Source organism: Nicotiana tomentosiformis, chromosome 2, assembly GCF_000390325.3.
Source record: "Nicotiana tomentosiformis chromosome 2, ASM39032v3, whole genome shotgun sequence".
Lineage (NCBI taxonomy): Eukaryota > Viridiplantae > Streptophyta > Magnoliopsida > Solanales > Solanaceae > Nicotiana > Nicotiana tomentosiformis.
Window position 1 is genome coordinate 20,672,904 of NC_090813.1, and position 72,089 is coordinate 20,744,992.

The window sequence follows — 72,089 nt, forward strand, 5'->3', positions numbered from 1 at the left end:
CCCAGCTATTGAAAGTAAGTAATTCTTACCCAATTTAAGTTAAATACATAGATTATGGATAGATTTTAACATGTAAAATTGTGAGAATTTTGGGTTTAGACGAAAAACCTAGGTTTTGACAAAAATAAAATTTAACCACGAAAAATGATTATGGAATGGGATGGAAATTATATATTTGAATTCGTAAGGTTATGGGTAACATCTTCAAAAATTTTAGAAATCCGGATACGTGGGTGCTAGGATGAATTTTAGGAATCTTCCAATTGGGGTTGAGTAATTACTCTAATAGTTAGATTATGAACTTTTGAACATGTATTGATTAATTTATACAACATTTGACTAGGTTTAGGTTTTTTGGCATCGAGTTGAGGATTTATAGCACATTTGTGGATCAGAAGAGAGCTTTGAGACAAGGTAAGTCTCTTGCCTAACCTTGTAAAAGGGAATTTACCCCCATAGGTGATTTAAATTACTATTTGCTCCTATTTGTGGGGGCGATGTACGCACGAGGTGACGAGAGTCCGTGCGTAACTACTAATTACGCTTATGTCCAGGTAGTTTAGGACCCAAATCATGAGATACTTGTAATGTTTGCACCCTATTTGTTAATTAAAAGTGCCTAAATTATATTGGAACTTGATAAAGGAATTGTAAAAGACCGACTTCCACTTACTTGAGTTTTGGAGAGATACTTGACCGTTAATAAGAATTGTGCTTCTTTATGTATTAGCCTTGTAATAGCATTTAAACCGAATATTTATAAAATATTCTCTCTTCTTGTGGATCGGGCTGAACACCTCGGCAGTAGAATTAATGCATCTATGGTTCGTGCCGCTCGACCCTCGCCAGTGTACACATTATTCTGGATCGGGTCGTACGACCTCGCCATAATCGTGCATGATAATACTCGGAGCTTAATTATATTTGATATTATTTTATGGCTTGAGAGGTTAAAAATTATATATGACACAAACTGACTTAGGATTTACCATTAGTGAAAGAATTATTTATTTCCTGCTTGTTATTGAGTTATCATTGTTATTTACATAACCCATGCTTATTTAGAATTTTTGTAGTTTTTATTGTTGGCCTAATGTAAGTGTCGATGTCGACCCCTCGTCACTACTTATTCGAGGTTAGACTAGATACTTACTGGATACATGTTGTTTATGTACTCATGCTACACTTCTGCACTAACTGTGCAGGATCTGAGGCAGGTGCATCTGGCAGTCATACCGGCGCGTACCCCCGTTACCCTGAGGCCTAGTGGTGTGCTACTTCCTGGGCCGTTTTGCAGCACCTAGAGTCTCTCTTTTGAACTTATTTTCTGTTTATTTTTATTTCAGACAGTAGTTAGACTTTTGTATATTCTACTAGTTGCTCATACACTTGTGACACTAGGTCTTGGCACACATACTAGTAGACTTTATGGTTTTGTAGTATTTATATCACTATGATTGCCACTCAGTTGCCTTCGTTTTATTTATTAAATTTTCTACTCCTTAATTTATTAATAAATAAAATTTAATTACTTGGAAACTTATTAAAAAGAGAAAGCACATGGTTAGTTCACTGTTGGCTTGCCTAGCGGCGACGTTGGCGCCATCATGGCCTATAGGAGAAATTGGGTGACAACATGGTATCAGAACACTAGGTTCACGTAGGTCTCGCAAGTTATGAGCAGGTCTAATAGAGTCTTGCGGATCGGTGCAGAGATATCCGCACTTATCTTCAAGAGTCTATAGGGTATTAAGAAACTACTCTTTCTTCATCTCCTATCGTACAGTTGATGTTGTGCTAAGTATCTTTCTCTTATTCTCTCACAGATTGTGAGAACGCGCGCGGCAGAGGTACCCGATCATGGAGGAGCTGCTCCTCCAGCTGCTAGAGGCCGAGGCAGAGGTTGAGGGAGGGCTCCAGCCCATAGTAGAGGACGAGGACGTCCCAGAGTTTCCCCACTTTTGCCACCAATGGATCAAGTAGAGGATCCTATTATTGAAGAGTCGGGCGAGGTGCCTGCAGCAGAGCCAGCCTTTGTGGATTTTATGTCCGCATCGGGATTTCAAGAGGTCATGGGCCGTATGCTACGGTTCATGGATTCTATGACTCAGGCTGGTTTATTTCCAGTAGACCCAGCCACATCTCAGGTGGGAGGGGGAGCACAGACCCCTATCGCTCAGGCTCCTAGGCATGCACTTGTCGTATATCATACCTCGGGTGCACTATCCGTAGGTAGAGCCCAGCCAGTTGCAGCAGCTATACCTGAGCCCAGACCAGCTGCGGCCGGCGAGCCGCAGAAGCTATTGGATAGATAGACTAGACTACACCCTCATGTCTTCGGGGGTGAGCGAAATGAGGATCCCCAGGACTTTATTGATCGGTACAAGGACATACTGTACAACATGGGGATATTGGAGTCCCACGGGGTGGGCTTTACCACCTTTCAGCTGGAGGGCAAGGCCCGTAGATGGTGGTAGTCTTATCTTCTCGGAAGACCAGCAAGTTCTTCTCCCATGACTTAGGATCAGTCCAAACGCCTATTCTTGGGCAGATATAGTCCACCCTCTTAGATGGAGGAGTTGCGGTTTCAGTTCGAGCAGCTCCAGCAGGGTCAGATGTCAGTGATCGACTATGAGGCGAGATTCTTTGAGTTGTCTCGCCATGCACTTATGATACTTCCTACTGATGCAGAAGGAGTGTAGAGGTTTGTTACAGGTTTGCACTCTGGTATCCAAGCCACCGTGGCCCGAGAGGTTGAGATGTGGACTTCTTACGAGCTAGTTGTGAAGATAGCTCGGAGGATCGAGGGTGTACGTTAGCGTAGCCGAGAGCAGGCGACGAGGGATAAGCGGTTTCGATATTTTGGAGAGTTTAGTGGTGCCCCGACTGGGGGCAGAGGTCAGTTTTTGAGGGGTCAGTCCAGCAGGTCCACAAATCCAGCACCGTCGCCTTCTCAGGGTGCTCTAGTGCGACCTTATTTCAGTGCCATGCTAGAGAGTTCCTACCGCCTACTAGCTATTCAGGGTTCCTCCAGTGGGAATTCAGGCCATCAGGGTCAGACTTTAGGTCAGCAGTCCTCCGTACCGAGAGGTTATTTCGAGTGCAGGGATCTTAGTCATGTGCGGAGGTTCTGCCCCAGGCTTCTGGGTAAGATAGTGCAGCACGTTCAGTAGCCTATGATTACAGCACCAGCTGCCACACCATCCATCCGGTCGCCCAAAGGGAGAGGGCAGGTGGGTAGGGGCCATCCTAGAGGTGAAGGCCAGTAAGGTGGCGCTCCAGTTAGGTTCTATGCTTTTTCGTCCAGACCAGATGCAGTGGCCTCAGATGTCGTGATCACAGGTATTATTTTTGTCTGCGGTAGGGATACTTAAGTGCTATTTGATCTAGAGTCTACATATTCATATGTTTCATCTCTGTTTGATCATTTCTTGGGTGTTCTTTGTGAGTCCTTGGGTACTCCTGTTTATGTGTCAACTCTAGTGGGCGATTCTGTTGATGTGGATCAGGTCTATCGGTCATGTATCATGACTTTCTTTTGTTATGAGACTAGAGCGGATCTTCTATTGCTTGATATGATCGACTTTGAGGTCATCTTGGGCATGGACTTGTTGTATCCATATCACACCATCCTTGATTGCCATTCCAAGATGGTTTCCTTGGCGATGCCAGAGTTGCCTAGATTGGAGTGGAAGGGTTCATGTGTCAGTGCATCTAGTCGGGTTATCTATTTTCTAAAGGCTCAACACATGGTCGAGAAGGGTTGTTTGGCTTATCTAACTTATGTTCGACATACAACTACAGAGACTTCGGCGATTGATTCGGTGTATGTAGTCTGGGAGTTCTCTGATGTGTTTCCCTCTAATCTTCCCGGTATGCCACCAGATCGTGATGTCGATTTCTGCATTGATTTGGCTCCAGGTACCCAACCTATCTCTATTCCACCGTACCACATGGCTCAGAAAGAGATGAAGGAATTAAATGAACAACTTGAGGAGTTACTAGCAAAAGGGTTCGTTAAACTGAGTGTGTCGCCTTGGGGTGCACCGGTGTTATTTGTGAAGAAAAAATATGAGACTATGCGGATGTGTATTGATTACTGCCAGTTGAACAAAGTTACCATTAAGAACAAGTATATGTTGCCGCGTATTGATGATTTGTTTGACCAGCTGCAGAGTGCCAGAGTGTTCTCTAAGATCGACTTGAGATCGGGGTACCATCAGTTGAAGATTCGGGATTCGGATTTTCCAAAGACGGCTTTCCGGACTAGATATGGCCATTATGAGTTTCTAGTGATGTCCTTCGGTTTGACTAACGTCCCGACGGCGCTCATGGATTTGATGAACCGGGTATTCAGGTCATATATTGATTCTTTTGTCATTGCCTTCATTGATGACGTTTTAATATACTCGTGTAGCTTGGAGGAGCACGAGCAGCATTTGAGAGTGGTGCTTCAGACATTGCGAGAACAAAAGTTATATGCTAAGTTCTCCAAGTGTGGGTTCTGGTTGGATTATATGGCATTCTTGGGGCATGTTGTATCAGGCGAGGGTATTAAGATAGATACCAAGAAGATCGAGGAAGTTCGGAGTTAGCCTTGTCCTACCATGGCGACTGATATCAAAAGCTTCTTGGGGTTAGCAGGTAATTATCGCCGGTTTGTGGAGGGTTTCTTATCTATTACAGCACCTTTGAATAGATTGACCTAGAAGGGTGCTCTGTTTTGATGATTGTGAGGTGAGCTTTCAGAAGCTCAAGACCGCATTGAGTTCAGCACCGGTGTTAGTGTTGCCTTCCGATTCAGGGATGTATATTATGTATTGCGATGCTTCACGCGTTGGCCTGGGTTGCGTATTGATGTAGGAGGGGCGAGTTATTACATATTCTTCACGACAACTGAAGCCCCATGAGAAGAATTACTTTGTACACGATTTGGAGGTCGCGATTGTTCATGCTCTTAAGATCTTGAGGCATTATCTTTATGGGGTGTCATGTGAGGTTTACACCGATCATCGCACCTTACAGCATTTGTTCAGGTAGAGGGATCTCAATTTGAGGCAGCATAGGTATCTTGAGTTACTAAAAGATTATGATATTACCATTATGTATCATCCGGGCAACGCGAATGTAGTTGTAGATGCCTTGAGTAGAAAGGCGGAGAGTATGGGTAGTTTGGAGTTCATTTCAGAAGAGGAGAGACCATTAGCTTTAGATATCCAGTCCTTGGCTAACATATTTGTGAGGTTGGATATTTTAGAGCCCAGTCGAGTTCTTGCATGTGTCGTCGTTCACTCTTCATTATTTGAGCAGATCAAGGCTCGTCAGTTTGATGATCTGCACTTGTCGGTTCTTAGGGAGACGGTACTATAGGATGGTGCCAAGGGGTCACTATCGGTGAGGATGGTGTTCTGCGACTCCAGGGTCTCCTATGTGTTCCTAATATTGATGGCTTGAGGGAGAAGATCCTAGAAGAGTCACACAGTTCTCGGTATTCTATTCATTCGGGTGCTACGAAGATGTATTGCGACTTGAGGCAACATTATTAGTGGCGGCAGATGAAGAAGGGCATAGTCGAGTATGTGGCGAGATGTCTAAATTGCCAGCAGGTTAAGTATGAGCACCAGAGACCAGGTGGCCTACTCCAGCAGATGACTATACCTGAGTGGAAATGGGAGTGCATTACTATGGACTTCGTAGTTGGGTTGCCGCGTACCTTGCGGAAGTTTGATGTAGTTTGGGTCATTGTCGATAGGTTGACCAAGTCGGCACACTTCATTCCGGTTTTGACCACGTATTCTTCAGAGAGATTAGCCCATATTTACATTCAGGAGATTATTCGGTTCTATGGTGTGCCTGTTTCCATCATATCAGATAGAGGTCCTCAGTTTACTTTGCATTTCTAGAGGGCAATACAGAGTGAGTTGGGGACCCGGGTAGAGCTCAGCACAACCTTTCATCCGCAGACCGACGGGCAGTCAGAGCGGACAGTTCAGATCCTGGAGGATATGCTCAGAGCATGTGTGATTGACTTCGAAGGACAGTGGGATCGATTCTTACTTACAACAATAATTATCAGTCCAGCATCGAGATATCTCCATTTGAGGCTTTATATGGTCGGTGATGTCGTTCGCCCATCGGATGATTTGAGCCCGGTGAGGCTAAGTTATATGGTACTGATTTAGTGAAGGATGCCTTGGAAAAGTAAAGTTGATTCAGGAGTAACTTCGCACAGCACAGTCCAGATAGAAGTGTTACGTGGATCAGAAGGCGCATGGCTTATCATTTATGGTAGGCGAGAAGGTTCTCTTGAAAGTCTCGCCGATGAAGGTAATCTTGAGGTTCGGGAAGAAGGGCAAGTTGAGCCCAAGGTTTATAGGTCCATTTGAGGTGTTGAGACGGGTTGGGGAGGTTGCTTATGAGCTTGCTTTGCCTCCCAGTCTATTAGGAGTTCATCCGGTCTTCCATGTGTCTATGCTCTAGAGGTATCATGCCGACAGGTCGCATGTGTAAGACTTCAGCACGATTCAACTAGATGAGAGCCTGGGTTGTGAGGAGGAGCCAGTTGTCATTGTTGACAGACAGGTTTGCCAGCTAAGGTCCAAAACGATTTCTACTGTAAAGGTTTAGTTGAGGGGCCAACCAGTCGAGGAGGCGACTTGGGAGGTCGAGAAGGACATGCGGAGCAGATATCCACACTTATTCGGTACTCCAGGTACGATTCTAGACCCGTTCGAGGACCAGTGTTTGTTTAAGAGGTGGATAATGTAACGACCCGACCGATCATTTTGCTTTCTAGATTCCCGTTCCCATATATAGGACTCCACGTATGTGCTTTTACTGTTTTATGACTTGTGGGGATGGTTAGTTTGGGTTTGGAACAATTCTAGTTGAAATCGGAACACTCAGTTCCTTAATATTGGCTTTAAAGGGTTAAGTCTGACTTGGGTCAACAATTCTAGTAAACGATCTCAGAACCGGGATTTGATGATCCCAATAGATTCGTATGATGATTTTGGAATTGGGCGTGTGTCCGAATCCGGTTTGGGATGACCCAGGAGCGTTTCGGTTCCTAAAGTTGAAAGTTGGCTTATTGAAGATTTAAAAGTTCTTTAAATCTGGTTTGGAGTAGGTTTTAGTGTTATTAAGGTCCGTTTGGGATTCCGAGCCTGGAAATAGCTCTTTAAGCTGATTTAAGACTTTCACGCAAAATTTGGTATCATTCCGAGTAGTTTAAGTATGATTCGGCACGTTCGGAGCAAATTGATAGAACTTGAACTTCATAAGTTGATTCGATTTGGTTTGGAATGTGATTTTTAGTTTTGGTGTTGTTTTTCATGTTTAGTGAAGTCGAGCAAGTTCGTTTTATGATTTTGAACTTGTTGGTATGTTTGGGCGGGGCCCCGGGGACCCCGGATGCCATTCAGACGAGGCACGGAACTCATTTGGACTTGGAAAGAATAGCTGAGGCATTCGAGTTTCTGGTGCAATCGCACCTGCGGAAGACTAGCCACAGGTGCAAGCTCGCATAAGCGAGCCAATGGCCGCAGAAGCGGCCTAGCATGGGCTGCCTAGTGATTGTAAAAGCGAAGAAAGGAGCCGCATCTGCGAAGGCCCAGATGCGAGGAAGAGGTCGCAGAAGCGGGCTGGTGTGCTGGTACGTTGCTCGTGCCACAGAAGCGGGTTCCCAGATGCGAGACGTTGCCCGCATAGGCGGGAATGGTAAACCTGGGCATGGTCCGCATCTGCGAGGCTATATCCGCAGATGCGGCAATTGCTCAGCAGAAGCGGAAGTTGCTAGGCAGTGAGGTCCATTTATTGCGGGACTTAGGCCATTTTTGGTTCCTTTATTTCACTTCTTGGGCGATTTTGGAGCTTTTTAGAGAGAGATTTCCACCTAGCTATTGAAGGTAAGTATTTCCTACCCAATTTAAGTCAAATACATAGATTATGAATAGATTTTAACATATAAAATTGTGAGAATTTTGGGTTTAAATGAAAAACCTAGGTTTTGATAAAAATAGAATTTAACCACGAAAAATAATTATGGAATTGGATAAAAATTATACATTTGAGTTCGTAAGGTTATGGGTAACAATTATTTTCAAAAATTTTCGGAATCCGGGCACGTGGGTCTGGAGATGATTTTTACGAATCTTTCAATTGGTGTTGAGTAATCTCTCTAATAGTTAGATTATGAACTTTTGAACATGTATTGATTAATTTATACAACATTTGACTAGGTTTGGGTTGTTTGGCACCGAGTTGAGGATTTATAGCATATTTGTGGATCGGAAACGAGCTTTGAGACAATGTAAGTCTCTTGCCTAACCTTCTAAGAGGGAATTTACCTCATGGGTGATTTAAATTACTATTTGCTCCTAATTGTGGGGGCTACGTATGCATGAGGTGACGAGAGTTCGTGTGTTGCTACTAATTACGCTTATGTCCGGGTAGTTTAGGACCCAAATCATAAGATACTTGTAATGTCTGCACCCTATTTGTTAATTAAAAGTGCCTAAATTATATTGGAACTTGATAAAGGAATTATAAAAGACCGACTTCCGCTTACTTGAGTTTTGGAGAGATACTTGACCGTTAACAAGAATTGTGATTCTTTGTGTATTAGCCTTGTAATAGCATTTAAACCGAATGTTTATCAAGTATCCTCTCTTCTTGTGGAGGGAGCCGAACACCTTGGCAGTAGAATTGATGCATCTATGGTTCGTGCCGCTCGACCCTCGCCAGTGTACACATTATTCTGGATCGGGTTGTATGACCTCGCCATAATCGTGCGTGATAATACTCGGAGCTTAATTATATTTGATATTATTTTATGGCTTGAGAGGTTAAAAATTATATATGACACAAACTGTCTTGGGATTTACCATTAGTGAAAGAATTATTTATTTCCTGCTTGTTATTGAGTTATTATTGTTATTTACATAACCCATGCTTATAGAATTTCTGTATTTTTTATTGTTGGCCCAATGTAAGTGTCGATGTCGACCCCTCGTCACTACTTATTCAAGGTTATACTAGATACTTACTGGGTACATGTTGTTTATGTACTCATGCTACACTTCTGCACTAACCGTGCAGGATCTGAGGCAGGTGCATCTGGCAGTCATACCGGTGCGCACCCCCGTTATCCTGAGGCCTAGTGGTGAGCTGCTTCCTAAGCCGTTCTGCAGCACCTAGAGTCTCTCTTTTGCACTTATTTTCTGTCTATTTTTATTTCAGACAGTAGTTAGAGTTTTGTATATTCTACTAATTGCTCATACACTTGTAATACCAGGTCTTGACACACATACTAGTAGACTTTATGGTTTTAGAGTATTTATATCACTATGATTGCCACTTAGTTGCCTTCATTTTATTTATTAAAGTTTCTACTCTTTAATTTAATGGAATTTAATTATTTGGAAACTTATTAAAAAGCAAAATCACATGATTAGTTCACCGTTGGCTTGTCTAGCGCCGACGTTGGGCGCCATCACGGCCTATAGGAGAAATTGGGCAGTGACAGTCAATAAGTCTGCAATTTGCTCTGTTGTTCTAACATGTTGTGTTTGAATTAATCCTTGCACAAGTTTTTCCCTTACAAAATGACAATCAATATCTATATGTAGTTTTCTCGTGGAAGATTAGATGTGCAGCAATTTGAATGGTTGCTCTGCTGTCACAGTGTAAGGAAACATGTAAATTGATATCCACTCATAATTCTTTGAAGAGTCCAACCAGCCACACAATTTCAGCTACTATGGCTGCCATACTTCTAAATTCTGCTTCAGCTGAGCTCCTGGACACTGTCCCTTGCTTCTTAGATTTCCAGGAGATTAGAGCTCCACCTAACTTCACCACATAACTAATAACTAATCTTCTATACTCCACATATGCTCCCCAATTAGAGTCACAGTAGGCTACAAAATCTTTGCAGCTCCCAGTAGGCATAAAAAGTCTAAGTCCAGGTGTGGACTTGATGTATCTTACTACTCTTCTTGCAACATCCATGTGAGAAACCTTTGGCGCATGCATATATTAGCTAAGTGTATGTACTACAAAGGCTATATCTAGCATTGTCATAGTTAGGTACAATAGTCTTTCTACTAACCTCTGATAACTCCCCTTATCTTCATGTAGCATATCTTCAGAAACATTATTCTTTACTATTGATCAAACTCAATAGATGTGAGCTTATGATTAAACTCAAGAGGTGTGAAAACTGGTTTTCCACCTGCTAGACCAAGTTCAGACACCAGTTCTAAGGCATACTTTCTTTGGCACATCACGATACCCTCCTGAGATCTTGAGAATTCAATGCCAAGAAAGTACTTCAGCTCTCCCAAATCCTTCATTTTGAATCTTTCTTGCAACACTTTTCTCACCTGCTTGATAAGATGTAGATTGCTACTTGTGACTATCAAGTCATCTACAAATACTAGAATAAGCACCTGTTCAGTTCCTATCTTCTTATTAAAGAGAGAGTAGTCATAGTGACTTTGCACAAACTCCATAGCTAGAAGTGCTTCAGTTAGTTTGAGATTCCATTGCCTGGGTGCCTGCTTCAGTCCTTACAAAGACTTGTGCAATTTGCACACTTTTTGATCCTCCCCTCGCTTGAAAAACATCTAGAACTTTCATGTAGACCTCTTCCACTAAGTCACCCTGAAGAAATGCATTATGTACATCCATCTGAAAAATATACCAACTAGAAGCAACAACTAGAGCAACAATAGCTCTCACAATAACCATTTTGGCTACTGATGAGAAAGTTTCGGTGTAGTCTAATCCTTCTTGTTGACTGTAGCATTTGGCTACCAATCTGGCCTTATACCTTTTCACCTCACCATTGGACCTATATTTGACTTTAAACATCCATTTACACCATATATGAACCTTTCCTTGAGGTATGTCTACTATGGACCAGGTATTATTCTCCTCCAAAGCTGAAATTTCAGCTTGCATGGCTTTCACCCATTTAGGATCAACACTAGCCTTACTGAAGGAACTAGGTTCAACAATAGTAGAGTAAACAACTATAGAAGCTTGATAAGCAGGAGAAAGCTGGTCATAAGACATATAATGTGCGACATGATATTGACAAGAAGATTTCTTAGGTTGTACAACATAATCAGTGAGCCACACATGAGGTTTAAAGGGTATGGAAGACCTCCTGAGTTCTACAGGAGATGATGAGTGTTCATTGGAGACCTCAGTAGGCACAAGTGTTGAGTGATCATCACTAATAGAGTTAGGAGAAGGTGACTGAGTAGTAGGAGGAATGTAACCTTAGGATGACTGCTGATCAACCTTGTCTGCTGGTGATGATTATGTGAACTCTAGGATAAGAAATAGATAGGAGACCCCAGACTTCATGTTCTTAAAGGGAAAAATGTCTTCCTTGAACACAACATTCCTACTCACAAAGAAACTCTTGGAATGTAGGTCATAGAGGAAATAGCCCTTTTGGGAAGAAGAGTATCCCATGTGAACTACTGGAACTACTCTTGGACAAAATTTGTCTACCTTCTGCACTTTGGTGGCATAGCACAAACTTTCAAATACTCTGAGATATTGTATAGGGGGACTTTCTGAAATAATGATTCAAAAGAAGTCTTAACATGAAGTAAAATAGTAGGTAACTTGTTCATCATATAGACTATTGTGGACATACATTCACCCCAAAAACTCAATGGCATAAAGGCCTGGAACCTGAGTTCTCTAGCCATGTCTAAAATTGATCTGTGTCTTCTCTCAATAGCTCTATTATGTTAAGGTGTGTACACACATGAGCTTTGATGAAGAATTCCAAGATTTGCAATAAAGAAGTCACTTGGTCATTCATAAATTCAGTCTCATTATCTATTCTAAGACATTAACTGTAACCCCAAACTGATTTGTAACCATTGCTAAAAAGTATTTCAATACTATAATAGTATCAGCTTTAGTGGTAAGGAGAAATATCCAAATATACTTTGAATAGTCATCTACCAAAGTTAAGAAGTGCCTCTTGCTATCATGAGTAGGTGTCCTATATGGACCCCAGGCATCTGCATGCACAAGATCAAAGATAAAGGTAGAACATGAAGAGCTAAGAGCAAAAGGAAGTCTTGACTATTTTGCAATGATGCACATAGTATAGTGATCATCAGCCAGATGCAAATCATATAAACTATGCAGTTTCTATAACACCTTTAGAGGGGCATGTCCTAACCTCTTATGTCACAAAGAAAAATTATTGAAGGATTGCGTGCTACGCTTACTAGCACACTTATTTGTACTACTAACAATGGTATTTATAGTTGGTGGTAAGTGTTGCTTAGGAGATTGTCTGTCTTAAGCCTTGAGAATGTAGAGACTAAGTTCTTCTTTACCAATCCTCATGACCTTCCACTGAAGAGTTCCTGAAATACACGAAAATCATGGAAGAATGCCACCATATACCTTAACTCTTTTGTAATCTTAGAGACTGAGAGTAGGTTATACTTGAACTCTAGAATATGTTATATGTTCTGAACTTTCTTATTTCTAAAAAAAGAATAGATCCAGCGTGTGTAATAGTTGCCTTTTCACCAGTAGGTAGATGTACCTTATTCTTATATGTCTATGATAGTTCCTTATAAAAATCTAATAGATTTAGAGTATGCACCATGTGGTTAGAAGCTCTCGTATCTGTTATCTAGTTATGATTCATCGAGGTAGACATAAAAATGTGTATTTTACCTACTGTTCTTGTAGCTGCTTAATTTGCTACAAGTTCAACATCCTTCCCTTTATTCAGCATCTGCAGAATTTGCTGATATTGCTCTGGAGTGAAAAATTGAGTAGGAGAACTGAGGCCAAAACCTCCTAATGAGTCGCTTTGTGTTTCTGAGGGCTGACTTCCATAGTTTCTTACATTGTTGGCTTGAACATTGAAGGTTCCTCCTCTTTTCCTTTTTTTGAAATCACTAGGGTAGCTATATAACTTGAAGCAGTTATCCTTGGTGTATTCTTTGTACTTGCAGTACTCACCGTAAATTGTTGACTTATTGAATGAGTTCTTAGACTTATAGCCTCCAGTATATCTAGTATTTGTAGAGCATGCATTGTTGTTGAATCCTCCATTGTTGTTATAATTTATATTACTCAACACTGCAGCAGCCTCATTAGTATCATTAGAGCCATACACACCCTTTTCATTGATCCTCTGAATTTCAACATTGATGATCATAGCACAAGTTTGATTCAAATTAGGTAGTGGTCTAGTTATTAGCATTTTCATATGAGTCATTAAGCCTAGTAAGAATATCATGATCCATGCAAGCACTATTGCGTTGTATCTATCCCATAGTTCATGAAAACTAACATCAAAATTACTCTTTTGCAACAAAGTCAAACATATTAGACCAAATATCGTAAAAAGGACAAAAGTCATAGTCCAAAGTGTCAAAAGAGTAAGTTTACCTTTTAAATATTGAGCAGGTTTAGGACTTCGACTATCGTAAACCCCATGAAAATCATAAACCCTAAAGGCCTATCCTAATTCCCCCACCTGCAGGTGAAGAGCTGCTCCATTTTTTCTCATCAAATTTTCTTCTCAAATCTTAACTTTGTTCAATTTGCAGTAATTCTCAGTGGATAAATGACGGATTAATAAAATTAGTGGCCTATTAAAAAATTTTAGGGCCTCAAAATTTCGAGGGGCTAAATCTAGGCTTTACTAGCCTCCCCCCTGAGCCACCCGTCTACCCCTAAGGCTCTCAATCAAATTTTATAATCTCAATTAAGATCATATAATAATGACAAAGAATATCAACGTTAGTGAATTTATCATTCAGTTATCAAATGTGAATAAAGTTGGTTGAACAGAATGTTCACGTGACAGTAGTCTCAACGGAATCGGTGGTCTAAAACTAAAGAATATTAAAAGAAGTTTTAATTTCTTTCATAAAGTTCATATAATAATGATATACAAAAATAAAGCCTACATGACTTTGATCTAGTAGTAAAAGTGCAATGTTTGATGTATGGGTTAGGCGCAAGTCATGGTAACTCTCTCCCCTATATAAAAAAAAAAAATGATATTAAGCGAAAATGGTAAAGGAGCGAGCCCATTGTTTATCGAGTTTTGAACCTTGCGACACTTGCCTCGGAAATTTCTTAGTTAAAAAAAGAGATACAAAAGAACTTGCTTTGTGATGTATGCATCAATCAAATGTGACAAAACGAATAGTTAATTTAAAAAATTCGAATTGAAATTAAAAGTTATTATGAGAAATATGAAGAAGGACTATATATAGAGGAAGAAAAAAAAAATTAACGAGAAGATGAATATATTATTTAATTTAATAAAAGAAAAAATTATCTAATTAACTTACTCAATCCTACCTCTATCATGTCTAAAAAATATTAAAATTTAAAATCGTTTATTAATAATTACTATAAATATAAATTATATAATAAAATAATACTATTTCATACGTTTATGGCCTTAAATATTGGGGGCTAGGTCAAGGACTTCACGTGCCTTACCCTAGAGCCGCCCTTCCAATGGATTCGAAGTTTGCCTCATCAGCGAAGAAAGAGGTGAATCTCTCAGCCGTGTAAAGTTGCAATTTTTTTTGATTATACTGTAAATGCTCACAAAATAAACCTGTTTAATACATGCCCTCGTTTAAATTAGTTTTTATGTTCCCACTTTTGCAGGAGTTAAGTACAATTAGCTGGTTAAACGATTTATAAATATATGCTGTTCATATTTCTGAGCTGGTTTTACAATTTTTTTTTGTAGAACTAGACAGTAATTAGGCTTTCCAATAGTGCAAATTCAAAGTTTATGTATAATAGATAATTACTAACAATTAGCTTCCGAAGAAACGATGATATGTAATTTATCATGTTTAATTGTTAAAAGGTTCTAGTCGAAATTGTCAAGTTAGCTCAAAAGCGACAGATGAAAGGAAGTAGCGGAGGTTGGAAAGATTTTTTGAGATCACACGACAAGAAGTTAGGGGTTAGCTTGAGTGACCCGTCGAAGAGGTCCGTTGATGATCTGCTTGCGTTTTTGAAGACGTTTAGCCAAGAGGATGACATAAAGGTGGTTAATATCGATTACCTCTTGTTTTCATTTGGTTAATTAGCGTAAAATAACGCTGCTACTACTAATGCAATAATGTCCCTTTTGTGCAGCTTTTTAAAAAGGTGTTTCAATGTTATTCCAATCGAGATGCTGTAGAGAAGCTTCAGAAAAAGTCGCCGGATAGTGAATCCGCGGAACAGGTGAAGAGTATATTTTGGCTTTTAGATATTATTACGAATCATAACTGCGATATTAGGGTGGTTTTGTTGCAAGATAGTTGGGAAAAATCTACTTAAGTGGGTTGTGAGTAGCTAATTCATCTCCAGTCGCTGCTAATAGGTCTTATAACTTGTTCTGTTAGATTTAACTGTGGCTATAACTTGTTCTGTTAGAATTTTACTGCGGCTATAACTTGTTAATATATATAGTTGATATTTGAGAATGACAACCTGGAGATCCCTGGTTTGAATACCAGCTACAACACATGCTATGATGAGTGATTTTCTCTAACCTTGGTGGGTAGAATTACCATTGACAACATGTGCTTGTGGGCAGGACATGCTGCTCGGTGGATTATAGTCAAGTCCCTCGCAAGCTAGCAGGGCACGGTGATAAAAAAAATGAAAAATAAAAATTGGAACTAGTATTCAGAATTATTGATAGCAAAATAGTTGCATGCTCTCCAATTTTGATACCCCCGCCCCACTTTTTTTCCAGGAAGATGCTGGTTGGCATCTTCTTATGAAGGTTTATGATCACTATATCTCAACAACTTCTGTGCTTAATAAATTGATATTGTGGCAGTGCAGGGACTGGTTCGTTTAACTTTTGAGCACCCTCAATACCCGACAGATTACTCATTTCCATCACACGAGGAGGTTCGTTTACTGGCTTTGGTATTCTTTTCTTATTGTCTACTTAAGAAGTTCTATCTCTGCAAACTATGTCAAAAATGTTTACTTAGGAAGTTCTACCTCTATTTAAGAAGTTCCTTCAAAGAATTTCTTAACTGATGTGTTTCCTGTAACAATTTATAAGGTCTGTTGGGTCACAAGCTTCAGCTTATTTGTTTTGAAATGAAGTTATTTTAAGAAAAAAATGCATGGTTTTACTTGCATATCATGATCTCCTGCAGTATATTTTTGTTGCATTTTAGTTTTTAGCTTGTTTACCGTAGTGGTTATAGTCAAATCCATGAATATATTCTGTGGCCCTGGAATCACTACATTTGTATAATTGGCTGTTCTGACGTAAAAGTATACTTCTCTTACTACAATGTACATCCATGGAAACAGGACTGGTTAGTCACGAGAAGGACTAAAAAGTCTAATTTCGTAAAATCAAAAAAGGCAATGATTGCAATTGATTGCGAAATGGTTCTTTGCCAAGATGGAACCGAAGCTTTAGTCAGAATCTGTGCTGTGGATGATAAGTTGGAGGTATTTTTTGGGCCTTATACCTTTCTGTGGCATAAACATACTGTTTACATAACCAATTGCAAATGGAGCCACCCGCTTAGCCTCTTTATCTCTGATGTAGTTCCACTCTTTTTTTTCATGTCACCATAAGTTAATTTGAAGTTCTGAAAATTGCAGGTTAAACTCAATGAATTTGTGAATCCAAACAAACCAATTGCAGATTACAGAACTGAGATTACTGGAATAACCGCTGGAGATTTAGATGGAGTTTCTTGTTCATTGGCTGATGTACAGGTATAAGTTGTTCAATTTAGGTTCCTTCTCAAAAAAAGGTTGTTCTATTTAGGTTGTCCAGTAGCCATTAAAATTTCTTTGTCTGAACTTTTGTGTGCTATGACCCAGATGTCCATGAAGAAGCTATTATCACATGGAACCATATTGATTGGCCACAGTTTACACAATGACCTTCGTGGTAAGCTACATCTTGCATCATAAGTGATGGTCTTTAATCGACATTCAAATCTTTGGTGCACATCTACTGGTAAATGGAAATGACATGACTTTTATGATCACATGTCTCTTTTTAATATCCCCGTGCTTTAATGTTATTTCTACTCCCTTTTCTCTTTTCTTTCCCTGTCCTTAGAGTATTATGTTGTGCTTTTTCTCAGTTATGTCCTTTGCTTTTTTTCTTTTTTTTGATAAAGCTCTGTTATGTTGTTCTTAATAGCTTTGAAGATAGATCATGCAAGAGTGATTGACACATCTTATGTCTTCAAATATCGGGATCAGCCTTCTAATAGAAGACCTTCTTTAAGTAATTTGTGTAAGGTAAGCTGTGCTTTTTTAATTTTAGTATTTCTTTCCCATGCTACAATATGTCCACTCTGTTGAATTGTTGGTCATATCAACCCTCACTTTGGATTCCTATTTTATTTGGGAATTTATAAGTGCAGACATTTTTTCAAATGCTTTTATCTGAACACTCCAAATAACTCTATTCGTTTTGTGTTTAGGAAAATAGTTGTGCTGCTTTTTATTTAGCAGTCTTTTTGTGGTTTTCTCCCTGTTCTTCTTTTTCCAGCTGTGGTTCCTTTTATAAGCTGAAGATTAACAAGTATTTAACTATTCATCACAAGCTTTGCTTGGTGAATGCTTTTGTTTACTTACAATAGTTTCCAAATAGTCTGTGTTAGGTTTTGAACTTCGAAAGAAGGACTCTCCACATAATTGTCTGGATGATGCATGTACTGCAATGAAACTTGTTCTTGCCAAGATTGAACGTGGAGTTGATTGTATCATACCGTTAGTTCGTGAGGAGGTAATATCATAAAGCCTTTTATTTTAAATTTCATTTTCTTTCTTGTGTCCTGATTATAAGATGGTCATCTACTCCTTTGAGTTTAGGTGCAAGAGCCCAAGGTGGCAAAGCTACTTGTCCACAGAATACCAGTGGCTGTTCATAGCGAAGAGTTACACAAAGTTATTCCTGGAGACTTTACCTTAGAAGTTAAGGTTAGGAGAATCTCATGCTTTTTTCTCTCTCATGTCATATAAATAATGAATGACATCTTTATGCAGTTTGCACTACTTTATGCTAATTAGTTTATAAAAGCATATGTCGACATTCAGTCGTTGAAGAATCACATTCTTGCTTGTTTACGTATTTTTGTAACGGTCTATGCTATAGTCATTCCTCATGTTACATGGTTCCTTCAATTGCCTTAATGTACTCGTGTCAAACTGGTGTGACATTGGGTATAGGTGCTTTGCTAATTCTTCAAAAAACACTAATATTTGCCAGAAGCTACACGTGCCAATGCCAAATGTTCACAATTACCCTCACCAGATACGTGCTTGTAAACAAATCCATGTTATATGGATCGTTATCAGCGTTATTAAAGGCAAGTCCAACAGATTATGTTTTTACTATTATAAAACCAAAACCAAAACTGTTTTTATTTCTAATGCTACCAAAGAATCTGTAGTTGAAATTAGCTAGTTACATGTTTTTTTTACAAATCTAGACTCTACATAAGCTACTTCATAGTTCATTCTGCAGCTGGCATTACAGGTTCCACTTCCCTCCCACTTTCTAACTTTTCCTAGTACACAAGTTTTAATTAAATTTATCCATTTAATTGTTCAAAAACTTTGAGTACTTGCTCCTGCACTCTCTCTCCTTTTTTTTTTCCTTTCTGAAATTTGTAATCCTTAGCTTTTAGAACCCCTTCTCCAGGGACTAGCAGTGGTAATTGCTCTTATCACCCAATATTGTAGTCTAGATTGCCTGCTGTTTGAACTTCTTGTTATCCCATCCCTACCCCCCCCCCCCCCAAATTCCAGGGGGGTGAAATTCTCAAGCAATTTGAAGTTTCCCACATTTTATGTGCTTCTGAATTTAAGAGAACCATTGCTCTCTTTTGTAACAGCAATAGTAATCGAGATGCTTGCACACAAAAGATGTTTGAGTAACAATTTGCACGGTTCATCACTTGAGTTGGAACTTTACTTTATTGTATTTAATTTGTCCGTTTATGATCTGCTAGCAGGCTAATAAAAAAGGGCAAGCAGACAAGTATTCTGCCTTCGTCAATTTCAAAAATCAGCAAGAGGCAAATGAGGCATTTGAAAAGCTTGAAGGCAACCAAGATAAGGTTGGTATTCTTTCAGGATTTCTTTGTACAAAAGGGCTTTCATCGTCCAACGGGAAGACCAAGTGTGTACATGAGAGAGGCATATGCTTTTATTCAACCTGCGTGTCATAACATTTGTTAATCTATCTTTGTTAGGATTCTGTGGGACGGCCACAAAAGCTCGTTTCATTTCATCTTGATTCCGGTATATCAGGGGTTTTGTGTGTTTGTAAGATGGCCACCAATAACTTAGATATAGAGGTTAACCCAATGAAGAGGTCATCTGTAGATGAAGAGACCGTGAGAGAGCCAAAGAAACCGAGAATAGAAGACCAATGTACGGAGCTCAAGGAGGCTGGTGCAGGTTGTAATCAGTGTGAAACTCACGTGACGGAGATTGAGAGGCTAAAGAAAGAATTAAACCACAGAGATGATGAAATCTCCAACTTGAACAAACTCATTGTTAACCTTGTGAGAAAACAAGGATTGTAAGTCTCCAATATACTTATGGGGACACTACTGAAAACAGATAAAGAGTATCATTTTCGACATCAGAGGTCTATCCTTACTTCATGAAGGTCAGAGCAGCTATTCTTTATGCTGCTTTCTTCTGGGCTGCCGGAGAGAAAACGCAAGGAAAAAGAAGATTCTCCCCTCGTTATTGGAGGCCATTTCTGGAGCTCTAGGTATGATGTTTAATATGATAAGAGCAATGCTGCCAAGAGTAGCTTCTAATGTGATTGCAGTCCTGCTTGATTGTCAAGAAGGGGTTATGTTTGAAGATTTTTCACTTATTTGACTTTTTCCTCCTGAATTTCAGGCAAGATCAATTGTAACAGTGCTTTCACCTTGATTTCTTCCATTTCTTTAAGCTTATGAATTTTTTCCCTCTTTTTAATCATCTTTATATATTTTGTTTTCTTTGTGGGCATCTCTTTACCTCATTTTTTTGTGCTCTGCCGGGAATAGGCGTATAGAACTTTATGACCAAACTATGATCTTAGCTGTGTTCTGTTCAATTCCTTTCAATAGTTTCAGGTGGAAATGGTGGTTTTTTAACTGAATTTAATCATTTTCGCGATGCTTGGTGAAATTTATTTTTGTTAGATAATAACTAACCATTTTTTTTCTAATTGTCTTTTTTGGGTATATATATATATATATATATATATATATATATATATATATATATATATATGGGGAGGGAGGGAAGGAGGGGACGGACTATTAACCCACAAAAGTCCATTGTATACAACTTTTTAGATCAAATATAAAAGGGAAAATTACGTGACACATCAAGTATTTACATTGTATTTATCATTCATAGTTATACTTTCAGCAAATTTACCATTCACAACTATTTTGTTTTTTTTATAGCAAATTCATGAAATAAGAGATTAATTGTTTTGAATTGAAATAAAAAAGCAACAAGCTCTTGTAACTTAGTTGGTTAGAGTGACTGCTTACTTAGTAGAGGTTATGAGTTCGACTCTCAATAAGAGCATTTTATTTTTCTGTATTTGGCCCAAGCTCTTGTACCTTAGTTGGTTAGAGCGCCCACTTAGCAGAGGTCTTGAGTTCGACTCTCAATAAGAGCATTTTATTTTTCTGTATTTCTGTATTTGGCTTAAGTTGTACTCCCTCCGTTTCAATTTATGTGAACCTATTTCCTTTTTAGTCTGTGCCAAAAAGAATGACCTCTTTCCTTATTTGGAAATAATTTACCTTTATGCAATGATTTATAGCAACACAAAATATATGTGCCTCATTTTACACCACAAGTTTAAAAGTCTTCTCTCTTTTCTTAAACTCCGTGCCCAATCAAATGAATTCACATAAATTAAAACGGAGGGAGTATCATTTATATATACCCCCATATATAGTCAATACAATTGTATCATTTGTATACACCCTTGTATTTCGGCTTGGTTACAGTTGATACATGTATTTGTTGTGCGAATGAAGACAATTGTACGAACGAATACAATTGATACAGATTGTATTCGTTGTGATACAAGTTAGTAACAATTGAAAAGTAACTACGAATGGTAATTAGGCAAACCATAGTTGGTTAGTGCGCCCACTTACTTAGCAGAGGTCTTGAGTTCGACTCTCAATAAGTGCATTTTAAATTTATGTATTTCTGTATTTTGCCTAAGTTGTATTCGTTGTGCGATACGAATATAGTCAATACATGTTGTATCATTTGTATACACCCCTGTATACAGGCGATACAATTGTGTCCTTTGTATACACCCTTGTATTTCGGCTTGGTTACAGTTGATACATGTTGTATTTGTTGTGCGAATAACGAATATAGTTGACACATGCTGTATTCGTTGCGCGTTTGAATACAAATAATACAAGTTAGTAACAATTGAATAGTAACTACGAATGATAGTTAGACAAACTGTAATTACTATGTTCTAATTTAAAGTGCTTTATAAAAATTCCTCCAATAAATCTCAAATGAAAGGGCTAACTGTTAAAAAGTCAAATACTGTTCCATGGAAATGGGTCTAGATGTAATATTAGTACTCTAATTTGAATGTTGGGACAAAATTACCGTCCTACTTGAGCAGACATCTTTCTTGCCATCACTTTACACACTAATGACGGTAAAAAAATTGAATAAGGATTTGTAAAGTTCTCTGTTTCCTAGATTTTCTTTGTCGTAAACTTGATACATGGAAAAAGGACTACAGTTTTCAAGTATTTTTATTGGATAAATAACATTCTGCCTTAGTCCCAATCCAAGGTGGCAACTAAAAGTTCGTAGTATGAAAGAAGTCAACTCATGATTGCTTTATCCTTGTATTTTTTTGGGGTAGAATTTCTTTTAGTTTGAAGCACTAGTTTATGATTTTATTTTATAAGGACAATATAAAAAGTTGATTAATAATGTTTAGTGTTTGCTTGATAAATAAGAGAACTCGCATTTCTTGTCGTATTGGAGTAGTATATTGAAGATGCTCCTGACAAATATTTTTCATTCACAAAACTTATAGGTTGCGAGGCAGTCACATGAGCTAAAAGGCTAATCAAATATGTGATGGAAGATTGAAAATCCTCCACCTTATAATCAGAGGTCACATATTGGAATTTTTGGATTAGAGAAATTTTTGATAGTGCTGCACCCTAGATGGTGAAACTCTTGTAATCGAAAGTATCATTGGCTTACGCTTTAACCTAAGTAGCATGAAGTACGTGAAATTCCGTGTGAATTACCACCTTGCAAGGCTAAATATTCATGATAACCGATAGTGAGTGGCTCCCGTCCCTAAACAAAGCACCAGTCACCTTTTGCCTTCCTTCTAACACTGCTTTGTTGCAGCAAAATGATCAGTCCAAGAATGCTGGAGAGAAGAGAAAGCGGTAAAAACTCTTCAGTAACCCAGGGTGATCCGACCCCTTCGACGTTTTTTTCAGGCTAGATTCAAGGTATGTCAGTTGTCCACGAAACTTTCAAGATTGGTTGAGTCTTAAGTGTACTTTAGTAAGAGTATGAAGGCCTTATCTAACTATAAGAACAGGAGCAACAAGCACTTACTTTCTTTAAGACACTAACTTACACAACAACTAAGAATTATCTCAGATTTTTTGTTAGTGCGCTCCGGAAAGCAGCCAAGGTAGATGGGCGAAAGAGAGAAGAGGGTTTGGCCCCATATCTCAACTCTCATTCAAAGGCGTAAATGAGTTTCTCATAATCATCTCGAGAGTCGGTGTCGATATAGTCAGACTTATTATTACGGATAATGGGGTCCATATGCATCCTAGCGTAGGCAGCAGCCGCTGCCGCCATCTGGACTGCAACCTTTCTCTGGGGGCGCCATTTTTCTATGTAGCTAGAGTAGATAGCGGGGTTGGCATTATCTTTAAAGTAGCACCGCAAGGGAAGGGTGAAAAGAGCCCTTATTAGAAAGTTAAATAAAATATGAAACCGTTTTCTCCCAAGCAGTTGAAGAAGACATGACGGTGATCGTGTGCCTGTTGAAAAATGAGGGGCTATTCATAGACAATAACTTGGCTAAGGGACCCTATCAGAGCCATAGTAAAAAAGAATTTTTATAGTACAACTGTCACTGCTTATGAAGCCGAACTTGGTATCTATATCTACTCTCTTAATGAACCTGTCTAATATGAATTCAAATCAGTCATGTTAACAAGTTTCGAAAATCATGATGATAGTATTATATATTAAAAAATCATATCACTCTCAAAAGATTCTGCAAAGCCAACCAACGTTGACTAACTGACCTGGTTACTTTGACACTAGTCCACACTTTCTCGTAGTTTTCCGTGCCATATTTATTCTAAAGAAAATGCCAAACAGTATATGTTACAAAAGGAGTGTGATATAGGAGTAAAAAATAAACAATTGGATTATAGAAACTGAAGAAAATATAAAATAAAGAAAAATTAATCAGGTCACAGACTTGATAATATAATAATTAAATAGTAACACCAACACATAGAAAACACAAACATGCATAGCACCCCTTTAGTTATTGTATCCTTCGCCCCCCCAAACGGTCGTAGTCGAATTTCCAAGACCCCACAAATATTGAAATTAGTGCAAATTTTAGATTATAAAATTATGGTCCCTTTAATTATAGGACGCTTAATTTCCATCCTTCTGATATCTAATCAAACATATTTTGCTATATAAATTATCGTACATATGTACTTTATCCTTTCTCTTAAAAACTAATTTAAGATCCAAACTTAAAAATAAGGAGTAACAGTACAAAACTTCTTTTTACCTGTAAAAGTTGAGCAAATAAATGATCCAATTATAAATATATTAGGTTCATGAAAGCTTTATGGAGAGGCCAAAACTGTTTTAAGTAACTTAATAAATTTGGAGGAATATCTCGAGATCTGAAATTAGAATTACGAATAACTTAGGACCAAAATTGGGAATTTTCTTTTCTTTATTCTTAGCCAAGATATTTGACTTAAGTGTTAGCCATTAAGATTTTATTCAGTTTTTTGTTTAAGGATTTAAGTTAAGGTCACGTCTGAAGGTCCCTTGGTCCCATTAAGAAGAACTCAAGGTCCCTTGATTTTCCTTTTGTTTCCATTCAGCATACAAAAATAAAATTTTTGGGTACTCACGAAAACCCGCAGCCGTTACAGTCTCTACCACAGCATCTACCCTTCGTGTAAGCACTCTGTGCACACTGGATAAACCCTCCATTATATAATAGCCTGCAAACCACACAGAAGATGTACATGGTATTACTAAAAGAAATTTGTATTTCTAAAACTTCAACAACCTTCTATTACGTACTTACTACAATAACTTATGAGGTTATATAGGTAGTAGTGTTGCTGGCGGTATAAACAATTTCAATACTATAAAATTATTTAAAGTACAATTATATCGGGTGATAATTTGAAAAGTAAGATAAAAACTCTGTTAAAACCATTTAAGCTATATTAACAATTAGGGGTGTACAAACAAAATCGATAAACCGCATCAAACCGATAATTCGAGTCAAATCGGAGAAAAAAATTCGATGATTTGGTTTGGTATTGAAAAAAAAAATCGGACCATAATTGATTTGGTTTGTTTTAACTAAAAAAAGTCAATTTGGTTTTACACTGTGAATATGTAAGTTCTGAGACGGTCTGATAATGGATATGGTGTGTATATACCATAATCTCTTGTCAGGTTTGCAAATAATAAATACGGGGTTTTGTTTTTTCTTTTCAAAGGGAAAATAATGCATCCAAATTTGTGCGAAAATGAAAGGAAATATAGCCAATAGGCTGAGGCTGGCCAGCTCGAAGATAAGGTGGCATTTTACAGTATTGCATTCTGAAAGAGAAGTGAAAACTGAAAAAGACTGCCATTGCTAATGACTGCTACTGTAATGGCTCAACCCCATAGCTGAACTCAACGAAGCAAACTTAGCCATCTCTTGTGACAAAAATGGCTCATTTCTTATACCTAAGAAATCTCTCGTTAGACAATTATTAATTCCCTGTTGTAAGCTCATCGAAACTGTTGGAGTTTGCATGCCAACTGTTTGCATAATTGCCTGATCCAGGTTTATTGCCTTAGTATTTGCCGACGAACTAAAATTTGTACACCCAATGAGCCCGCCATTGTCCTCTCCCAAGGATACTGTGTAATCTTCGGATATTTTGGGGAATTTTTGGTCTGTTGTTTCACTACTATGCAAACTGCTAAAGGTTGGTGTATTTGATGGAGAAGAAGAAGAAGAGCTCATTAAGTTGAAACTGTTGCTAAAGAAAGTACTTTGGTTGCTTTTTGTAGAACCCATTTGAGCAGCTTTTTGTAGAAGTGCAGTGGCTGACATTGGCGTTGAAGATTTGGTTAAATGGTTATTTTGACTATCAGAATACAAAGAACTTAAGGTTTCAGCCATTGAAGTGCCTTGTGATGAAGATAGTGAAAAGTTTGCAGCTGTTGAAGATGATCCAAAGACATTTGAAGAAGGCATTTGTATCATATCTACAAATCCGCTTGTGGTAGTTGACTCGAAAATATTTGAATTTGCAGATGTTTGAAGAGGATTATTAGCTTGATCTAACCAAAGTGATAATCTTGGTTTCTGCTGCTGCTGATGAAGAGAATTCCCAGTTGCCATACTAGCAAAATCTGGTCTATAAAATGTCCCAATTTGGGAAATTCCATGTAAACTGGATTGCTGGTTCAAAAGGGTGTCATTAGTATTTGGGAAGTTCATATTGTTAGCCCCAACTGAAGTGATTCTTGAACTCTCCTCAGCTAAAGCATCACAAAAAGCTCTGTGTGTGATAAAACTATCTTTTCTGCAAGAAGAATTAGTAAAAAACAATAAGCTTTCAAAACACATGGTATCCAACAATTAAGCGGGCGCATTTTTGGAAAATAATTGGTTGAAGTTGAAAAAAAAAGTATTTGAAGTTGAAAGTCGGAATATTAAAAGCGAATTTGGATTTTGAAGTTGTGTTTGGATATGAATTTCACCCAAAAAAAAAAAAAAAAATTTGAAATTTTTGTGATCCATCGAAAATCATATTTCACTTGAAATGCTCCTAGCCAGTATATATGTTTTTTTAATTTTTTGAAGTAATTTGCTATTCTTGTTTTGAAAATTCTCACCAGTATTTGAACTACTAATTAATACTCAGTATTTGCAAATACCAATAGCCATTCAGTATTTGCAAATAATAATGGAGTATTATGCATGGATGGATGACCATTTATTTTATTTCAATTAATAGATGAGCATTTAGTTTACTTGGAACAAATATTCCCCAACAAAAAACATGTTACATAAATTAAATACCTGGAAAAGAGTGTGCCACAGTCGCATTTGTACTCTCTAGTACCACAAGTTTTACTATGAGCTTTCCAATCTGATTGAACTGCATACTTCTTTGAACATTTCTCACACTTCCATTTCTTCTCTCCATGTTTTCTACTGAAATGTTTCTTTATTCCAGTGAGATCTCCAAGTGCACGTGATGCATCGTGGTGAATACAAGTCTTTTCTGGACATATATACACTTTCTTCTTCACAATTTCATCTTTATTCCTTTGCTTTAGCTTCCATGGTAGATTGTGTCCTCTTCTGTGAAGTTGCAAATTTTGGTCCCTTTGAAAACCTTTGTTGCAGATTTCACATAAGAATCTGTTTGTAGCCATGAGTGACTTTGGTGAAAGAGCAATAACTTCTGCATCTGGATCTATCAAGAAAATAAAACTCTAATAAACCAAAGCATAAAATCTAAAAAAGAAGATGTACATGCAAGGATTGACAAATCCAAGATTTAAGCTTTATTGGTTCAAGTTCTGAGTTCTTAGAAGATATGGATTCAGAACATGATATCTATGCTACTTTTCAAGATCTTTACACACAACAACAAATCCACTATAATCCATAAGTGGGGTTTGGGGAGATTAGTATGTTCGCGGACCTTATCCCTACTTTGAGGGTAGAGATGTTGTTTACTATAGACTAGGCTCAAGGAAAAGATCTTTCACACACACATATATTCTTCCAAATAAAAAACTGTAGGTTCAAGTGAAACTATAGGAAATCAAGTAATTTGAAGCTAAATAATAATATACCTGGTGTTCCAGGAAGATTTCTTCTTCTCTTGGAAGAAGCTGGATTAGGTTTAGGGTTAGGGTTTGTTTGAAGTTCATGATGAGGAAGTACTGCTTTAACAGAAGAAGGAAATGAAAAAACATCTCCAGACATCATTTTGTCAATGGGGTTTGGTTTTTGGTAGCTAGAAAACAAAGCTAAAGAAACCAAGTGTTTTTTTTCCAAAGACAAACAGATAAGAAAATCTTGGTGGTATTCAAAATCTCAGAAGTTTCACAGATTGTGTCAAAAGAACAAACTAACAAGAAACCTTATGAGTAGCAAACAACAGCACAAACAGAAACACACAAAGTTTAAAACTTAAAACATCAAGAAAAAAAATACAATAATCACTTCAACTTTGGGAGCTAGAGGTTAGCAAAGTTTGTTTGATTTCAAAAGAAAACACCCAAAAAAGAGCTTGAAAGCTAAGGAGAATATTTCCTCTCTTATTTTAAACACTCTCTCTCAATTTCCAGCTTCCTCTTCTACGACCTTTCAACTTTATCTCTACCTCTTATTTTTCGAAGTCGGTCAGCCATAGATTTAGCAGCTGGCCCACCTATATCCCCCCTAATCTAAGTATAATTTTTTATTCTAAGCTTAAATGTATTATTTACATTGACATTATAAAATTGTTACTCCCTCTCTCTCAACTTACGATGGGTACGAATTTCGATAGTTAAATTTTTTAACTGCAATCGTGACTTGGACATAGAATTTTTAAATTTTTTGAAATAAAATTTATATATTTAAAAATCACGTAAAAGGTATTTTAAGTTACAATAATTAATAAATTGAAATATTTAAAAGACAAATAAAAAAATCGTAGTCAAAGAAACACATCTGACTCTTAAAATTCGAACTTCGCCATTTAAATAAATTGGGACCGAAAGAGTACGGTATTAATGTAGTAAACTTATTATAGCAGATTAACTATTATTTTTATCAAATTACTATTACAGTAATTCTTTATTACAGATTACCTATAATTACCTTATAGTAAATGATGTGATTTTATAAGTAATTTTTACACTATTAGTACATAGACTTAAGCTAGCAGTACATACTATATTTTGCCAATTGCCGCATTGTATATATATGTGTATGTATATATGTATTGGCTTTATGCTGCTTGTAACCAGAATGTGTAGAGCTGTGTGCCATTTGTAGTTTTTCGAGCTAAATTCCAATTACCAATAATAATGTTATAGTAATTTAAGAGCATAGAACAGCAGCTAAATTAAAGTGTGACAAGAGAGATTGATACGTTACTGCCACCAGATACCTCAATCAATGTCACACTTTATCTATTTAACTTCTTTGTTTGAAAAAACTTTTTGACAACTCTGCGAAGAAATTACTCTTAAATATTTTATTGGAATTGTAACTGAGAAAGTGAAAGTAGGAAAGGTTGAGACCTTTACATTAGTCTTTTGATAAATAATCTTCAGAGATGAGGAATAAAATGATTACAAAATAATTAATCCTTTTTAGACCCACTTGTGTCTGGTTAAAAATATATGGGGACCAGTTCTGTTCTATTTGCAATTCCCAAGGGGTAGTCCGTGAATCTATTTTTTGTATGATACTCTTCGAGTCATGTGTGTTACAGTAGACTGAGCGTGTGGGGTTCCAGCTGTGATTTTCTGTACGTCTCATCTTGATACTATAATTTTGTTCTTCGTTTTATAATTCTTAATTAAATCAATCCGATTCAAATTAAGTATCCTTTTAGTACAAGATTAGGAAGACATTAATTATTTGAGATAATATAATGAGTTATTTAGTCAAACATTTTTTATACTTAATACAATTAAATGATGTCTTAATGAGTATTTCAAAATCTTAAAGTCACTTATTTTGAACTTAGAGGAATGATATATAATACTATATAAGTGAGCACACAAAATGTTAGAGCAGAATATTTCTTACACATAGGTGCTTAGTTTTTATAAAGCAAATCTAAAAACTTAATTCGGTCTCCGATTCGAGCTCTCGAGTAGAGAAACTCTTAGTAAGAAACAATTTTGTTTTAATAGGCCTTATATAATGTGAATTAGAATTAATCGAACTAGTAGATTTCAATTTCCTGATGAATAAACAATAAAAGGCTATTTTTATGTTTTTCTTCATTCTGATTGATTGTTTTATTCCTATTACAAGAGCATGTCATTAGGACAAACGTTGAAATGTAAAAAATTAAAGAAGTTTTAAGTACGAAATATTGCCAATCTTCTTAGGCCAAGTATTTTTTTTAAAAGAGTATCATATGCAATAAAACAGACTAATTTTTTATATTGACAGTAAAGATAGCACATTCTTATAGAGTTTTGTATACTCTTTTCATCCCGATGCGGTTACTTGGTAATTTGGAAAAATTGCGTAAAATGTCTTAAAATTAGATCTTTATTAGTATTATTTACAAGTATAAAGTTGGAATACGAGAGGATCATGCATGTGAAGAAACTTTAATTTCATATAGAGTACATATTTTTACAAGGAAGCAATAATCAATTAAAGAAACAAATTTGTTAGCTATCATTTTCAGACTACCATTTCATTTTTATGATTGCTCTTTTGAAAATAACATCTTCTGTTAAATTTGTCAGCACTCGCTTTTTCTGTCATCCTGGTTGGCAAATTCTTCTATTTTTCTAACCGCAGAATTATACCATATTTGAAATAAAATAATTGTGACATCAAATAATTTGTGTTTTATTCTTGCATGATTGAATTCGATTTAGCAACAACCCTAATCTTATACGATATGACCCGTAGCTCGTTCAAAAAATTCTAGCAGTACTAATTTAATGCACCCTTTTCAATCTTTTTATTCTTTTTCTAGACGTGACAACTTCATACGACTAGCCTCCAATATTTTTGTTGTTGTTGAATTTTTTTTATTTAAGATCTTTTGTTGCGTCCCATTTCCGGGGCGGCTCAACGGATTTTGTGATCTAAAACCAAAACATATTAAGAGGGCCTTAAGTTTCTTTTGTAAAATTTATATAATAATGAGATACATAGCAAATTCCTAGAACTTTGGCTCAGTGGTAAGTATACAACCGTGATGTGCAACTTAGGTGCACGTCACAGTTTGAAACTATGTCAATGAAAATATAATATTAATTAAATGGAAGAAGGTAGAGGGCGCACAAAAATAATTAATCTGTCGACTTTCGAACCTTGCGCCAATTGCATTTGGGGATTTCTCTTAACAAGATGAACAAAAAAAGTTGCATATATTCTAATGGACCAATAAAATATAGTGAAAAGAAATAGTCAATTCAGAGAAACTGAGTTAAAATTAGGAAGTGAAATCATTATAAACATTAAAAAGAACATGTGTGTACATAGAGGAGAAAAAATTAGATTTGATAACGAACGTAAATACATCATTTAATTAAATGAGAAAGAAAGTTATCGTTATTTGTTACTTATTTGTCACTCAACCATATAATTTTAATTAAATTTTTTATAATATTTTATTATAATAATTACATAAAATATATGTGACATATAGTACTTAAAATTGGGGCCCTTAATATTTTGGGGGCCTAAGGCAATGGCTTCATTTACCTTACCCTTAGGCCGCCCTTGCCTACTTCGTCAAACATGTTTTGATTTGTATAGTCGTAGCTTTAAGAAAGAGAGTGGATTTGAATTTAGTCGAGCTCGAAGCAGATATCAGGCACCAGATGAAAAACAAAAAAAAAAAAGGAAAACATTCTACTATATTCCCCAACATGGCCTTTAAGAAATGTACTCTAATATACATTGATAAAACAGTTTGAAATTTTTGAAGGAATATTGTATTGCAAGTCTAAACTGAACGAATAACTTGCAATTCAATTCTTCAAACTTATATACGGTCAAAACCGATTCGAGTCAGTCGTACGGACTGATCGAGACGATAATGTTTCGATCAAAGGATATCTGCATGACAAGCTCGGTCAAGGTCCAAAGTAAGGGCGCCGAACTTCGAGCTCTAAGACCGATCAATGACAAGCTCGATATCATTATTGAGCCCATATCCAAATCGAACTACGAGGCAAAGCGGAGATTATCGAAGATGCATGGACCGACCAACATTCACCCCGAATACCGAGACCCCAAGTCAGAATCGAGCTCGCAGATTAGGGCCGTTGCAACCGCACTATGGGAGAGAATCTTGGCGGAAATCGAGAAAAAGACAATACATCATGGGCTCTCCACTACATATTTTTTATTGTATATAAAATAGGATCCCTCTACTATAAGAGGGACTGCAACAAAAGATCACGAGAGAAAAAAGATATCCCCTTGTGCTTGTTTTACTCATTCTTTTTGCTCACTATTTTCATTCTCATAGTCAAGAATACACATATTTCTATTTCTCTACATGATTTATATCAAATTGTATCGCATATCCTTAGAACCATACACAAATCTAACGTTATCTGATTTTTTGGGTAAACAGTTTGGCGCCCATCTTGGGGCTAAGGGTAACAGTGGTTGTTTGATACAAATCTGCAATACACACCAGTTTACAACTCCATATCAACAATGGCAAACCCTCGATTGATGTCTTTGCCTATCGACCATGAAGCCGTCCTTCAAGATGAAATCAACGACTTGACACCCAAGGACGGAAGGCGAATTAACGATGTCACCGAAGCTCGAGTCGAAGTACCGCTAGATGTCAATTCACAAGTGGCTCTTGAGGCGAACCAACGCTCCGAACCGGAAAATAATATTCAGGGCGGTACTCGATCCGTAGCTCGAGACACCCATAACGCGGAGGAGATCAGAGTCAGCTTACAGATGATCTTCGAGATGTTGCAAGCCCAGCAAATAGCGATAGCTCAATTGCAGAGCCAAACTCAGGAACAAAGCAGGCCGGAGCCCAATCCGATTCGAGAAATTACCCACAGAACGGAACCAGCCATAGTGAAGTCAAATGAGCCAGAATCGGGGACTACTCCCGAAATTACTAAATTGCTCGAGGAACTCACAAAACGAGTCGAAGCCAACGATAAAAAAGTTGAAACATATAATTCCAGGATCGATCAGATCCCGGGAGCTCCACCAATGATAAAAGGGCTAGATTCGAAGAAATTCATTCAAAAGCCTTTTCCCTCGAGTGCAGCTCCAAAACCAATCCCCAAACAATTCTGTATGCCCGAAATACCCAAATATAATGGAACGACCGACCCTAACGAGCACATTACTTCTTACACGTGTGCCATCAAGGGCAATGGTATGGTATCATAATTTACCATCTAACTCTATTTATTCTTTTGCTATGCTTGCAGATTGCTTCATAAAAGCACATGCCGGAGCCATAAATGTCGAAACCAGAAAGTCGGACCTATTCAAGGTAATACAAAAGGATAACGAGATGCTAAGGGAGTTCGAAGCTCGTTTTCAAATAGAACGAATGGATCTGCCACCAGTCACAGACGATTGGGTTGTTCAAGCTTTCACTCAAGGTCTAAACGAGCGGAGCTCGATGGCTTCACGACGGCTGAAGCAAAATCTGATCGAGTACCCAGCTATTACTTGGACCGATGTGCACAATCGATATCAATCCAAAATAAGAGTCGAAGATGACCAGTTGATTTCTAGGTACGTTACGAAAAAGCAAAAGTCGACCAGAGATCGATACCAGCCATATAGCGAAAACGATACTACTGTTGAGTATCCGAGGCCTCTTTAAAATCAACCTCGTATACTAAGGAGCTTTATCATTGAACGCATCTGTGACGATTATCAAGTTCGGTGCAAAAGAAGTTACTTCGTTATTTCATGACAAACAGTGTCTCAACAGGAAACGTTGTAAGAGCCAAATGGTCAAAACGAACCATGCTTGTATAGTTGGCCCGAGCCCTGACGCAAAACATGAACCCATGTATAATGACTTGCAAAGAAAGACCTCTTCTTTACCAATATTCTATGTTCAAGATTTATTATGCAAACAGGATCGAGTTCGAGCAAGCGCTCCCTCGACCATTATGCCTACGGGCTACATTATTTCGAGTTCGAATCATTCACTCGACTACATAGCCTACGGGCTACTTTTATTTCGAGTTTGAGTAAGCACTCACTTGACTATTACGCCTACGGGCTACTTTATTTCGAGTTCGAATCATTCACTCGATAACTAAGCCTACGGGATACTTTGACTATTATGCCTACGGGCTACTTTGACTATTACGCCTACGGGCTACTTTATTTCGAGTTCGAATCATTCACTCGACTACTAAAGCCTACGGGCTACTTTCTTTCGAGTTCGAGCAAGCACTCACTCGACCATTACGCCTACGGACTACATTATTTCGAGTTCGAATCATTCACTCGACTACGAAGCCTACGGGCTACTTTTATTTCGAGTTCGAGCAAGCACTCACTCGACCATTACGTCTACGAGCTACTTTATTTCGAGTTCGAATCATTCATTCGACTACTAAAGCCTACGGGCTACTTTTATTTCGAGTTCGAGCAAGCACTCACTCGACCATTATGCCTACGGGCTACATTATTTCGAGTTCGAATCATTCACTCGGCTACGAAGCCTATGGGCTACTTTTATTTTGAGTTCGAGCAAGCACTCACTCGACCATTACGCCTACGGGCTACTTTATTTTGAGTTCGAATCATTCACTCGACCACTAAGCCTACGGGCTACTTCGACCATTACGCCTACGGGCTGCATTGCATCGAGTTCGAATCATTTATTCTATTACTAAGCCTGCGGGATACTTTTATTTCGATTTCGAGCAAAACTACTCATTTCTTTGAATTAAAACGAACACTTGACTATTTAAGCTGAAGGATGTTCAAGCTCGATAAAGCGAAGGGGACTACCCACAAGGCCCGAAGGCAACAGAGATTTAAATTCAAACTATCTATTCAATTTGAAAGGCTATTTTTCTTCAAAAAGAAGAAAGATTTATATTTACAATTTTTTTGTACAGAGGCGGCTACTCTTCCAAAGGGAAGTTCTTTATACAAAAGCCGAAAGCGGTATCAAAAGAATGCAGCGGTCGACCTAAGGCCCTAAATGACTCAATCTTTATCGGAGGCCGTATTCTCGGCATCGTCCTCGTCTTCAGACTCCCCCGAGTCATCGGAGTCCTCCTCAGGAAAGGCCAACCTCCGAGCTTTGTTCTCCTCCGCCCTGAAGACTTCAATCTCGGCCCCAACATCGAAGCCTTGAGCTCTGACCTCCTCGAGAGCTTCTCTCCGAGCCTGCCACTTTGCATGTTCGACCATGCTCCCGGCTTTGGCTTGATTAACCTCGACATCGATCCTGAACTGAGCCACTTTGGCATCGGCTCTTTTGTTGGCCTCGACCACTTCAGATCTGGAAACTTCGAGTTCTTTGGCCAAATCTGCTTTATCTAAACTGGCCAAATCTAACCGATGCTGAGGCTCTTTCATCTTTTCGATCAAAATGTGCAAAGAGAAACGTTTACTCACGGCTCATATTCCATTTCTCGGGAAATGGCAAGTCATCGGCATGGATCAGATCCGAGGTTCTGATTCGAACAAAACGGCCCATCCAACCCCGATCCCGGGTCTCGTCTATGCTCGAGAATGGTGCTTTGGTTGCTCGGCGAGCAAGCTTGATCAGCCCTCCTCGATAAAGTCGGGGACTGTAAAGACGCATAAGATGATCGAGGGTGAAGATACGCCCCTCGACCTTGCTCGAGAAAAATCGAAGAAGAATCACTATCCTCCAAAATGAAGGGTGGATTTGGCCGAGGGTCACATCGTACCTCTTACAAAAGGCAATGATGACAGGGTCTAAGGGTCCCAACGTGAAAAGATAAGTATAAACACTTAAGAACCCTTCGACGTAGGTAGTAATTGATTCATCGGGCGATGGGATTACTACGAATTTATTATCCCAGTTGCATTCTTGTATGACTTTATCGAGAACTGTTTCGGTGATTGAACATTGATACATCGACATCGGCTCACACCGACCCGGTCTCGGAGAAGGCTTTTCAATTTTAAAATCGCCTACGGTCAAACACCCAACCGGAACGAATTCCTCAGGGCGGGGCTCTTCCACATCCTCGCCACCAGCAGGTCGAGATAAAGAAGCAGCCTCTTTTTGCGGAACAGTTTTAGACGTTTTTGCAATTTAAAATTTCGTAAACAAAGGACGAAAGTATTTGGTGTTCTAAGGAAGAATTTGCAGTAAAACTCACAGCTTTACAAGCAGAAAACTCAGAAAAGGAACTTGCAAAATTTGGAAGACTGAAGACATAAAAATGATGAATGGTGGAAGGAAAGGCTATTTATAGATTGAAGCAATGATGGTTCAATATCAAAGGTGGCCGACCACCGTCTGACACATTAAATGCCTCGGTAAAACCGAACTGATTGGACAGCTATCACATACGTCATGGTCGGGATCGATGAAAACGTCAGTATATATCTGATCGAGCTGTTGGGAAATCATATCGTTTCTCGCCACATCCTTTTCCGAGAAACGAGGGGACTATCTGTATACGGTCAAAACCGATTCGAGTCAGTCGTACAGACTGATCGAGACGATAATGTTTCGATCAAAGTATATCTGCATGACAAGCTCGGTCAAGGTCCGAAGTAAGGGCGCCGAACTTCGAGCTCTAAGACCGATCAATGACAAGCTCGATATCATTATCGAGCCCATATCCAAATCGATCTACGAGGCAAAGCGGAGATTATCGAAGATACATAGACCGACCAACATTCACCCCGAATACCGAGACCCCAAGTCAGAATCGAGCTCGCAGATTAGGGCCGTTGCAACCGCATTATGGGAGAGAATCTTGGCGAAAATCAAGGAAAAGACAATACATCATGGGCTCTCCACTACATATTTTTTATTGTATATAAAGTAGGATCCCTCTACTATAAAAGGGACTGCAACAAAAGATCACAAGAGAAAAAAGATATCCCCTTGTGCTTGTTTTACTCATTCTTTTTGCTCACTATTTTCATTTTCATAGTTAAGAATACACATATTTCTATTTCTCTACACGATTTATATCAAATTGTATCGCATATCCTTAGAACCATATACAAATCTAACGTTATCCGATTTTTCGGGCAAACAAAACTCTTTTGTGGTTGCAACTATTACATAAACTCCTTAACGAAAACATCATTTCTGTCCTTCCAGGGTAGGGGTAAGACTGCGTACATCTTACCCTCCTTAGACCCCACTAATGAAAAACTACTGGTTTGTTATTATTGTTGTTGTTTCACGAGGTAAAATGATGAAGCTCACAATAAAATTATAATTCAACTACTAGCTAACTTTTGGCCGCATGCACTTGGATCCTACTGCAAACTGAATTATTCTTTCTTCCTCCATACATATGTTTAATAATTGAGGGTAAGTTATATATACCGTTAACAAGAGGCGAATTCAGAATTCGACGGAGGCACCATTACATACAATATAAATTTATCACTACTCATAAATATTGGTAAGGGGACTATTTAATATTTAACTATTTCTTAAAGATATTTGCAAGTATCTATAAAATTTTTGCTGAAGTTTTCGGGCGTCAGTGACCCCTCTTCTTGCCATAATTATAAGCGTCTGCCTCTAACTCTTAGTATATAAAAAATTAACATCAATGTGTCACCACTCACCAGTACCAATTGTAAGGAGTAACTAATATATCTTATTTCTAAAATTACCAATCTATCATTTAAGGAGGGTTACATGTAGATATAACCAACTGTTATTCTACAAAAGATATAAAAGAATAAGTTCAATACGTGTGTGTTTGTCTGCCTGCTTGTGCACATTGTACTTTTCAATCAATATAATACTAAAACATAACATTCACATAATCGTAGGAACATATATATGTGTGTCACAAAGTTTTCCTAGTATATTTATGTAAGTACAGTAATTAAGATTTGATTATATGTCCGAGTCTCCGACCACATACGAACATCACTTTGCATAGATTCCTTCCTTCACTCCCCTATGCACGCAAAATCATATATTAATGTAAGAATTATCGTATGAACAATTATTTTTAAAGTGAAAACGACTGTTATGGTTAATAAGCCTAGCTTCCCAGTTCCCCCTCGAGATCTGAAAGAGTAAATCTATCAGTTCTTTTTTCTTTTTCCTTTTCGTTTATTCCTTAATAAATTCATTGATTTAGTTTTTTAGTAAAAGGCAGATGGCTTTTAAATTACGTAAAACAGTGGCCAAACACAATGCACGTTCCCCAAAAGCCAAACATCTCCATATTTTTTGGGACTAACCACACATGGGGCTGTCTTGCTACGATCTATTGGATCCAATGCTACTATGTGACATTTGTAGATTTCATTTGTACTTCGAAGAAAAAAAGCCTCATTTATACAACAAAATGAAGTTAAAATCATTTTATGTAACGACCCGATCGGTTATTTTGAGCTCTAGCGCGTCGTTCAGTGGTTTGAGGCCCTGAGCAGTTTCACTTCAGGTATTACGACTTGTACGCGTGGTCGGAATTTAATTTCGGGAAGTTTGGAGTTGATTTGGAAAGAAAATTCTCATTTCGTAAGCTTTAAGTTGGAAAGAGTGACTAAGGTGTGATTTTTAAATAAATGGCCTCGGAATCGGGATTTGAAGGTTCCAATAGGTTCGTATAATGATTTTAGACTTGGGCGTATGTTCGAATCGGGTTTTGGATGACCCGGGAGCGTTTCGGCGCCTATTATGGAATTGGCATTTTGGAAGAATTTCATTAATGTGAGTTGAAGTATTATCAATGTCCGTTTGGGATTCCGAGTCTGGGAATAGTTTCGTATGGTGATTTCGGTATTGGGAGCGCGTCCGGAAGTGGATTTGGAGGTCCGTAGGTCATTTCGGGGTCATTTGGTAAAAGTTAGAAATTTGAAGTTTTTGGAGAGTTTGACCAAGAGTGAACTTTTTGATATCGGGGTCAGATTCTGATTCCGAAAATTGGAATAGGTCTGTAATGCCAATTATGACTTGTATGCAAAATTTGAGGTCAATCGGACGTGATTTGGTAGGTTTCGGCATCAATTGTAGGAGTTTGAAGTTCTAAAGTTCATTGAGTTTGAATTGGAGGGTGATTCGTAGTTTCAATGTTGTTGGATGTGATTTAAAGGCTCGACTAAGTTTATAATGTGTTTTTGGACGTGTTGGTATAATTGGTTGAGGTCCCGAGGGCCTCGGGTGGATTCCGAATGATTAACGGATCGAGTTTGGGACTTGGAAGAAAAGATGAGGCAGCTGATATCTGGTGTGATCGCACCTGCGCAAAAAGGGCCGCAGGTGCGAGCCAATGGTCGCAGGTGCGGTTTGGGCGAAGCTGGGCAGTGACCGCAGGTGCGAAGGGTTGTCCGCACCTGCGAGGTCGCAGATGCGGAGGTGCGTCGCAGGTGCAAGAGTGAGAGAAGAGTCTGGGAGCGCAAGTGCGAGGGTATGTCTGCACCTGCGAAGGCGCAGATACGAAAGGAAAGGCGCAGGTGCGGAGTCGTGCTAGGCAAAGGGAAAGCGCAGGTGCGAGGTTTCGGCCGCACCTGCGAGACCGCAGATGCGACGAAGAGGCCGCATGTGCGAAAGTCGGGCTGGACAGAATGCTTTTAAGCGGGGTTTGAGTTCATTTCACCCATCTTTCATTTTGGTTGGGCGATTTTTGGAGCTTTTGAAGAGGGAATTTCGTCATCTATTATGAGGTAAGTAACTCCCACCTATTTTGAGTCAAATACATGGTTTTTATGTGGATTCAAGCATGGAAATTTGGTAGAAATTTGGGATTTTAAAGAAAAACCTAAAAATTGGTATTCTTGGATTTTGATCACGAATTTGGGCATGAAATTGAGAATAAATTATATATTTGAGTTCGTAGTGCTATGGGTAGTGTTTGTCTTCGAAAATTTTTGGAATCCAGGCACGTGGGCCCGAGGGTTGCTTTATCGATTTTTCGAGCGAAGTTGGAAATTGTTATAAATTGATTAATTATGAGTATTATAGTATATTTTGATTGGGTTGCATCTTAATTGATTAGTTTGGAGCGACGAGCATCGATTTGAGGTGTTACAGAGGCTTTTGAGCCGGTTATGGAATTTCGGAGCGAGGTAAGTCTCTTGTCTAACTCTATGCGGGAAAAATTACCCCTAGGTGTGGTATATTGATGTGTACTACTTTTCGTGGGGGCTACGTACGCGCGAGGTGACGAGATCCCGTACGTAAGTACATTCATGTTATTGTTCAGGTAGGCTTAGGTTCACATCATGATGTAGCTGCACTATTTGAGCATTTTCTCGCCTATTAAATTCCTCTGCTTTACATTTCTACTTGATACTAGACTTGCTATTGTAGAGACTTCACGAGTTCATGATTAGTCACCGAATAACTTTACTCCCCTTACGGCATGTTTCCGTGATATATATACTTCATTGGAAGGTTTTTAGTTAAAAGAAATTACAACTCACACGTTTATTCGTGAGTGGGGTCAAAGACCCATCAAAGCTTCTTATTCTAATGGGATCGGGTCGTTTGCCTCGGCAGGATTATGTATTTCACTCTTATGGGATCGGGTAGTTCGCCTCGGCAGGATTTGTGTACCACACTCTCACGGGAGCGGGTCGTTCGCCTCGGCAGTTTAATAGATGTATCTATGATTCGCGTCGTTCGACCCTCGGTAGTGTACAATTTGAATTTTATGTTGGAGCGGGCCGTACACCTCGGCATTTTCTATATCATATACTTATGGAATCATGCGTAATATTTGGCAAGAAGCCCGAGTATCTGTAAGTTTTTTCGATTTGGGTTATGAAAATCTATCTGATGAGATCCATTATATTCAAATATACGCTCCGGTTAAGGAGGGAATTTCTAATGGAGAGCTTGAGTTCCTCGTAAAGAGGGGTATTTGTACCACATGATCTATACTTGTTTATCTCACTTATTTACGCTGCCTCACATTTACTTACCTCTCTACTGTACATGATATTATTGGACAACTAGTAAGTGTTGATTACGTACTCATACTACACTTACTGCACATTTTTGTGTAGGTACATATGTGACTAGTGGTCTGGTAAGAGCAGAGACGTGTATGCATGGGGGGACTTACAAGAGCTGCATTCCATATTACGACCCGCAGCCGGCAGAGTCTGATTCAGAGTATTTATATTTCTCCTGTCCAAATTTGTATTTCCGGACAGATGCTGTATTTTATTTTACATTCTTAGTTGATGCTCATGCACTTGTGACACCGGATTTTTGGGTGATTATGGGTTATTCTGTACTGAAATTGTTAAAAATATTATTATTTACTCTGAAATTTCCATCTTTTACTATTTAATTTAAGGAAATATAATTTCAAAAATATTAAAAATGAGAACCAACTCAATATTTATTTTTGGCTTGCCTGATAGCGGCGTCCGGCGTCATCACGACCTTTAATGGATTTTGAGTTGTGACATTTTCGATGTTAGATTTCATAGAGCAAATATCACGAGTATAGTCTAAGCTGCTCAAGGGGCTCTCCTGATTGAATAATTAGTTAATTTAGCCGATCGGAAAAGGAAAAAAATATTAAGCTCCTACGAGAAAAAGATTTAACATCAGTATGTTCATAGTTCAACATTGTGAATGTGCGAGCAAAGCTTCAGAAGGGAAATTAATTAATGAAAAAAGAAGGTATATGTTGTGTAAAAATATTATTAACGATATAAGGTCTTTGTAGAAAAATTGTATAAATTAAGCGAAGCAATCAGTATCATAGCGTTAAGAGTATCATGTTAAGAGTAACTTAGCCCAACGAACATTATTGAATACAGGCTTTTAGCATGATATTCTTTTACTTATATTATTTGCACGTTGACTAAACTAGACTAACGCCTTCATTCTTAAAAGTCTGCGTTAAAGCAAAGAAAATTGAAGGAAATGTATATCTCGAACTTCTACTACGCTTTTATATTTTTTGTTCATTATTTCTGATAAAATATTATATTTTAAGATTTTAATTTGACACAAAAGGTGTAGTCCTTCTCACGAGTGCTTCAGCTTTCCACATGATTGTACAGTAGCTTGCCAGAATCTATTAGTAATTTGGAACGCAATTTCTTCCTCCTAAATTCGCTTTAATACTATAATAATCTATTTTTATATGTATGCCAAGCAACACGAAAATAAAAGATGATTATACGTTCAATTTCTTTATCGGACAAGATTGCGATATCAATCTTTGCATAGAGCTGTCGTCATCTTTAAAATAATAATAATAATAATAATAATAATAATAATAATAATAATAATAATAATAGAGTTATATCCATTAATTCGTTCGTGAGTAAAATATCGGCTTTATTTAAGAGGGAATTGAATATGTTTTTGTGCCTTATGTCATTTTTGTTTTGTTGAAGTTGCTTTAGAATTATTTTATAAGGTCGGGTAAAAAAGAATATTAATAAAAAAGAGAGAATACTACTTAGGAAATTAAGTCATGGGACTAAAATATTCGTTATCTAAGTTTTCTAAGCACAATCCTTTAATCTTTGTAAAATGATAATTTCGTTCAATTGGCATTACTGAAAAATAAACAACCCGTCTCCACTAAAACCGGAAATACATTGTCTAAAGATAAAAACAACAATTACTACACCTCAATCTCAAACTAATAAACACACAAGCAAGTAGAATACGAATGCTAGGCTTAACCATCCATATTAACTTCTTTTTTTTACATGCACACACACAAAAAAAATATTAAAAAAATAATGATAAATAAACGGATCGTGAAGGCCAACATACAAGTCGATCCGACATGAGTTTTACTTCTTCAAGACACTGCAATTGATGAGAGTCGCCAGTTAGGCTATTTGGTAATTGGTAGTATTCAACTATATATAACTCTTGCGGAAGACAGTTTAGCTAGGGTATTTACACTAGTTGAAACTATGAAAAAGGATCAACACATTAAACCTAAATCGCGGGCTGACACTCTTAATTGTTGACAATATAAGATGAAATAATGAAACAAAAAGAAAAGGACAAGACAGGATCTGAAAACTTACTTGTACAAATAGGCTGCAATCCCAAGAATGATGATCAGCAAAATGATGTCGATACAAAAGTTTCGACTAGATCTCAGCTGGAAAACAACCAAAGTTTGTCAAACAAAGCTCAGGAGTAATCCTTGTATCAGTGCAGATCACTTACTGCAACTGAATATAGCGCTAATTCAGTTTACCTGGTTAACTGTATCCTTAAGCCTAACGTTGGTATTCTTCAAGTCTGAGGTTGCCTTGTCCACCTATTGAGAAGTCGAACCATATCAATCTTTAGCTATGTTTCTTTCCATATCAAGTATTACATAAACCAGTTAAGTTACCAACCTTTGTGTCAATCTCATCCATCAGAGGAACTTGTCTATCCAACTCCTGCATGCATAGCATCACATCTTTAGTACCTATGTCAATTGGAATGATATAAAATAGAAACCATAAATGCAGCAAACCTCGTTCATATCACTGGCCATGTTTTTTAGAGTATCCAAGCCTTCTGCTATGACCTCCAAACCTTGGTCCTGTGAGATGTGCAAACTTAAATCTTAAACATAGTCCAGGAAGCAGTAAAGAAGCAGTAAACATTAACGTCAATTAAGGGGGAAAAAGCCTCATTCAAAGAATTTCATGATAAACAACCCAAAAAAGCACATGCCTGTCTCATTTTCCGCATTTCATACTCTTGCTTGAATTGACTTGACTCTTCAGTCTGTTGAAAATATTCATTGTCAAATTGTCCATCTGTAATACAATTACACTCCGTAAGTAATCTAACAATCAACTATAGCCTACAGTAATGATGGATTAGATGATACTTTTATTTCATGATAAACTATGTCGTTAGAGGCTCATTTTAGGCCCACTAAGACCCTGAAGCTAGGCGAAGCTCATGTAGGTGGTTCACTTCGTTTAGCGAGCTCTTTAGCACAGGTATGCGTCTTCCTGGCCATAGGCTCTATCTTGAAGAGGGTGGCACTGAAGAATAAATATCTCTATATATATATATTAAATGAATAAATATAATTGGCATTGTGGTTAAGCCAAGAGGCATACTGAGAAAAAGTCACTTGGCATTTTAGGATAAAAAATTGGGAAAAACTTAATGACAGTCTATATAAAGAATTCGAATTGATAATCTAAATCTAATCAATGAAATTTCCAAATGGTAAATTTGTACCATAAAAAGAAAGGAGCTTATATTATGGAATCTGTTTGCAAGTACATTTATTAATTGGATTTTCATCCAATTAAAATTAAGTACTTAAAAAATCAAATTAATTGAATTTTACATGTATACAAATTGAAAGCCAAACCTCTTAGCATCGATTTATATTTTTGAAGAAAAAATTTAAAATATTTGAGTAGTGTAAAGTTATCCCCAAACTACATTTTATATTTATACCGTTTTCAAATTACACAAAGATCAAAATTACACAAATGAATTTGAGCTAAATTACATAAATGGAGGTGACAATCTAATCTAAGATAGGTGATTTAATGGATGATTTTGAGTTGAGTTTTATTTTCTGTATGTTTAGGAACTAGAAATCATGGAAGGACCTTTTCAGTTAGTAGCACTAACTGAATAGAGGGTATCAGTAGTTTTATAGTAAATTAACATAGCTATGTATATTTTGAAAAAAATCAAATTATAATTTAGTTTTAAACGTGATAGTTAGTGATAATTTAAACATAAAAATATTTGAATATAAATATAAAAAACAATTTGCTTATGGCACATAATACAAAAGTAAAAGTTATTAACAAAACCAGCAGTTTTATGATAAAATCATAAAATAAGAGGGTAGTCAAGCTTAAAATTAAGTTAAGTGGCGTACTGAAAAAAGTCACTTGGTACTTTTAGGACAAAATCCAAAAATATTTAGAGACAAAATCTAATAAGAATTAAGGCAAATTAGATTTGATCAAATTTAATTTAAAGGTATAAATCAATTAAGATTGAATCCTATTTTCGTTGCAAATAGATTCCAAAACTTTCCAAAAATAAGAATTTCTATTTTAGTTATTATTTACTAACCACATAATTCATTTTCTTTCATTTCATAATTTTTTTTAGAAACATCATGTAAAAAAAACGATAGTAGAACTATTGTTGTAAAAATTTGAGATAAGATTTGTTTATAAAAACACACACTTTGAAATATGAGTAATAGAGTCAAAGTTACTATTGAATAACTTTTATTTTTATTTGTATTGTACTAGAATGTGTATGGTAAAAATGAATAGTAAAAGTAAACATTTATATATATATATATATATATATATATTAAAGGAATAAAGTTTCCAATTTTAATTAAGCCAAGTAGCAAGTTATTAACAAGACAAGTGAAAATTTATTAAGAAGCCACTTGGGAACCTTATTAAATTAAAATTAAACTATATGTTGTACTACACAGATTTTTCGGGAAACAAACATTCAATCATCCCATTTTTATCGGCTCTTTATAGAAAATTTTCTTTACATAAAGTTAATTGTATTTTTTTAGGATTAATAAATTAAAAAGTACTTAAAATTGAGGAAACACCAAAACTTAAACAAATATCGTACATATATTTTCTATACCTTCTTGTCGCTATCTCTTCCTTAAAAAATTGCCAAAATATTAATATTAATAATAATAATAATAATAATAATAATAATAATAATAATAATAATAATAATAATAAGATTAATCTATATATCTTATATTATTTTCTTAAACCAAATCAACTCAATTCTTTTCCAAGCTTTTGAATTGAAAAACAAACAAACAAATCAAATCTTATCCAAGCTTTTGAATAGGAAAGGAAAACTACAAAGACGAAAACAATACCTCAAGTTTTTGGTGAAGTATAAGAAAATATAAACGGATGCTCCTTTTTTGTCTATTATTGAATTAAACACTTAATAAAATATATAAAATTTTATAGTAAGAAAAATAATATAAGAAGATAGGGTATAGATAGTGTGAGAGAATATAGTTTGACATAAATTAATAAATAAAATAAAGATGATAAATAAATAATACTATTATTATTAGTAAATTTAAATACTAATATGAGCAGTAGAATAAAAGAATGAAAGTAAATAAAAAAATCTATATCTATATCTATATATATATTAAAGGAATACAGTTACCATATATATTGGCATTATGGTTAAGCCAAGTGGCAAGCTATTAAAAAGCTACTTGGCAATATTAAGGAGAGTTTGTAGCTAGGGATATTGTCAAATAAGGAAAATTCGGTTAAGAACTGTATATGCAACCCCATTTACTAAATTAAAATTTTTATTATTTAATTCTGTTTTGAATCTTATATGGTAATAATAAAATAATAATAATCTTTATATCTTCTATATATTTATTTTGTTAAATCAAATCATATTCAAAACTTATCCAAACTTTTGAATTGAAAAATAAAATAAATCAAATCTTATCCAAGCTTTTGAATTGGATAAAACTCCAAAGATGGAAAAAATACCTTGAGATTTTGGTAAAGTATAAAGTATGGACATATGCACCTTTATTTATGTTATCTATTATTGGATTAAACACTAAATAAAATAATTATATAAAATTTATAATAGGGGAAACTAATACAGAAAGAGGGGAATTAGAGATAGTGTGAGAGAATTTATAACAACAACAACAACCCAGTATAATCCCACAAGTGGGGTCTGGGGAGGGTAGAGTGTACGCAGACCTTACCCCTACCCCCAGAGGGGTAGAGAGGCTGTTTCCGAAAGACCCTCGGCTCGAGAAGAAGAAAAATAAACAATAGACAATAGGTCAGTGACAGCAATAGAAGATAAAAAATATTAACAGCATCGGAAGAAATAGAAAAATAGATGTAAAAGCAATAACTATAAACAACAATACTACAATAGAAATGTGAGAGAATTTATACTTTGAATTAATTTTTTTTAAAAATAAAAATAATAAATAAACATACTCAAAAAGTATTATTGATAAGGAAATTTTTTCTATAGCGTATATATATATATATATATATATATATATATATATATATATATAAATTTTAGTTAATAAATAGAATTCATAATTTCATATTGAATAATACAAAAATATAAAAATATTATTAGGATATTTATACATAAGATAAGGATATTATATATATAACATAAAATAAAAATTATTTAAAATATTGGTAGATTTTTTGCAAAAATAATAAAAGGCTTATCTCTTTTTAGTTTTGATGAATTAAAAGTTATAATTTAGTAAAAAAATATTACATTATTTAATAAAAAACTAATCAACTATTATAGTAGAAAAGAATGTATGAAAAGAGGGAATAAAGATAATATGAGAATATTTATACTTTAAATCAATTAAATATAACAAAAGATACGTAAATAGTACTCAAAAAACTTTATTGACAAATTTAGACAATTGAAAATTTAAACAGTATAACATAAGTTTTAAAAAGTAAATTTTTAGAGTAAGAAAATATATATCTATTTTATATTAAAAGAAAATTAGTGACAAAATATTAGAACAATTGACAAGTTAATAAAAGTCACATTAGTAAAAATAAATAGTACTAAGTACTTGCTAATTTATTAAACAATTAAATAAGGATCAAATAATTTATTTGATTACCATATGATGTGTATCCTTTAAATTTATATAGATTTTGTTATATTTATGCACATTACATTACAAAATAAAATAGCAACTAAATTTTATTAAAATAATATTATATATCATATTATAATTTCATAAGACTAATACTCTATCAAAATATCCGCGCATCGCGCAGGTTCTAACACTAGTAACTGAAAAAGAGAAACATTAATTGTAAAAGAAATGTTATGAGTGAATATGTTACTTCTTTTTTTTTTATAAGGTAAATTGTGTTAATCAAAAGGGAGAGAACTCCCGTATACACGAAGTATACCAAAAAGTAGAGAATTTACATCAGAACATGATTCTCTACAAAAGACGTCCAATCTTCTATACAAGTAGGGGCTAAATGAGTGCACCAAAAAGCGATCAAAGATAAAAGACTATTCTTAAGATGTGAAAAAGGAGACTCAATCTCCTCAAAAACTCTCCTATTTCTCTCCCCCCATACTATCCACATGAGAGCTAACGGGGCGAACTTCCACGCCTTTTGCTTTCGTCTTCTACGGAAACCGGCCCAGCTATATAACATTTCCTTTACAGTGCTTGGCATCACCCATTGAACACCAAAAAGATTCAGGATTGCCCTCCACAAAGCTGAGGACACAGGGCAATGCAACAAAAGGTGATCAACTTCTTCCCCTGAGCTTTTACACATGTAGCACCAACTAACAAGTGTAATTCCTCTCTTTCAGAGATTTTCAGATTCAAGATCACTCCCCTCGCCGCTAGCCATGCAAAAAAGCACACCTTCGTGGGCGCCCTAGGAATCCAGATCGAGGAGTATGGAAAAGTGGTCTCCTCTCTCACCAACATACTCTGGTAAAAGGACTTTACGGTGAACAAACCATCGCCACGCAAGCCCCATCTCCAAGAGTCACAAGATGGTTAGGGCCTGTCTTGCCCATATAGCAGTGCCAACAAATCTTGGAGCTCCGCAATCTCCCAATCTTGCATGTTCCTTCTGAATGAGAGGTCTCATACTACCCCCTTCATGCTCCTTACGAATCTGTTGGACCATCAATTCCTTCTGGTTTGAAACTTTGAAGACGTGAGGGAAGGAGACCCTCAGAGTATCCTCTCCACACCACCTATGATTCCAAAAGTTGATTCTCCTTCCATCTCCCACCCTGTAAGTGATGTTGCCACTGAATACTTCCCAATTCTTCATGATGCTCCTCCACATGCCACACCCGAAAGGTGTTGTGATTGCCTTGGTCCTCCAACCCCCTCCCGTGGAATCGTACTTTTTTACTATGACCTCCCTTCATAAAGCATGCTCTTTTACCCCGAATCTCTACAACCACTTCCCCATTAAAGCTCTGTTAAATACCCTAAGATCTTTCACTCCAAGTCCACCCCACTTCTTTGGGGAAGTGACTGCCAATTCACTAGATGAAACTTTCTAGTTCCATCCGCCGCATCCCAAAGAAAATTCCTTTGAAGTCGCTCCGGTTTTTCTGTGATGCTCACCGGTGCTTGCAACAGGGATAAGTAATAGGTGGGCATACTCGATAGAGTGCTTTTAATAAGCACTTCCTTACCGCCTTTTGACAAATACTGTTTCTGCCAGCCTGCTAATCTTTTTTCAACCCGCTCGATCACTGGATTCCAAACCGTAGTATCTTTATATGAAGCGCCCAATGGGAGGCCCAAGTAAGTAGTGGGAAGGGAGCCCACCTTACATCTGAGAACATAAGACAAGGCATCAATATTAGCAACCTTACCTACCGGAAAAATCTCACACTTGCCGATGTTGATTTTGAGTCCTAATACTAACTGAAACCACTGCAGGATCTGCTTCAGGTAGGTCAACTGATCCATATCGGCATCACAGAAAACCAGTGTGTCATCCGCAAAAAGCAAATGAGAGACCCTTCGGGCACTGAGCACCCCAATCGGAGCTGAGAATCCTCTCAAGAAGCCTCCGCCCGCCGCACGATCCATCATTTTGCTCAAAGCATCCATCAGTAGAATGAATAGCATGGGGGATAGGGGGTCACCTTGCCTGAGACCCCTGGAGCTGCCAAAGAAACCACACGGGCTACCATTAACCAGGACAGAGAATCTGACTGAGGAAATGCAGAACTTGACCCATCCCCTCCATCTTGCCCCAAACCTCATCCGCATCATAATGAAGTCCAGGAACTCCCAATTGACATGATCGAAAGCCTTCTCAAGGTCCAACTTGCATAGTAAGTCGGGTTCTCTATTTTTCCTTCTGGAGTCTACAAGTTCATTTGCCACCAAAGCAGCATCCAGGATCTGCCCACCTTCCACAAACGCATTCTGGGAGGACGAAACAGTCATGTCAAGAACCTTTTAAGTCTGTTGGAAAGCACTTTAGAAATAATCTTGTAAATGCTCCCCACGATACTAATAGGCATGTAGTCTCTGATACAAGATGCACCTTCTTTCTTAGGCACAATAGTAATAAAAGAAGTATTGATACTTCTCTCGAAAACACCTTTCACATGGAAGTATTCAATGGCTTCCATCAACTCTCCCTTGATGGTGTCCCAAAAGAGCTGAAAGAAAGCCAAGGAGAAACCATCAGGCCCGGGGGTCTTATCACCAGCACAATTCGACACAGCCTCGTGCACCTCCTCCTCCTCGAAAACCCTTTCTAGCCACTCGCTGTCTCCCTCCCCTATATGGTTGAACTCTATTCCCCCCAAAGTCGGCCTCCAACTAACTTCCTCTTTATATAAGTTCTCATAAAACCCCACTATCGCCCTTTTTACCTCCTCCTCTCCCTCAATCCTCACCCCATCCACAACTAAGGGCTCTATGAAGTTTCTCCTTCGATTTGCAACCGCCACCCTATGGAAAAACTTAGTATTCGAATCCCCCTCCTTTAACCGGAGCGCCCTCGATTTTTGTCGCCAACTAGTCTCCTGAGCTATTGCTAACTCGACTATTTCCCTCTTAACCTCCCCCAATCTCGCTTTCTCAGATTTATCTAACTTCCTCGCCCCTTCCCCTCTTTCTAATTCCCCCAATTCATGCATATGCTCCCTCATTTTAACCTCTACCCTCCCAAAAACCTCCTTATTCCACCTAATAATATCTCCCTTGAGCAATTTAAGTTTCTTCGAAAGACGGAATGAAGGTGTTCCCTGATACCCCGTAGCTTGTCCACCATTCTTTCACCTTGTCACCGAATCCTGGCACTTTCAACCACATGTTTTCGAATCGGAAGGGAGCACTCACCCCCCTCCCTCTGCATCCATCTAGCAAAATAGGCAAATGATCCGAAGTCAGCCTAGGTAAAGGAATCTGCAGCACATTCGGTACCAGCTCATCCCAGGAGGGCGATGTCAGGAATCTATCAAGTCTAGATCTTGAGTTGGAATCCTCCGCCCTGGCCCAAGTAAACCTTTCCCCTGACAGAGGAAGGTCAATGAGAAAGTGATCATTGATGAAGTCAGAAAACTCCTCCATGGCCCTCGAAATCAAACTACACCCTAATCTCTCCTCCGGGAATCTAATAGTATTAAAGTCTCCCCCTAGAACCCATGGAATGTCCCATTCCCCCATCACAATTGCTAGTTCCTCCCAGAAAGCCTCCTTGGACCCTTTTCCTACCGGTCCGTACACTCCCCCAAATCCCCACTCTACCTCACTCACCCTATCTTTGACAAGAGCTGCTAAAGAAAAAACTCCCTTCTTAATCTCCTTTACCTCCAAACTTCTATCATCCCACATTAGAAGAATGCCCCCGGCACTTCCCACTGCTGGGACCCAGTCGTATTTTACCCAGCTACCTCCCCAGACACTCCTCACAATCACATCCGACAAAACTTCCATTTTTGTCTCCTAAAAACAAACTAGGTTAGCACCCCACTTTGATGATGGCCCTTTTGTTTAGGTCATTCATCCCCCTCACATTCCATGAAAGAATCTTAACTTCCATAAGTAACAATATCCCCATTTTCCCACCCCCTCTAGCCAAGCTCCCATCCTTCTTGTCACACACCCGGCCTGTTCTCTGGTACACCACTACATCCCCTAAATTATTTTGCTTAACACCTTGACCCAACTCCCTCCGAATATGTTACTTCTTAGGAAACGGAATTAAGACCTTTAATCTAAGAAAATAGTCACGTAAGCTGGATTAGAAACTTATAAGCTATAATTGCATCTTTGCATCTAAACAAAATATTAAATTGAATCTTGAACTTAATCTACATGTTCTTTTTACTACATATATTTGTAGTTTTTTTTTCATTTATTTTTTAATTAGTTTTTCCTTGCATTACATATATTCTTCTATTTTTTTCTTCAGCGTGTCTTTCTTTTCTGAAGCTCATGCTTTAATTGTGGCGCGGATAGAGCCCCAGCAAACATCGGGACTTACAGGAAGATCAGTTAAATGGCAGAAATTATCAATCACCTGAATCAAATTTAATTTCCGTGCGAGAACCTGAAGCTCTCCATCCTCCAGATTGTTTGGGTGGAGCTGCAGAGCCATCTGGTATGGCATTTATTCTATCTGGCAGTGCAAGAACCAAATCATTACGGGCAGCAAGTTCTTCACCCGACAGACCTTTGACCTGAAATTGAGGGGTTTTTAGTACCAAGGCAACTAATTAGTACCACAGATTACAATATAAATGCAGATTCACTCTTTTGGTAGGGAGGCCCAAACAAGGGCAGCAACAGTAGTGGACATTGCAAGAGATCTTAGTTATCAAGTAACTGAAAAGTGTGAACATTGCAAGAGATATTAGTTATCAATTAACTGAAAAAAGATGAACAAAGTTCGAAGTGTCCACAACCAAAGCATTCTAAGCTCCATTACTGCCGTCTTTACCTTGAGTCCTTGTTTACTCTATAAATGAAGCAAGCTGCTAAAACAGTTTTGCAAATTGAGGTTTAACTCAGACATGTCAGTCAAGACTAAGGCAATACCCACTCCACTTGTAATGATACAAAGTAAACAGGCTAATCAAGACAAATGCTCTAGCATTAATAAGTAGGAGTAGAATAACGCAACTTCGCCCATCGGTCCTTATTTACTCTACAAAGGAAATGTGCTGCAATGACTAGGTTAAGAAATCTTTTTTTTAAAATCACGTGGACTAGATTAAGAAACATGTACGAGGCTAGATTACCAGAGCATCAAGTCCACAACCTATTTTGGTAATGTCTAGTCCCCAACCATCTCCAGATGAGTCACAAGCTTTTCTGGTCAATTACAATAGATAGCTTCTTGGTTTGTTTTGGAAGGGGGTAAATTATCACCTTTATTCTATCCAATTATTTTTGGATATACAGATGAAAGCTTTCACACTCTTAATCCCTCAATCTGATAGTACCATTTATGCGAAACCTCTGAATCCAGCGGTTTGGCATTTTTATCACATAGACTCCCATACTCAAGTCACTTTGCTCAGTATCTTCCAAAATTATGTTCAGTTATCTTTTAAGTAGCATGGACATGAAATCAGAAAATAATTGACTAATTGTAACAATATGAAATCCCCAGGAAACTATATAATGTATGTGCAAATATTTATGTCGCTTCAATATACCAAAGGAGAACATAAAAAAGAAAAAGAAATTACTGACAAGGGTACATATTCAAGGTATAATTCGTCAATCCCATAGATTCAAGTTATTCTGAAAAACCAAAAGAATAAATTTTAGCAAACTGAAAAAAGGATAAAGCCGCATACTGGGTATCTAAATCTGTTCGCAATTTTTCACCAATCTCGTCTCTGCCGCTTAGTCAAATAAGAGGAAGCTGATTCTAATTTTTTCATAAACTTCCTTACAATAAAAGGACCCTATTTCATTTCTTTCCAAAAGTTTTTTCTTTTGTACTAGGGCTGTGCAATAATTCAATATTAAAGTTTTCTGAGTCTCTTTGAGCGAATGGGTTTTTATTTCCCCTTATTCTATCACTCAACTTTACTTCTTTGTGCTCTATTTCCATTCTTCTCTCAGCCCTCTTCACCGCTCAAGCTCTCCCGCTCGCTTGGACTCTTGTTCTCATAAGCTTGACGGCTACTCTCAGATTGTTCTTGGGATTTCAACGTCACGGCATCATCTCTGTCTCCCCCCCCCCTCCCCCTCCCCCCCCTCTTCCTGTTAGATTGAAGTAGGAAAATAGCATGACCAATTGCATTTTTTGTTTCTATACTACTCTTGAATCCCAACATCTCCCTGAATCGAAAATAAAAACCCCACTAACCAAAAGTCCAAATTAAAAGAACCAAAAGCAAACCCAAATTGAGGAACCGAACAATCCTGTAAGTTAATAGAATTATTGAAAACTGACTGAATGAACAGCCTTATTTTCTAGGCTTAACAAACTATTTTAGCAAAATCAGAAATAGGGAAGCTGTGCATGATTGTCCTCAGCAAGTGACATGGTTTCCAGAATTTGAGATGTTAGACTCAAGTAAGATTTGGTGAGCTTCTATTTTTCTTATCTACTGAACAGCCAAATTTAGATTTACAGATTTTTAACATGGTATAAAGGAACACTATAAGTCTATCACTCATAATTAAAGCAAAGAATGCAACTTGGTAAAATACTCGGGTATGAGCTCACACGACACCTTTAAGCTTTAGGAGCATCAGACAGATAGAAAGAAGAACTGCATAGTCCTCGAGTTCATCTGGGTTTTCTATTAGTTGCTAATTAGGATAGGAGAATTAAAATCGTACAAAATCAGACTTTTGTTCCGCAAAATAGAAACTCGTAATAATTTGTAGTAAACCCGAGTGCTTGTATTGCTGATCAAACTCCCTGTTGCTATCCATAGTGTTCTTTTTGAAAAGGACTATCTATAGCATTCTTGAACCATTAAAACGAGGAAAACGAATATTGAAGATAATGTGCTAATAGTTATACAACATTCTGTGTAATAGACAACCCCCTCCCCCACCCAATGGCCCCTTTTTCCTATATAAGTGATGTAGGATGATCAGTACACATCTTATCCGCAAAGCAAATGCCCTAACAGCACACTATATCACTGTCAATCAATCAACTACACCACAATAAAAAGTTAGTTGTGATCAGCTATCTAAATCCTATATATCCATTCCCCTTTATTACGACGCGTCTTGTAGGCACGTTCTAACCAATTCAACATCCTGTTATTTCAATATTTCATAATATATCATCAACCTATGCAACCTTCCTCTTCTCTACGTACTCATGATCATCTATGCTTTTACAAAACTCACATATTTAAAAAATTAAAAAAATTAAAAAAAAAAAAAAACAATTTTACACCGGCTTCCACTCCCCCCTCCTTCCAACTTTTTTCTTTATCTTACCTTTCATCAAAATCCAGAACCAGTCAACCAAATTAACACTACCTCGAAAGATAAGCAGATTATGAAAAAGTAGTCCAAGTACAACATATCACATCAGCTAATATTCACTATCATTACATGACCAAATCAGATTTTAAAAAAAGTCAAAAGTAAACCACACCTTCCTTACAGCCAACCTCTGCAATTTTGGAACCTCTTCGAGTAACTTGGCTTTAGTTCTCCGAATCTCGGCGTTGATCGCCACAACAGATGCCCTATTTTTCTCATTAGCAGCTGTTTCCGCTTTCTGTAACCGCAAAAGAGAAAAAAAAATCAATTGTGTGAAACTAAACCCTAGAACACACACAGACAAAATGTTAAAAAGGTGAAATATTTTGACCTGAAAAGAAGCTTCGATGTCTGATTCAACAGAAGAATAGAGACGAGCGAAGGCGTCGTCGCCGGTAACGTTGGAATCCTTGTGCTTGTCGATGTCGTACTTGTCGTATTTCTTACAGATTGAGTCCACCCGTGTAAGAATATCTATTACGCTCATTTTGCTTCTGATTCTTCTCTTCTTCAATCACGAAATAATACAAATGGGAATTTTCACTTTGCAGACGGAGAAAACACTCTTCAGGATACAGACTGGAGTACCCTTTTCTACAAAAAAGAAGCATAGGGGTTTGTTTCGGGGGTTTTTTTTTATTTATTTATCGTTAGTACTTCTTCTCTTTAGGTGAATTCTTTTCTTTATATATTTCTCTTAAATCTATCGAAAATAATTTTTTTTTTAACCTTCGGCGTAAATTTTGCGTGCAAACTACTTTTATGAGACTACAATAGATTTGTTATTGTTATTCTAATCATAATGACATCTTACTTGGCTTATTAAAGGTCAAAACGTATAATGCAATTTAATCTATCTATATCTATCTATATATAATAAAAAAAGAGGCAAAAACATCATATTAAACCAAGTGGCAGCATAATAAAAACTCACTTGGCAATTTATGATAAAGTTAGTTAGATTAGATAATAATTATTTTTTAAAAATTTAAATTTAAAAAAAATAAATTATGCATTATGTGATATTAATAATTAATTACTCTTTTTGAATTTGAATTTAAATATACTTAACTACTTTTTTACGAAAATAATAATTTTTATATACTGAAAATTATTTATTCTAAAACCTTTCCGGTTTAAATTGGGAAGTTGCCCACACATAATATAACTTCATGTATATATTAAAAGAATGATATTGAACCACGAGGTTAGGCCAAATGTCTTATAACCTGTTTGGCCAAGCCTCTGAAGAGGCCAAAAGTACTTTTTTCTTCAAAAGCATTTTTTTTCCTAACTTGAGGTATTTTGCCAAGTTTTTTCGAGGAAAAACGTATTTTTGGGAAGAAGCAGAAAAAAGTAGTTTCTTCCTAAAAGTAGAAGCAGAAGCAGTTTTAACTTTTCTTCTTACCAAAAATGCCCTTAGCAAAATATAGTATATACCAAAATAACTGTTAAACCTAATACTTAGGATATTAATGTATAAATATTTCTTATTATTTTTAAGATAACTATCTAATATATAGTGACTTTAGAGGTGAATGCTTTTATATTTGTTGAATAATTTTTAATATATTTAACTTATATTAAAAGAATTAAATACTTTTAAATTTTATTTTCATATTGTATTTAAATAAAATAAAAATATTTAATTATTGCCTGTAATAACAAATTTTTAAGATTATTTATTTACTTATAATATTAATTATTAAGTAAATCTATTCATGTCCTTATTCGTAATTTGATACTTAAAAGCACTTTCTGAAAGGCTTGGCCAAACACAAACTATTGCTCAAAAGTGCTTTTCAGAGTGATTAGTCAAACACAAATTGCTTCTCTCCAAAAGTACTTTTTTCAAAAGCACTTTTGAAAAAAATAATTCTCAAAATAAGTTGATTTCTCCCGCTTGTCCAAACAGGCTATTAGTTAGGTTAGGTGATAATTAGTTTTTTTGAATTTAAATTTAAAATAAAATAAAATTATGCATTACGTGTTGTTAGTAATTAGTTACTCTTTTTGAATTTTAATTTAAACATACTTAACTATTTTTTTATGAAAATAATAATTTTTATATATGAACAATATTTTTCTGAAACCTATTCTATTTTAAATTAGGAAGCAGCCAAGACATAATATATAACTTCATATATTATATTAAAAGAATGATAGTGAAGCATGAGGTCAAGCCAAGTGTTACGACCCAATTTCACCTATAGGCCGTGATGACGCCCAACACTACAGCTAGGCAAGCCAACCAGTAATTAAAATAACCAAAATAATAATAAGACACCAAATTCTACCAATGTGTGCGCCAACACTTAGTTTCACAAGTGTATGCGCATCTAGTAGATTATACAAAACTCTAAATACTGTTTGAAATGAAAATAGACAAAAAAAAAATACAAGAAGAGGCACTGGTAGCTGCAGGACGGCTCAAAAAGGCAGCTCACCACTACGCTCTTAGATAACGAGGATGTGCGATGATAGGTCCTCCACTAGTATCTGTCTCAGATCCTGCACAAAAAGTGCAGCAAGTGTAGCATGAGTACGTAAACAACGTGTACCCAATAAGTATCAAGCCTAATCTCGAAGTGGTAGAGACGAGATGACCGACTTTGACACTCACTAAGGGTCAACAATAATAAATGAAATAAATTATGATTATTCAAATCAGCATGATTCACAGAGTTAACAATAATTTTATTCAATTAGCAGAAATAATAAAAATTCTTCAAATGCAACAATTTCCAATCTATTAATTAAATCCTTCAATTTCAATAAAATTTCCAATTTATCAAATAGCTTTACAAGCTACAATAAACTGTCCAAGTATCATGTAATTATTATTATTAAGCACGATTTCTGCCGAGGTCGTACGGTCCAATCTAGAGTATCGTGTACACTGCCGAGGGACGTGCGACACGATCCATAGATGCATCTATCTTGTCGAGGCGTTCGGCCCGCTCCACAAGAAAAGAGGACATTTTTCTTATGTACCTCCGGAAAGAGAGTATATTCTTTATAAGATAAATTCGGGAGGATGAACAAATTCTTTTTAACAATTAATTAATTTACACAGAAAATTAAACATATGAGATTTTCATCATTTAATATTTTTATCTAACAATTCATAATATATAAATATATAACAAATAATATTAATTAAACAAAGAATACAATTTACACAAGTAATTCATGCTTTGAGTTCTAAACTACCCGGACTTTAGCATTAATAGTAGCTATGCACGGACTCTCGTCACCTCGTACGTACGTAGCTCCCACAATTAGCAACAATTATTACTTTAATTACCTATGGAGTAATTTTTCCCTCACAAGATTAGACAAGAGACTTATCTCGTCTTGCTCTAATTTAATCTACTAGTAGACCTTTTCCTCGATTATCCAACTTCGATTGGCTCGAATCTAACCAAAAATATTTCGATACAATCACTAAAATTTATAGGAATCAATTCTATAAGAAAATACTACATTTTTAATAAAATCCCGAAATTAATTAAAAATTCATCCATGGGGCCCACATCTCGAAATCTAGCGAAAGTTACGAAATCCGATAACCCATTTGATTACGAGTTCAACCATACCAGTTTCACTCAAATCCGACTCCGAATCGATACCGAAATCTCAAAAATTCGTTTCTATTAGATTTCTAAAAATTTTCCAAATTTGAATCTCAAAACACTAATTAAATGGTGAAAATAATGATATATTTGTGTATGTAGACCAAATCCGAGTTAGAATCACTTACCCCAATATCTTTCCCTCGAAAATCTGTCAAAAGTCGCCTCTGCTAAAGCTCAAGTTCGTCAAAAATGGCAAATGAGACGAATGCCCTCTTTTATAAATCTGCCTAGACAGCCTTCGGAATTGGGCCTCGATCGTGGCCCTCATTCCTGGGCTTCGGTCATGGCCTCGATCATGGCCTCGAGCCTGGGACTCGGTCATGGCCTCGATCGTGGCATCGAGCCTGTGCCTTCAATTGTGACCCTTGATCTTGGGTCTCGATCCTGGCCCTCGAGCCTTGCCTTCGATCATAGCCCTCGAGATGGACCTTCGATCGTGGCTTCGATCCTGAGCCTCGTCCCTGGATTCGACTCAGACCGTCGACCCTGGGCTCGATATCTGGGCTCGATCTTGGGATCGATCACAGCCCAGAATATCCAGCAAAAGGAAAAATCGCAGCAGCTTTTTAAGTCCAACTTTTGATCCGTTAACCATCTGAAACTCACCCGAGACCCTCGGGACCTCAACCAAATATACCAATAAGTCCTAAAACATCATACGAATTTATTTGAAACCTCAAATCGCCTAAAACGATGCTAAAACCACGAATTATGCTCCAATTCAAGCTTAATGAAACTTAAAATTTTCAACTTCTACATTTGATGTCGAAACCTATCAAATCAAGTCCGATTGACCTCAGATTTTGCACACAATTCATAAATGACATAACGGAGCTATGAAAATTTTTAGAACTGGATTCCGATTCCGGTATCAAAAAGTCAACTCCCCGGTAAAACTTTCAAACTTAAATTCTTATTTTAGCCGCTTCAAGCCTAATTTCACTATGGACTTCCAAATAAAATTCCGATCTCGCTCCTAAGTCCAAAATCACCATACGGATTCCAGGGTCGTTTGTACATATGTCGACATCCGGTCAGTATTTGAACTTAAACTTTTAATTTTTCATCAAAATTCCATATCTCGGGCTAGGGACCTCGAAATTTGATTCCGGGCATACGTCCAAGTCCCAAATCACGATACGGACCTACCGGAGCTGTCAAAACACTGATCAGAGTCCGTTTGCTCAAAATATTGACCAAAGTCAACTCAGTTGAGTTTTAAAGCTCTAATTCACATTTTAATCCATTTTTCACATAAAAACTTTTCGGAAAATTTTAGGACTGCGCACGCAAGTCGAGGAATGATAAATAGTGCTTTTCGAGGTCTTAGAACACATAATTAATTATTAAATTTAAAGATGACATTTTGGGTCATCACATTCTCCACCTCTAAAATAAACATTCGTCCTCAAACGAGTTTAGAATTATACCTGAAGTGCTGAATAAGTGTGAATATCTGCTCCACATGTTTTCCTCGGCCTCCCAAGTCGCTTCCTCGACTGGTTGGCCCCTCAAGTGGACTTTAACTGTAGAAATTCTCTTGGACCTCAACTGGCGAACCTGTTTATCAACAATGGCAACTGGCTCCTCTTCATAATCCAAGCTATTATTTAGCTGAATTGTGCTGAAGTCTAACATATGTGATAGGTCAGCATGATACTTCCGGAGCATAGATACATGGAAAACCGGATGAACTCCCGATAGGCTGGGAGGCAATGCAAGCTCATAAGCAACCTCCCCAACTCGTCTCAACACCTCAAATGGGCCTATAAACCTTGGGCTCAATTTTCCTTTTTTCCCAAATCTCATGATTCCCTTTATTGACGAAACCTTCAAAAGAACTTTTTCACCTACCATAAATGATAAATCACGCACTTTCTGATCCGCGTAATTCTTCTATCTGGACTGCGCTGTACGGAGTCGCTCCTGAATCAACTTTACCTTTTTCAAGGCATCCTTCACCAAATCAGTACCATATAACTTAGCCTCACCGGCCTCAAATAACCCGATGGGCAAACGACATCGCTGACCATATAAAGCCTCAAATGGAGCCATCTCGATGCTGGATTGGTAACTGTTATTATAAGCAAACTCGGCCAAAGGCAAGAAACGATCCCACTGACCTCCAAAGTCAATCACACATGCCCTGAGCATATCCTTCAAAATCTGAATTGTCCGCTCTGACTGCCCGTCGGTCTGCGGATGAAAGGCTGTGCTGAGATGTACCCGGGTCCCCAATTCACTTTGTACTACTCTCCAGAAATATGAAGTAAACTGAGGGCCTCTATCTGATATTATAGAAATTGGCACACCGTGCAACCGAACTATCTCATGAATATATATCTGGGCCAACCTCTCTGAAATATACGTAGTCACAATAGGAATAAAGTGTGCCGACTTGGTCAACCTATCAACAATGACCCAAACTGCATCAAACTTCCGCAAGGTCCGCGACAACCCAACTACAAAGTCCACGGTGATGTGTTCCCATTTCCACTCTGGTATAGTCATCTGCTGAAGTAGGCAACCTGGCCTCTGGTACTCATATTTAACTTGCTGATAATTTAGACACCTAGCCACATACTCAACTATGTCCTTTTTCATTCGTTTCAACCAATAATGCTGCCTCAAATCACGATACATCTTCGTAGCACCTGGATGAATAGAATATCGAGAACTGTGTGCTTTCTGTAGGATCTTTTTCCTCAGTCCATCCATATTAGGAACACATAGACGATCCTGAAGTCGCAGAACACCATCCGCTCCAATAGTAACTTCCTTGGAACCACCCCGTAGTACCGTTTCTTGAAGAACCATTAAGTGTGGATCATCATACTGGTGAGCCTTGATCTGGTCAAATAGTGAAGACTGAGCTACAACACATGCAAGAACTCGGCTGGGCTCTAAAATATCCAGCCGCACAAGTCTGTTGGCCAAGGACTGAATATCTGAAGCCAATGGCCTCTCCTCTGCTGAAATGAAAGCTAAACTACCCATACTCTTTGCCTTTCTACTCAAGGCGTCTGCAACCACATTTGCTTTGCCCGAATGATACAGGATAGTAATATCATAATCTTTTAGTAACTCAAGCCATATGCGCTATCTCATATTTAGGTCCCTCTGCTTGAACAAATGCTGCAAAACTGCGATGATCAGTGTAAACTTCACAAAGACACCCCATAAAGATAATGCCTCAAAATCTTAAGAGAGTGAACAATCGCAGCTAACTCCAAATCATGTACTGGATAATTCTTCTCGTGGGACTTCAACTGGCATGAAGCATATGCAATAACTCGCCCTTCCTGCATCAGTACACAACCCAAGCCAACGCGTGAAGACTCCATTGAAGTAGAACATACTTTATGTGATAATAGACCAGGGTTCATTAATTACTCTAGGTTTACTATTAAAAAAATCTTATCACCCTTTGAGTGGTTTGTAGATCATTTGCACACACCAGTAGCACTTACCATGACACATCGTCCCTAGACTTATAACTGGCATGATTATAAAGTAGCATGGTTTAATTTTTTGTATCATAGGCCAGGACACACTTGGTTCGTTAAGTATAGCTTAGATATTACTAAAGCTATAATTCCTAGATGGTTCTACGAATGGTGGAACTTATTTGGAGGAAACAGAGAAATCCTCCCTCAGCAATTCCTCAATAGGTTTGAAGATTTTCAGACCAAAGAGGCCATTTCTACTCTACCAGAGCACATAAAAATGTGCAAATATTTTATCCAGAAATGTATATCCTTCATTATTAGTTGGAACTTCACTAAGACAGAATTTGATAGAATCAAAAGAATGAGTAGAAGGAGTAATAATGTTTGTGTAACCGAAGTCTTGACAGAAGCTTCCTAATTCTCTTCTAGAGGAGTGTTGCTCTTTTTTGAGCTGATTTTTAAGCTTGATGTCTGTGCAGAGTTCGAGACCTATAACGTTGATAATGCTAACAATGTCACCATAGGTCATCTGATGGTAAGGAATTTTACCTTCACAACGATCCTGGATTTTGGTTCGGACTTTGCTAGCGAATAAAGGAGGAAGACCGCTGATGAATCGTTCTTTCCAAAAGTCTAGATGACAGTCAGGTCTAATCATAACCTTGCTGATGAATTGGTTTTTATACCAAATAAAGTCATCTAAAGATGGACAGGACAGATTGTTCATGATTTGTAAACTCCTGTCTTGGAAGAGTTTTGGTTCTCCGATGAAGTATTTTGCTATGTGATAGAGAAGGGTAGCACATGCATCTTCTCTAGTTATTTGGGAGGTAGTTTCCATAGGAGTAACAGTACCGCCTATGACCATAGCAGTAGAGGTAGTTCCTTCGGTTTTGACTACGATTTCAACAACCGTAGCAGAGTAAATAGCTTGTTTAACATCTTCAGTGAAATAATTATCCCACCAATGTTTCAACATGCCCGTGAATCCAGCTACAATCATAGAGGCGGCTTCTTTATCAGAAGATCCTCTTATCTTGTAAGCTGTAATACAAACTCCCATTTCATGGAGTTTATGGTATATTTGGTGCTCTGCTAGAGCATCAATATTCTATTCGATTATGCTTCTTCCTTCGTGAGAAATAGAGGCAAGAAAGTGATTTTCCTCATATTGAATATCTGGGAATGAGGGACGCTTATGATAATTTTTGTAATTATGAAAGCGTTCATTTGTAAGCCTATGGAGGAGATCTTCTTTTTCCTGGATGGTGGATATTTTACCATCTTTGGGTATCTCTTTGGAAATATTAAGATTGGCCAACTGTTTGTTGATTTTGTCAAGAACATTACCACTGACTTCAAAGGTATCTTTGAGTTTTGGATATTTGTCCTTAGAAAACTAAGTGATTTTGAAGCCTGGGTTTGGTTCAATGTTCTGACTGGAACTGGCTTGTGAAAAGGTTGGCTTTCCACTAAATAAAGACTTTTCTTTGGAGTCTTCTATTTGCCTTGAGATGACATGAAGGAGTTGGTTTGAGTAGTTGTTTTGTTCAATAACTCGGTCAAGATCTGAACAAGCAACTATATTTGTAGCTTTCTCACTTTTGGTTTTGAAAGAAGAAGCAGAGATGACAACATTTGAAACTGGGATTTTTATTCCTTCTAGAGGAGGAGTGACAGATTCAACAACTTTGTTGTTGGCTGTATACCATTTGTTAATAAGGACTTGCAGGCAGTCCTTCTGATGTTCGTATTTGCCAGATATTTCAAACCACTTAAAGAAATCGATTTCGCATCTCATTCTTTTCATGTCTGATATCCAACAATCTCTGAAGTCTTTTCTCTGTTCAAGAGAATAAGTGACAACATACCATTTTCTTTTAGGTATGTTATCAGGGTGAGACCACTGATGATCGATCTTCTTTTGATCCAGTATATAAGGATCACCAGACCTGATCATCTTGAGATGTTCAGGGACTTCTTCCTGAGGAGGATACATATCGCCTCCAAGGAGATTTAGAAGGGCGAATAATATTATTTTTAAGAAGATTTGAAATCTCCGTTTTGTAAGTTTTCATCATTTCTTGATTCATCTGAATAGGTCTTGCTTTAGTAGAGATGACCTGTTCATTGAATCCTTAAATGTAAGGAAGTTTAACTGAATGCTTTTTTCTTTCCCAAAAAGCGTTAGGAAAATCAGAGCATATTTCTTTTTCAAAATTGTTTTGAAGATTAGCTATTTTAGTAACCATCTCCAGGGTTTTTAAAATCTGCTCGATTTTCTTAACTTTTATTTCATCCTTTAAAAAGGTGACATGCTGAGATAGTTTGTTAATACGAAAAATAGTATTTTTTCTAATAAAATCACTCTCATCTTGTGAAAGGGTTTTAACAAAAGGAAAATGTAATTATTTTCCTAATATTTGAGTAGAAATACCGTCTAAGCCAGTAATAAAAGGTTTTATCTAAGTGATAAAAGGAATTCCTAAAATGATATCTTCATTAATATCTTCAGTAATAATAAAATCATTTGTCAAGCAAATACCGTTATTACAAATATGAGCCTTTGAAAGCTTATAGTTAATACAAAATTGTTCTCCTGTAGCGGAGTATAATTTGGAAGTACTTTTTTCTAAGTACTGGGTTGGAACAATACCTTTCATGATGCAGTTACGATCTGCACCGCTATCAAGCAAAGCGATTTTGTTAATAGCGAAGTGTTTGCTAATAACTATCTTGATAGGAATATGGTAACTCTGAGGTTTGATACTCGAATGACTGTAAGACCTGGAGCTTGGGACGATGAAGTCTTGTCTTTGGTAAGACGAAGGTTGATAGAGTTTTCATTCTCAGAGTGGTACTCACTTTCATGAAGTTCAGGTTCAAGTTCAGGTTCTTCTTCGCTTTCAGACTTATGTGTATAAGTCTTAGCTTGTTTAAGAACCTGTTCCTTTAGAACATCAAATTCGACTTTTCCAAGTCTGCATTTGATATTCTTGATTTCTTCCTTAAGTTCTGAGACTTCATGTCTCAGATCAGAAATTGAAGGTTCAGCAAGTTTATCGAAGCGAGCCATGACTTGCTTCATGCTGAATGGTTCAATAATTGACTTAGGCTTGGGACTCGATCGTGGCCCTCGTTCGTGGGCTTTGGTCATGGCCTTGATCATGGCCTCGAGCCTGGGACTCGGTTATGGCCTCGATCGTGGCATCAAGCCTGTGCCTTCAATTATGACCCTTGATCTTGGGTTTCGATCCTGTCCCTCGAGCCTTGCCTTCGATCATAGCCCTCGAGCTGGACCTTCGATCGTGGCTTCGATTCTGAGCCTCGTCCCTGGCTTCGACTCAGACCATCGACCCTGGGCTTGTATCTGGGCTCAATCTTGGGCTCGATCACAACCCAGAATATCCAGCAGAAGGAAAAATTGCAGCAACTTTTTAAGTCCAACTTTTGATCCGTTAACCATCTAAAACTCACCCGAGACCCTCGGGACCTCAACCAAATATACCAAAAAGTCCTAAAACATCATACGAATTTATTTGAAACCTCAAATCACCTAAAACGACGCTAAAACCACGAATTACGCTCCAATTCAAGCTTAATGAAACTTAAAATTTTCAACTTCTACATTCGATGTCGAAACCTATCAAATCAAGTCCGATTGACCTCAAATTTTGCATACAAGTCATAAATGACATAACAGAGCTATAAAAATTTTCAGAACTAGATTCCGACTCCGATATCAAAAAGTCAACTCCCCGGTCAAACTTCCAAACTTAAATTCTTGTTTTAGCCATTTCAAGCCTAATTTCACTACGGACTTCCAAATAAAATTCTGATCACGCTCCTAAGTCCAAAATAACCATTCGGAGCTGTTGAAATCATCAAAATTTTATTCCAGGGTCGTTTGCACATAAGTCAATCCGGTCACTATTTGAACTTAAACTTTTAATTTTTCATCAAAATTTCATATCTCGGGCTAGGGACCTCAGAATTTGATTCCGGGCATACGCCCAAGTTCCAAATCACGATACGGACCTACCGGAGCTGTCAAAACACTGATCAGAGTCCGTTTGCTCAAAATATTGACCAAAGTCAACTCATTTGAGTTTTAAAGCTCTAATTCACATTTTAATCCATTTTTCACATAAAAACTTTCCGAAAAATTTTACGGACTTCGCATGCAAGTCGAGGAATGATAAATAGTGCTTTTCGAGGTCTTAGAACAAATAATTAATTATTAAATTTAAAGATGACATTTTGGGTCATCACATTCTCCACCTCTAAAACAAACATTCGTCCTCGAACGAGTTTAGAATTATACCTGAAGTGCTGAATAAGTGTGGATATCTGCTCCGCATGTTTTCCTCGGCCTCCCAAGTCACTTCCTCGACTGGTTGGCCCCTCAAGTGGACTTTAACTGTAGAAATTCTCTTGGACCTCAACTGGCGAACCTGTTTATCAACAATGGCAACTGGCTCCTCTTCATAATCCAAGCTATTATCTAGCTGAATTGTGCTGAAGTCTAACATATGTGATAGATCAGCATGATACTTCCGGAGCATAGATACATGGAACACCAGATGAACTCCCGATAGGCTGGGAGGCAATGCAAGCTCATAAGCAACCTCCCCAACTCGTCTCAACACCTCAAATGGGCCTATAAACCTTGGGCTCAATTTTCCTTTTTTCCCAAATCTCATGATTCCCTTCATTGACGAAACCTTCAAAAGAACTTTTTCACCTACCATAAATGATAAATCACGCACTTTATGATCCGCGTAACTCTTCTGTATGGACTGTGCTGTACGGAGTCACTCCTGAATTAACTTTACCTTTTCCAAGGCATCCTTCACCAAATCAGTACCATATAACTTAGCCTCACCGGGCTCAAACCACCCGATGGGTGAACGACATCACCGACCATATAAAGCCTCAAATGGAGCCATCTCGATGCTGGATTGGTAACTGTTATTATAAGCAAACTCGGCCAAAGGCAAGAAACGATCCCACTGACCTCCAAAGTCAATCACACATGCCCTGAGCATATCCTTCAAAATCTGAATTGTCCGCTCTGACTGCCCGTCGGTCTGCGGATGAAAGGCTGTGCTAAGATGTACCCGGGTCCCCAATTCACTTTGTACTACTCTCCAGAAATATGAAGTAAACTAAGGGCCTCTATCTGATATTATAGAAATTGGCACACCGTGCAACCGAACTATCTCCTAAATATATATCTGGGCCAACCTCTCTGAAATATACGTAGTCACAACAGGAATAAAGTGTGCCGAGTTGGTCAACCTGCCAACAATGACCCAAACTGCATCAAACTTCCGCAAGGTCCGCGGCAACCCAACTACAAAATCCACGGTGATGTGTTCCCATTTCCACTCTGGTATAGTCATCTGCTGAAGTAGGCAACCTGGCCTCTGGTACTCATATTTAACTTGCTGATAATTTAGACACCTAGCCACATACTCAACTATGTCCTTTTTCATTCGTTTCCACCAATAATGCTGCCTCAAATCACGATACATCTTCGTAGCACCTGGATGAATAGAATATCGAGAACTGTGTGCTTCCTGTAGGATCTTTTTCCTCAGTCCATCCACATTAGGAACACATAGACGATCCTGAAGTCGCAGAACACCATCCGCTCTAATAGTAACTTCCTTGGCACCAACCCGTAGTACCGTTTCTTGAAGAACCATTAAGTGTGGATCATCATACTGGTGGGCCTTGATCTGGTCAAATAGTGAAGACTGAGCTACAACACATGCAAGAACTCGGCTGGGCTCTAAAATATCCAGCCGCACAAGTCTGTTGGCCAAGGACTGAATATCTGAAGTCAATGGCCTCTCCTCTACTGAAATGAAAGCTAAACTACCCATACTCTCTGCCTTTCTACTCAAGGCATCTGCAACCACATTTGCTTTGCCCGAATGATACAAGATAGTAATATCATAATCTTTTAGTAACTCAAGCCATATGCGCTATCTCATATTTAGGTCCCTCTGCTTGAACAAATGCTGCAAAACTGCGATGATCAGTGTAAACTTCACAAGACACCCCATAAAGATAATGCCTCAAAATCTTAAGAGCGTGAACAATCGCAGCTAACTCCAAATCATGTACTGGATAATTCTTCTCGTGGGACTTCAACTGGCGTGAAGCATATGCAATAACTCGCCCTTCCTGCATCAGTACACAACCCAAGCCAACGCGTGAAGCGTCACAATACACTGTATATATCCCCAAACCAGAAGGCAACACTAACACTGGTGTTGTAGTCAATGCTGTCTTGAGCTTCTGAAAGCTCACCTCACAATCATCGGACCATCGGAACGGAGCACCCTTCTGGGTTAATTTGGTCAAAGGTGCTGCAATAGATGAAAAACCTTCCACGAACCGACGATAATAACCTGCTAAACCCAGAAAACTCCTGATCTCAGTCGTCGAAGTGGGACGATGCCAATTTTGAACTGCCTCAATCTTTTTGGGATCAACCTTAATACCTTCGTCTGATACAATATGCCCCAAAAATGCTACAGACTCTAGCCAGAATTCACATTTGGAGAACTTAACATATGGCTTTTGTTCCCGTAGCGTCTGAAACACTACTCTTATATGCTGCTCATGCTCCTCCTTACTGCGCAAATAGATCAAGATGTCATCAATGAAGAAAATGACAAACGAATCAATATATGCCCTAAATACCCTATTCATCAAATCCATAAACGCTGCCAGGGCGTTAGTTAAACCGAAGGATATCACCAGAAACTCATAATGACCATATCTAGTCCGAAAAGCAGTCTTCGGAATATCTGAATCTTCAACTGATGGTAACCCGATCTCAAGTCGATCTTAGAGAATACCCTAGCACCCTGTAACTGGTCAAATAGATCACCAATACGCGGTAACAGGTACTTGTTCTTAATAGTGACTTTGTTCAGTTGACGATAATCAATACACATCCACATTGTTCCATCCTTCTTCTTCACAAATAATACCGGTGCACCCTAAGGCGATACACTTGGTCTGACGAACCCTTTGGCTAGTAACTCCTCAAGCTATTCTTTTAATTCTTTCAATTCTTTCAAAGCCATGCGATACGGTGGGATAGATATAGGCTTGGTATCTGGAGCCAAGTCAATACAGAAATCAATATCACGATAAGGTGGCATACCTAGAAGATTAGAAGGAAATACATCGGAGAACTCCCAAACTACAGGCACTGAATCAATAGCTGGAGTCTCTATAGTAGTATCCCGAACATAGGCTAGATAAGCCAAACAACCCTTCTCAACCATGTGTTGAGCCTTTATAAAAGAAATAACTCAATTAAATGAACTAACAGACGAACCCTTCCACTCCAGCTTAGGCAATGCTGGAATAGCCAAGGTAACAGTCTTGGCATGACAATATAGAATATCATGATATGGAGATAACCAGTCCATGCCCAGAATAATTTCAAAATTGGTCATCTCAAGCAATAAAAGATATGCTCTAGTTTCATAACCACAGAATGTAATAATATAGGACCGGTAGATACGGTTCATAACAACAAAATCGCCCACAGGAGAGGACATATAAACAGGAGTACTCAAGGACTCACGAGAAACACCTAGGAATGGAGCAAATAGAGATGCCACATATGAATACGTAGATCCTGGATCAAATAATACTGAGGCATCTTTGCCGCAACAGAGGCCTCTGCATCTGGTCTGGCCGGAAAAGCATAGAACCGAGCTGAAGCGTCAACTGGCTGGCCTCCGCCTGGCTGAGCTCCACCTCTAGGACGACCCCTACCCACCTGTCCTCTACCTCTTGGTGTTCGGACAACTAGTGGAGCAACTGGTCCAGTAATCATAGGCTGTTGACCCTGTTGCACTAGTTTACCCCGAATCCTGGGGCAGAATCTCTTTTTGTGACTGGGATCCCCGCACTTGTAATAACTTTTCGGTGCGATAAGTTGCTGACTAGAAGTCTGCCCCTGGTGACCTGAATACCCACTAGAAGAACCCTGAATAGCTGGTGGGCAATAAGAACTCTCTGGTATAGCATTGAGATAGGGTCGCGCTGGAGCATCTCGAGGAGGCGGTGGTGCTGGATATGGTGGCCTGCTGGATTGCCCTCTCACGAACTGACCTCTGCCCCCAGACGGAGCACCTCTGAACTCTCCAGAATACCTAAACCGCTTATCTCTAATAACCTTATCTCGGCTACGCTGACGTACACCCTCAATCCTCCGGGCTATCTCCACGAGTATCTCATAAGAAGTACCCATCTCAACCTCTCGAGCCATAGTGGCCTGAATTCCAGTATGTAAACCAGCTACAAACCTCCGTACCCTCTCCGCCTCAGTAAAGAGTATCATAAGTGCATGGCGAGATAACTCAGAGAACCTCGCCTCATAATCGGTCGCTGACATTTGACCCTGCTGGAGCTGCTCAAACTGAAACCGCAACTCTTCCCTCTGAGAGGGTGGAATATACTTGTCCAAGAAGATACGGGTGAACCTATCCAAAGTCATGGGAGGAGAATCTACTGGTCTGCCAAGAACATAAGACTTCTACCATCTACGGGCTCTGCCCTCTAGCTGAAAAGTAGCAAAGTCTACCCCATGAGACTCCAATATCCTCATATTGTACAGTATATCCTTGCACCGATCAATGAAATCCTAGGGATCCTCATGTCGCTCACCCCCAAAGACAGGAGGATGTAGTCTAGTCCATCTGTCCAATAGTTTCTGAGGATCATCGGCTACAGCTTGCCTGGGCTCAAGTGTAGCTACTGCCACTTGCTGGGCTCTACCCACGGGTAGTGCATCCTGGGTCTGATATTCATCAACTGCCTGTCCATGAGCCTGTGCGGTAGGGGTTTGTGCTCCCCCGCCTGCCTGAGATGTGACTGGGTTTGCCAAAAATAAACCGGCCTGAGTCATATTGTCCATGAACCGCAGCATACGACCCATGACATCCTGAAATCCCGGTGCAGATGTGAAATCCACCGGGGCTGGCTCTGTCACATGCACCTCACGCTGTTCCTCAATAATGGGGTTCTCTGCTGGACCCACTGGCGGCATAACTGGAACAATCCTGGGATGTCCTCGCCCTCTACCACGGGCTGGAGCCCTCCCTCGTCCTCTGCCTCGGCCTTTAGCAACTGGGGGAGTAGCTCTTCCCTAGTCTGGAACTTCATTAGAGCGTGTTCTCACCATCTGAAAGAGAATAAGAGAAGGATATTTAGAACTACATCAATTGTATGATGGAATATGAAGAAAGGTAATTTCCTAACACCCTATATCTTCTCGAAGATAAGTACAGACGTCTCTGTACCGATCCGCAAGACTCTATTAGGCCTGCTCATAACTTGTGAGACCTACGTGAACCTAGTGCTCTGATACCATGTTGTCACGACCCAATTTCACCTATAGGTCATGATGGCACCCAACACTACAGCTAGGCAAGCCAACCAGTAATTTAAAATAACTAAGAAAATAATAAGACACCAAATTCTACCAATGTGTGTGCCAAGACCTGGTGTCACAAGTGTATGAGCATCTAGTAGATTATACAAAACTCCAAATACTGTCTGAAATGAAAATAGACAAAATAAAAAAAATACAAGAAGAGGCACTGGTAGCTGCAGGACGGCTCAGAAAGGCAGCTCACCACTATGCCCCTGGATAACGAGGATGTGCGATGATAGGTCCTCCACTAGTATCTGTCTCAGATCCTGCACAAAAAGTGCAACAAGTGTAGCATGAGTATGTAAACAACATGTACCCAGCAAGTATCAAGCCTAATTTCGAAGTGGTAGAGACGAGATGGCCGACTTTGACACTCACTAAGGGTCAACAATAATAAATGGAATAAATTATGATTATTCAAATCAGCATGATTCATAGAGTTAACAATAATTTTATTCAATTAGCAGAAATAATAAAAATCCTTCAAATGCAACAATTTCCAATCTATTAATTAAATCCTTCAATTTCAATAAAATTTTCAATTTATCAAATAGCTTTACAAGCTACAATAAATTGTCCAAGTATCGTGTAATTATTATTATTAAGCACGATTTCTGCCGAGGTCGTACGGCCCAATCCAGAGTGTCGTATACACTGCCGAGGGACGTGCGGCACGATCCATAGATGCATCTCTCCTGCCGAGGCGTTCGGCCTGCTCCACAAAAAAATAGGACATTTTTCTTATGTACCTCCGGAAAGAGAGTATATTCTTTATAAGATAAATTTGGGAGGATGAACAAATTCTTTTTAACAATTAATTAATTTAGACAGAAAATTAAACATATGAGATTTCTATCCTTTAATATTTTTATCTAATAATTCACAATATATAAATATATAACAAATAATATTAATTAAATAAAAAATATAATTTACACAAGTAATTCGTGCTTTGAGTCCTAAACTACCCGGACTTTAGCATTAATAGTATCTACGCATGGACTCTCGTCACTTCGTGCGTGCGTATCCCCCACAATTAGCAACAATTATTACTTTAATTACCTATGGAGTAATTTTTCCCTCACAAGATTAGACAAGAGACTTACCTCGTCTTGCTCCAATTTAATCCACTAGTAGACCTTTTTCTCGATTATCAAACTTCGGCTCGAATCTAACCAAAAATAATTTGATACAATCACTAAAATTTATAGGAATCAATTCTATAAGAAAATATTATATTTTTAATAAAATTCCGAAATTAATTAAAAATTCATCCGTGGGGCC

The 72,089-nt window shown here is 37.8% G+C and overlaps 5 protein-coding genes across 7 annotated transcripts; 1 reads left to right on the forward strand and 4 right to left on the reverse strand.

Moving 5' to 3' along the window:
* Positions 1 to 9,714: 9,714 nt before the first annotated feature.
* LOC138904454 (uncharacterized mitochondrial protein AtMg00810-like) lies at positions 9,715 to 10,035 on the reverse strand. The gene has a single exon (XM_070192953.1). It carries the CDS (start codon positions 10,033 to 10,035, stop codon positions 9,715 to 9,717), a length of 321 nt encoding a protein of 106 aa, XP_070049054.1.
* A 131-nt stretch (positions 10,036 to 10,166) lies between these two features.
* LOC138904455 (uncharacterized mitochondrial protein AtMg00810-like) lies at positions 10,167 to 10,514 on the reverse strand. The gene has a single exon (XM_070192954.1). The coding sequence runs from the start codon at positions 10,512 to 10,514 to the stop codon at positions 10,167 to 10,169; it is 348 nt and encodes a 115-aa protein (XP_070049055.1).
* Positions 10,515 to 14,460: 3,946 nt separating this feature from the next.
* On the forward strand, positions 14,461 to 20,046 carry LOC104096906 (small RNA degrading nuclease 1-like). 3 transcript variants are annotated; one of them, XM_009603358.4, is made up of 12 exons: positions 14,461 to 14,568; positions 14,897 to 15,079; positions 15,172 to 15,261; positions 15,871 to 15,939; positions 16,357 to 16,500; positions 16,657 to 16,773; positions 16,882 to 16,951; positions 17,210 to 17,310; positions 17,666 to 17,800; positions 17,887 to 17,994; positions 19,029 to 19,136; positions 19,272 to 20,046. In XM_009603358.4, exons 1-12 carry the CDS (start codon positions 14,533 to 14,535, stop codon positions 19,605 to 19,607), a joined length of 1,497 nt encoding a protein of 498 aa, XP_009601653.1. In that variant the 5' UTR covers positions 14,461 to 14,532; the 3' UTR covers positions 19,608 to 20,046. The 3 variants fall into 3 exon arrangements, with proteins under 3 accessions (XP_009601653.1, XP_009601654.1, XP_009601655.1); XM_009603359.4 differs by having other exon boundaries at positions 19,032 to 19,136; XM_009603360.4 differs by lacking the exon at positions 16,357 to 16,500.
* A 4,821-nt stretch (positions 20,047 to 24,867) lies between these two features.
* On the reverse strand, positions 24,868 to 27,724 carry LOC104105705 (zinc finger protein JACKDAW-like). Its single transcript, XM_009614076.4, has 3 exons — positions 27,205 to 27,724; positions 26,420 to 26,819; positions 24,868 to 25,919 (listed from the first exon to the last, which is right to left on the reverse strand). Exons 1-3 carry the CDS (start codon positions 27,338 to 27,340, stop codon positions 24,977 to 24,979), a joined length of 1,479 nt encoding a protein of 492 aa, XP_009612371.1. The 5' UTR covers positions 27,341 to 27,724; the 3' UTR covers positions 24,868 to 24,976.
* A 14,052-nt stretch (positions 27,725 to 41,776) lies between these two features.
* On the reverse strand, positions 41,777 to 54,862 carry LOC104105704 (syntaxin-71-like). Its single transcript, XM_009614075.4, has 9 exons — positions 54,578 to 54,862; positions 54,359 to 54,484; positions 51,299 to 51,458; positions 42,912 to 42,997; positions 42,709 to 42,777; positions 42,587 to 42,631; positions 42,442 to 42,504; positions 42,266 to 42,342; positions 41,777 to 42,038 (listed from the first exon to the last, which is right to left on the reverse strand). Exons 1-9 carry the CDS (start codon positions 54,731 to 54,733, stop codon positions 42,023 to 42,025), a joined length of 798 nt encoding a protein of 265 aa, XP_009612370.1. The 5' UTR covers positions 54,734 to 54,862; the 3' UTR covers positions 41,777 to 42,022.
* Positions 54,863 to 72,089: the final 17,227 nt, after the last annotated feature.

Coding starts and splice junctions, on each gene's coding strand:
- LOC138904454 (XM_070192953.1), bottom strand. CDS start 10,035: ATGCATGCGCCAAAGGTTTCTCACATGGATGTTGCAAGAAGAGTAGTA.
- LOC138904455 (XM_070192954.1), bottom strand. CDS start 10,514: ATGGAGTTTGTGCAAAGTCACTATGACTACTCTCTCTTTAATAAGAAG.
- LOC104096906 (XM_009603358.4), top strand. CDS start 14,533: ATGGATTCGAAGTTTGCCTCATCAGCGAAGAAAGAG. Junction 15,940..16,356: donor CATTTCCATCACACGAGGAG/GTTCGTTTACTG, acceptor CCATGGAAACAG/GACTGGTTAGTCACGAGAAG. Junction 16,952..17,209: donor TTTACACAATGACCTTCGTG/GTAAGCTACATC, acceptor TGTTCTTAATAG/CTTTGAAGATAGATCATGCA.
- LOC104105705 (XM_009614076.4), bottom strand. CDS start 27,340: ATGATGTCTGGAGATGTTTTTTCATTTCCTTCTTCTGTTAAAGCAGTA. Junction 26,820..27,204: donor AAATCTTCCTGGAACACCAG/GTATATTATTAT, acceptor TTTTCTTGATAG/ATCCAGATGCAGAAGTTATT. Junction 25,920..26,419: donor TGTGGCACACTCTTTTCCAG/GTATTTAATTTA, acceptor TTCTTCTTGCAG/AAAAGATAGTTTTATCACAC.
- LOC104105704 (XM_009614075.4), bottom strand. CDS start 54,733: ATGAGCGTAATAGATATTCTTACACGGGTGGACTCAATCTGTAAGAAA. Junction 42,998..51,298: donor GGAAATTAAATTTGATTCAG/GTGATTGATAAT, acceptor ATTGTATTACAG/ATGGACAATTTGACAATGAA. Junction 42,343..42,441: donor TTAAGGATACAGTTAACCAG/GTAAACTGAATT, acceptor GTTGTTTTCCAG/CTGAGATCTAGTCGAAACTT.